At 34.0% G+C, this 72,089-nt stretch overlaps 4 protein-coding genes and 3 pseudogenes across 4 annotated transcripts; 2 read left to right on the top strand and 5 right to left on the bottom strand.

Annotated features, from left to right (window-relative positions):
* The first annotated feature begins 2,993 nt into the window (after positions 1-2,993).
* LOC120127929 lies at positions 2,994-5,973 on the top strand. The gene is made up of 4 exons (XM_039145741.1): positions 2,994-3,620; positions 4,002-4,487; positions 5,140-5,619; positions 5,779-5,973. The coding sequence occupies exons 1-4, from the start codon at positions 3,096-3,098 to the stop codon at positions 5,860-5,862; spliced, it is 1,575 nt and encodes a 524-aa protein (XP_039001672.1). The 5' UTR covers positions 2,994-3,095; the 3' UTR covers positions 5,863-5,973.
* A 395-nt stretch (positions 5,974-6,368) lies between these two features.
* On the bottom strand, positions 6,369-7,101 carry LOC120127680 (norbelladine synthase-like). The gene is made up of 2 exons (XM_039145541.1): positions 6,778-7,101; positions 6,369-6,637 (listed from the first exon to the last, which is right to left on the bottom strand). Exons 1-2 carry the CDS (start codon positions 7,025-7,027, stop codon positions 6,369-6,371), a joined length of 519 nt encoding a protein of 172 aa, XP_039001472.1. The 5' UTR covers positions 7,028-7,101.
* A 27,092-nt stretch (positions 7,102-34,193) lies between these two features.
* Positions 34,194-34,867, bottom strand: LOC120127697 (norbelladine synthase-like). The gene is made up of 2 exons (XM_039145560.1): positions 34,569-34,867; positions 34,194-34,483 (listed from the first exon to the last, which is right to left on the bottom strand). The coding sequence occupies exons 1-2, from the start codon at positions 34,816-34,818 to the stop codon at positions 34,194-34,196; spliced, it is 540 nt and encodes a 179-aa protein (XP_039001491.1). The 5' UTR covers positions 34,819-34,867.
* Positions 34,868-36,921: 2,054 nt separating this feature from the next.
* Positions 36,922-39,463, top strand: LOC120127954 (annotated as a pseudogene).
* Positions 39,464-39,473: 10 nt separating this feature from the next.
* On the bottom strand, positions 39,474-43,354 carry LOC120127955 (annotated as a pseudogene).
* Positions 43,355-53,886: 10,532 nt separating this feature from the next.
* LOC120127698 lies at positions 53,887-55,152 on the bottom strand. The gene is made up of 4 exons (XM_039145561.1): positions 55,063-55,152; positions 54,429-54,634; positions 54,017-54,331; positions 53,887-53,980 (listed from the first exon to the last, which is right to left on the bottom strand). The coding sequence occupies exons 1-3, from the start codon at positions 55,150-55,152 to the stop codon at positions 54,070-54,072; spliced, it is 558 nt and encodes a 185-aa protein (XP_039001492.1). The 3' UTR covers positions 53,887-53,980; positions 54,017-54,069.
* Positions 55,153-56,273: 1,121 nt separating this feature from the next.
* On the bottom strand, positions 56,274-61,382 carry LOC120127917 (annotated as a pseudogene).
* Positions 61,383-72,089: the final 10,707 nt, after the last annotated feature.

Genomic DNA, 72,089 nt, shown 5'->3' with positions numbered 1-72,089 from the left:
TGCTGCTCATCATCCGTGCCATCAAAAAAATTCTGACTAGCTTGCCACCAATCAGTGGCAAGCTCTTCCTCCGTGGGTGTCAGTCTTTGTAATGGAATGTTGGCCTCCTAAAATATAAAAACTCAAACAAAGTTAAACGTCTACTATTATAACTTGTTTATATATTATATGAAAGATTTGTGTTAACTTACATTATTTATTGTGGCATATGGTATTAAGTCTTCCCAATCCAACAGAGTTTTCCTCTTCCAGGAAATAGCCCTGGGAATATCATTTGACGTTTTTATTGCATATGTACGCATGCTGGGGAAAGCCTCGAATATCCAAATCTACAAACAATATAATAACAAAATTAGTAATTGTTAAATAATTAATTATAATTTTAGAAACATTATATAGAAATTCTTACCTTAAAGGCCCAAACAAAGCCTGACAAAGTGTATTTGGACCCATCGCCCCGCAAACTTTTGCGGTCATCAAAGGCAGACGACAACTTAGTCCAGGTAGCTTTCCATATATACGAACCCCACGGAAACAGATTCCATGCATTCAGGTCCTCTACCAATATTATTAGCTCCCGATGAATAGGTGTCTGGCCTCTCTGCCTAAAAAGCCGGCATACACAAGTAGTAGAAGGCATACTCGGACAACATCGACGTCTTCCATCCGAGTGAAAACCAGCTTTCTTATTAAATAATTTCTTCAGGTCGTCGACATGTAGGTTCGGCTTCTCCATTGACTCATCCGGAAAAACCCGGGATAACCATGATGGGCGGCGATATGACGAGTGTACCGGCCTACATCATCGTGTCCGAATCGTAGACCAGTGATTAAGCAGAACTCCTTCCGCCCAAAGCAGTATACGCTGGTGGAAAATGAAACCATATCTCTTCCTCACCACGTGTATACTGTCGGGTAGATTTGATGTCATGGTCTGAAGCCACAAATGGGTCAAATTAGCATCTCCACCCGGATGCTGTACTCTCAGCCATGGCCCGAAGCAGGTTTCCTCAAACAATTGTCTTTGAGCAGGTGAAAGCTTCTTTGCAATTGTAGTGGCCAGGCTGACTTTATTTCTCAAGGTCAATTGAGCCGAAAAAAATTTCTACAAAAACAATAAACATACCAAGTTAGATATACCAAAAACTACACTGTGAAGATATACCAAAAACAATAAACATAAAAAGTAGTAGTTTATTCTTGAAACTAAAATTTGCAACAAGTTTTGTCTTTGGTTGAAATGAAAATCGCAACGAGAGAATCGCAACGCGAGATGACAATCGCAACGAGAGAATCGCAACGCGAATGAAAATCGCAACGAGAGAATCGCAACGCGAAATGAAAATCGCAATGCGATTTTGGTTTCGCGTTGCGATTCTCTCGTTGCGATTTTCATTTCGCGTTGCGATTCTCTCGTTGCGACAGTCATTCTCTCGTTGCGATTTTCATTTATCTCGTTGCGACTCTTCTGCAAATTGAAACTTGAATGGATTGCATTACTTCAACCAAAAGACAGAACAAAGACAAAGACAAATACTAACTTGAAAATCGCAACGAGAGAATAGCAACGCGAAATGAAAATCGCAACGACAGAATCGTAACGCGAAATGAAATCTAAGTGAAATGGTTAATCTATTATTGAAATGACCAGTAAACTTATATCAGTTTCAATATGAAAAACCTACAATAATGCAAACATTTCAAAATAAAAATAATTAAAAAAACTAACCCTCGGAGGTTGATTTTCCATTTCTGAATATTGTGAGGGATTTCTGACCGTGAATGGTTGTGAGGGATTTCGCCGGAGATGGGGACGGAAATCTTCGGAGATGGGGACGGATTTCTTCGCCGTAGAGAGTGAGAGATGGAGATGGGACTGAGTTGTGATTTTAGGTTTTAGGTTAGAGTTGCGATTACGGGATTTTGTCTTAATATTCTTTTTGTAATTTGAAAATAAAATACGCGTAGCGATTATAATGGCGCTTTAAATATCGCGTTGCGATTTACGGATACGCGTTGCGATTTTATGTATTATCGTTGCGATTTACGGATACGCGTTGCGATATACGGATACGCATTGCGATTTACCCATACGCGTTGCGATTACGGATACACGTGCGATTTACGGATACGCGTTGCGATTTATGTGTTCGCGTTGCGATTTTCATATTCGCGTTGCGATTATGGAAAATCGCAATGCGAATTTGTACTATCGCATCGCGATTTTCAAGAATCGCGTTGCGATTTTGGAAACTGATTTGCGATTCTGGAAACTGATTTGCGATTCTGGGGATCGCGTTGCGATTTTTATTTCGCGTTGCGATTTTGTTGGTCATTTTGGCAAATCCAAAAAAAGTTGGTTAAAATCGTATATTATAACTTTTTTTTGGTCACTGAGGCGATTTTCTCTATTTTAAATTTTAAACTTAATGATTGATAATAGTTTGACTTAGAACAAAATTTCAAAAAATTTCAAAAATATATATACTGAGGTCTATCTGATATAATATGTTGAAAAATTCAATCAATTAAAAGTTATGTTTTTAATGATTTAATATTTTAAAAATATTTGATAATAATAAATGAACATAATTTAATAAAAAGTTTATATAAAAGCATGGAAAATGATAATTAGAAAATAACATAACTTATTATATGAGAATATTTTTTCAATAATTCTTTTACACTATTGTCTTCTTAAAATTTATATAAGATAAAATTATAAATTGAGTTCATAATATCTTGATATATGATAAGTTATGAATATTAATGCTGATTTGATTAATTTTTAAATATTTTTTAATATGATAAAAAATAAAAAAATATTAAATAAAGATTATTGATTATTAAAATTTTATAATTAAAATAATAAATTTAATCATTTCGATCAAAAACTTAAACTGAATTAACTAAAATAAAGGTATTTTTCTTTTAAAAAATAAGAAATATGTATTAAATAAAGGTATATTCATATGATAATAAAAATTGAAAAGAAAAAGAAAAAGTGATTGACTGCCAATGGGCCAGTAATGCTCTCTTTCAGCCCTCAATTCCTCACTCTCGCTTTGTCTCTTCTCCTATTGTGATTTCTACCAATGCCCGAAACCGATCAGAAACCCGACTCAGAAACCCAGCAACCCGACATTGCCGTTGATCCGGACGATGGAGATGACGATAACGATGAAGACGACATCTTTGAAGATGATGATGACGACGACGATGAAGAAGAAGAAGAAGAAGAAGAAAACGACGTCTTATTCCAACCCGCCACGCCCCGCTCGGTGAAGTTGAAAATGGACACACTGGTCCGGCGTATGTTAACCGGCCCCGTTCCGATCAACGTCCACGATGTGATCATCAAAGGGAATACGAAGACCAAAGGCTACATAATCGGAGCCGAGGCATCGGAGGCTTTGAAGAAAGCCACGACGATGCAGGACCTGTTGCGAGCGTCTAACTCCGTGAATTCGCGGTTGAAATCGCTCGGACTCTTCGATTCGGTCACGATAACGCTCGATTCAGGCCCGCCGGAGATTCCAGGAAGCGCCAATGTAATTATTGAGGTTGAGGAAGCCAGGAATCGGCTATCGGGAGAGATTGGAGCTTATACGAAAGCTGAGGTATTTTTTCTTTACAAAAATTCAAGGCTTTTGTTTCATTGGTAATCGAGTTATTGTGAATAAATTAAGGTAACTAGATTTATATTAGTTACAAAAGGGATACATTTATTAAAGTTGTTTATTTCCTCAGAAAAATTCTTGCCATTGCACTTAAAATGGGATACAAATGCCAAATTTAGATCTTCTGGGTTTGTGTTGAGATGTATTAAGGAGGTTAATTCTAAAATTCTGATTTAGTTCTCTGGTTAAAACTCTAGTTTGGAATTCTTGTCTAGTTTACATTTGTACAATGTTGTTAAAATGAGAAGCATATGCTATTGAATATTTATATATTGCTGCGTTTCCATTTTGTTGAATCATAATTGTATGATGTTTTTGTAGACTAAATCTTCCTCGGTGGAAGGATCACTCAAGTACAAGAATTTGTTAGGGTTTGGGGATCTATGGGATGGTTCAATTGCTTACGGTTTGGACCATGCAGCAGAGATAAGTGCTGGTGTATATTTTCCCAGATTGAGAACATTGGTAGCTCCTGTGACTGTTCGTGCACACATGTTGACCCAAGATTTGCTGACCTTTTCATCTTACAAAGAACGGTCTGTCGGACTTTCTCTTGGCTTGTATTCGAATAGGTATCAAAACTTGGAATACCACCTTGCATGGCGTAACTTAGCAGATCCATCTCAAACGTCATCCTCTTCCGTAAGGATGCAGCTTGGATATGATTATCTTTCATCTCTGAAGTATACACTAAAAATTGACGAGAGAAATTCTACTGTGAGGCCAACTCAAGGATTTGCATTTGCTGCTAAAACTCATATCAGTGGCCTTTCACCTGATAGTCAAAGTTTAAGATTCCTTCGCCAGGTTTGATAATAAGCACGGACTTCTTATTGCAGGTTTAGTTGTATGTATTTTGTCATATCATTATCAGTTTGGACTTCGATGCAGCATAGGTTTTGCGTGCTATATTTTCATGACAAGTAGACAAAAGAGTGTCAGGAATTATCTTTTATCATTGTATATGTATTTTCTTTTGTATATGTGCTTGGACACTATATTTGAAACCTAGTGCAGTAGCCATTGGCCAGAAAGCTTATTTGTAGAGGTGTGAGCGTTCATACTGCAATTTGACTGACAGATAGAAGTGTAGGTATTGTGGGGTTTTCCTTCTTTAACGTGCTAAGTTTAGGTTATTTTTATGAGGATATAATAGAAATCTTATTTTGTTCGTCTTGATTTGGAATATTGGCTTTTCCATTTGATTACTGGGTTACTGGCATAAAAGCTTCTATCCAGACTTAGCTTCGCTTTCAGGGTTCTAGTATCTGAAATTCTTAATTCTGTGTATGAATATGAATAGCTGTTTGAATTTACCACTAGTTTTCATGGTCATACACGACTTCTATTTATTTGTATATCTTTCTATCCAATCATAATTGTTATATACACTAGCTGCACGCTATTGTACTTTTTTTGCTGTCAATTTACTTGTACAATTCACCTGATTTTCTATCAGGAGTTCGATCTTCGTTTTGCTATTCCTCTTGGATTTTATCGTGCAGCACTTAATTTTGGGATTTCTAGCGGTGTTCTTTTTCCATGGGGGAGTGTATTCTTGAACAGGACTGCATCCCTACCAGAAAGATTCTTCTTGGGTGGCAATCTATCTCCGGTTTGTGCTTTAGGAGGGCCAAAAGCGTTATGGGGATTTAAGACAAGGGCATCTGGCGCCAATGAGCCTACAGGACAAATCAATGTTGAAAATGCTATTGGAGGAAACTTTACTGTTACTGCTCTAGCAGACCTTTCTTTTGATCTTCCATCTAGGTGGCTCCAAGAAAGGGGAATCCATGCACACGTCTTTGCGTATGCTGGAAATGTTGCTAATTTGACAGATAAAGACTTCCGAAGTTTCTCCGTCCAGAAGTTCATAGAGTCATTCAGAAGATCAGCTGGAGTCGGCATTGTCATCCCTACTAGTCTATTTCGCATGGAGGTTAATTCCTTTTTCCCTTTATTTAAAACTTTTCAACTAACCAGCATTGAATTGGATGGAAAGAAAATGAATGGCTTAAAATCCTAACTGTACACATTTCCTTTAGCTAACTCTTTCTGGCTTTTGGTTGTTCATGTTGTGACTTGGTATGTTTGCCAGCTTAATTACTGCTACATGCTGAAGAAATTTACTGGCGACCATGCAAAGGCTGGCTATTGGATATCCTTCTCTCGTCCATCGTAGAACATTGAATGATATTGAACGGTATCCACACGGAAACCTGCCATTTCAAGCAGTCAAGGTTTTTTCCCCAAGACCGTGGCAATTCTGCTTCTTTTTATGGAAAATCTTAGTCTCATGAGTTCATCAAATTGCCCTTCTTCATCTCAATAATAGAAGGGATTGTAATTGCATTTCAGTGATTCAACTGATTGGTTTGCTTGAGAATCTGTCTGTTTACTGTTCACATCATTTTGTTTTTCGAGGAATACTCTTCTTTCTTCATTTGTTCATATAGCTCTTTAATCATGATGTTATCTGATGTTGCATCCCGGGTTAACTTTCGATGGTTGGTTTGTACGTTTGGGATAACGATTTTATTTTCTTGAACTGAAAACAAAGGAATAAATAGAAAGAGTCCCAACTGTTTTAGCTGCATTTTTTGAGTGCATTTGGTTGCCAATATACTTTGTTCAATTATAAATACATTTCACAACTTACACCATACAATTCACAGTCATTAGAATCGATCAACTTTCAAGAAATCTTTTAGCAATTTGTGCAGCTGCTGCTAAGAGTTGAATATTAGGCTTTGGATCATTAGCTACAAACTCTTTCTTCACGGCATAAGCAATGTCTGATCTAATAATGCATGAATCATTTGTTTTCTCAATAATATCAAATCGAACGATTTGAACTGAGCAACCAATTGCTAAACATCCCCCTTCCAATCCCTTTGCCACCTTCACCTTCCTTTCATCATTAATCACAATGAATCTTTCAGTATAGCTTGAATTCCCTGTTTCAATTGATAACAAAAATAAATTTTAAAAAAAGTTGAATATATGGGAAACAAATGTCTACTTATGCTCAAGTTTAAATTTTCTCTGCCTTCATTTTCAAGATTTTAGCCTTTCTATTTGTGAAATATGCAAGTACCTGGAACAAAAGTGAGTTTGAGCACAGTTCCAATACCACCATCACCTTTCAAAACTTGAACATTTTGGATCACATTTTGGAGGTTTTGAGCAGTAAGCCTTGAAATCCCAAGGTGCCTATAAAGCTCCCAAACACTATTTGCAGCCACATTCACTTGAAGCTCATTGGTGAGATGCTTCAACTCTCGGGACTCGGCTCCCATATAACAAGATAAAACCAGAAAGAAAATGAAGGAAACTTGCTTCAACATCTCTGCAAAATTGGGGTTTTCTTTCCTTTTTGATGAACTTTGCTAGCCTTTTGAAACTTGGGTTTTAATCAGTTTTGAACATGTAGAATGATATTCGATGGGTGCAATTTGACAGAGTTTATATAGAGAATATGGAGACGAGAATGAGACAAGATGGATGCGTTAAATGTGCATGGATCGGTTGACAAATTGAAGTCATTGATGATATAACAGTTATGCATTCCCATAATGTAATGTCTCACGTAGAACAAGTCTTGGCCAATAATAACGGCTGATACAGGGATTGTCTGCCTTTAAAACTGGGTTTCAGAAACCGACTTTGATTTGTTTTCAAAATTGTACCTTAAATTCATGAACCTTTCTTCCCAAATTAAGATATAATTCTTACACTCAACAAGATTTCTCTTTTGAGGTTCATTGAGGGGTTATGGGATTTGAAAGTCGACACATTTGGATAAAATTGTTTAGTTGTTGAGAAAACAAAATTAAATTATTGATGTTTGTTGATATTATCATGTGTGTACATTTTTGACCCTATCATTATCTTCATTCAAATTAGGTATCAAACTATACCGGGATAGTTTTTGCATTCAGATTATGTTAAGATCAAATTCGAGTTTGAATCAATTTGAGTTTAACTTGATTTAGATTTAAATAATTTAAATTTAATTCTTTTTAATTTGAATATTTTGGATTAAAATTTTTAAATTTAAATTAATTTAGGTCAGATAATTCTAGACAGATAAAAATATTCTTTCAAGTTTGTCAAATATAATAATTAATTTTATTTTGGTCTGATTATGATTTTAGTTCTTTTACTACGTTGAAAGTTTAGATTTAATTTTTCTATTTTATAATGTTATTAGTATGTCTTAATCGAAAACATCATTAGTTGTTGTATTAAAGAAATGATGTAGAGTCTTAGTCATACAATCAAGGTTACATCGAACCCCAATCAATATTATTTAATTAATAATAAAATTATATGTTAGAATAATAATTACTATTATTTAAAAAAAACTCACTTCATATCTTGTCAACAATAACTAATGGTATTGTTAATTTAAACCTATTAATAACGTAATAAAAATAAAATGACCAAATTAGTTAGATTAAAGTAAAATGTCTAGGACACAAATTTTAATATAGTAAATATACTAAAATCATAATTAATCCTTTTATTTTACACAATGATTCCAAATCTACCTCATGAAAAGTCGAGTTTTTATACATATATTTTATTATTGTAGGGATATTATTTCATATTATAGATTAAAATATGAATTAGTATTAGAATTATTTAATTAATATAAAATAGTTATTTAAGGATTTTAGAACATTATAATTCTCATAATTAAAATAAATAATCAAGGAAAATATATTTAGATTCATAGAATTAATTTTGTAAGAAATTTATACTAAAAATAATAAATTAGGAATAGTTTGTTTCTCCCACTTGATTCCTCTATATTTCAATTTTTTGATGGATAAAATAAATTTTATCATGCAATATATGTAGAAAGATGACCTAACTTCTATATAAAAGACAAATTAACATCATATGTCTTCATATTAACATCATATCTCTTCATGTTAATATGATGTTAACATCACATCTCTTCATGTTAATATGATGTTAACATCACATCTATTCATATTAACATCATATTTATTCATGTTAACATCACATTTATTCATATTAATATCTCAACTCTTCATATTAACACTTAAGATTACATCTATTCATGTTAACATTATATCTTTCTGTATTAGCATCGCATCGGTACATGTTAACATCACATCTCTTCATAATAGCATCACATCTCTTCGTGTTAATATTGTATTTATTCATATTGATATTGTGACTCTTCTTGTTAACATCACATCTTTCATATTAATATCGCATCAATATAAATTGAAATGTGTCTTCTTAATTAACCAATAAAATTGAAACACTTAATATTTTTAAACATTATTACTATTATATTTATATATAAAATATTAATATCACAAATTAAATATAAAATTATTTAATAATTATATCGTACAAAAGTATTTTATATAAGATGATATGCTGTAATTTAATATAATAATATTTGTGCCTCTAAAAATATAATAATATTTCTGTTTTATTAGTTACATGCATGTATAGTAATAAATACACTATAAGTCTATAACTATAATATGTTATATCATAGATTTTTTATTAATATGGGGTAAGTACAATATACTATATGTTCAAAGATAATTCTCAATCATTTAATATTAAACATTCGTACCTCTAATATTGTTGGTGCTCGAACCCGAAACCTTAAGGAATAACAACAATTCATTTACCACTGAGGTTATTGAGTTCGTGCTGCTATATCATAGATTTCATCGTAGTTAATAACAAAAATTACATTATAGTATTATACATGATTAATAATATGCATATCAACTTCAGAATAAAAAATGATATGTATATTAAAATTGTAAATTATAAGTATATGTTTAAATGATATGTATATAATTTTTATATATTTAATTTTTTAACAAGATAAAACGCTATAATTTTATTAAAAATAGAAAAATATTTAAATTAGAACGAAGTTTTATAATTATAATCATAAATTAAATATATAATAAGGATATTTTTCTATAATCATTAACACAAAAAATTATCTACTTAAAATAACACAAAGATCATATACAAGGAAAATCTGACCATATCGGTAAACAAACCACAAAAGGAGATCATCTATTGAAAGACCACCAATAAATCACAAATCAAAATCAAGTGATGTGAGAAAACTATCAATGAGCACAAATCACGTATCTAAATCTAATCCAATGGTCTAAAACATGTAAGATCAACATGATAACAAAAACGTCCTCTTTATCAGTCATTTTGATATCAAATCTAACCATGAAAAAAAAGATAAACAAAAATAACAATAAAATGAAAGAAAATACGCCAAAAGGAAAAACAGAAACTTGCCATAAAGACAGAGGAAATCGTGCCATAAAGATAAAAATATTAAAAATAAAAAATAAATATATGATATAATAAAATAAAGAAAAACAATGAATATCGACGATCTGTGATCAACTTCAAGATTGGTGTTATTGTGAGTCACAGAGATTAAAACAAAATAACTAACGACAAAAGAAAAAACACCAAAATTGGAAAGCCTAAAGTTCAACCGTTTATACATTTAAAATTATTATCATTAAATTAATGTGTAATATAATATATGTTCAATACAATTATTAAATCCAACCTTTGTATATTTAATCATTGGTAATTTTTTTTATATTTGTTATACATATTTGTATATCTAACACCACCATCGCCTTTCAAAACTTGAACACTTTGGATCACATTTTTGAGTTGTTCAGCTGCAAGGAATGAAATCCCAAGGTGCCTGTAAAGCTTCCAAACCCTACTTGCAGCCACATTCACTTCAACCTCATCGGTAACATGCTTCAAACCTAATTTGACTCAGCTGCCGTATAACAATAGACAATAAGGAAGATAATCAAAGAAACTTGCCTTAACATTTCTGGGTTTCTTGGATGATATTCAACGGGTGCGATTGGCAGAGTTTATATAGAGATTTGGAACCTTGAGGCTTTAGGTTATAAATATTATGGGTAGATTTTTAATTTTAATATATCTTAATTATCGGGTCGATTGGAGTCCATTATATTTAAAAATATTTCTTTTTGTGGATTCATGAGGGGATTATGGGATTTGAAATTTGCCTTTTTTGACCCATTGATTAAATGTTTGTATGCATTTACGTAATGCCGTTTGGGTGTTATGAAGAAAGACAAAATAAAGTGGATTGATGTTTGATTTTTATATTAAAAAAATGTGAAATTAACAAACACATTTCATAGAAATATTATTTAAGGATAAAATTTATCAAATGATTTCAGTAGTTAAAAGGGGGTGTTATTCTCTTTAGAGATATTGAATTCGAGAAATTATGTGTGTAAGATGTTTATGTCTTGTTAATAACCAAAAAATTTTGTGAAAAGATATTATATTATAACTACTCTAGATTATTCAAAAATAAAATTTATAGGATGATATTTAATATATTCCCAATATATAATTTTATACATTTCCAGAAAATAAGATGATGACACATCATTAATAATAAATTTATATGAATTTAGTTATAAAATTTCATAATGATATATCATAGTTTAATTCACTTACGATGCATAGAATAATACATAAAATATATAATTATGTCAAAATTTGTTTTAAATTAATTATTAGTATGCTATATTTATTGAATAACGTCGAATCTAATCTCTATCAAAGAGTCCAACAATTAAAATTCAACCTTCATCAAATAATATTTCCAAAATTAATTTTCCATAGTCAAGGTCCAAAGTTCAATAAACAAAGTTTAAAAGCACAAAAATATAATACATGGTGTTTTTTTTAATAAATCGAAGTGTTCATTACGTCACTTTATATGTCTATTCAAACCAACTTTAGTGGGTACTAACAGCTTCTTCCTTTTATATCAATAATATAAAATTTTATGTTCAGAATTTATTTTAATAGTTCATAATGTACACATATTTTATAGATAAATTTTTGTGTGTAGATACTCGATTTATCCGGGGTTATGTCGGAGCAGACCCGAAGCAATGGCTACATAATCCGACCCCAAACCAGTTGAAGGCCCAACTCAAGCCCAACGACCTAGCAGAGCAGCTTTCAACCCACGTGAAGCCTTGGAAAACAAAAGTGGTTATTAGAAGTTACCCAAATATTGGGCTCCATAATCGCATAAAGAAACTATAAATGGGGGTCGGTTTTATTTGAGAATTAACTACTAGAAAGGGGGATGAACCACTGAAAACAGGGAAGAGATTACACAGACAAACAAAGGAGAGATATGAGCCGAGGGAGATATTAGCTGAGCGTGATCAGGAATTAACCGAGAGAACGAGAAGAACCAGAGATCAAAGACAGAAAAGAGAGGATTTAAAACGAGAGAAAGCAGAGACTATTGTAACAGAGAAAGAGAACAAATCAAAGGAATAAAGGAAAACATTCTTTTATTCACTCTGCCAGTGGAAGTAAATATCACTCATTCACAAAGGCAATAGCAGTTTCTCGAGGTATATTCATTCTAAGTTCATTTTTTATTTACAGTGTAGTGTGTGTTCTATTTTGATATACGCATGATAAAAAGAAGGAAGTTTGAAGTAAAAAACAGAAATGAATAGTTAGTTTTACCTTATTTCGCTTTAATTTCGTAGGAGAGGAGTGATCCCAAGTCTTCGTCGGAAGTGGAAACTTGGTAGACGAGCGATAGGGGGCTGCGGTGGTTGTTTTCCCTTGGTCATGGCCTGTGTTGAATAGAGAGGAGGGAACCATCTTGAACGGTGCTCGGCTTTATTAGGCTTGATTGTGTAGAGTTTTAGGATGAGAAGCGGCGATGGAGGCTATGGTGAGTTTTGACCGTGGGCTCTTGGGTGTTTCGGCCGGTGGTCATGCGACCAAGCGTGTGAGAGAGAGTGTGATGGCGAGCTATGGTCGGAAGAGAGGTGGCCACCAAAGTATGGTGGCCAAGCATGGCAACGAAGGCCAGGAGAGAGGGGTTCTGAACTGTCGAAGAGGAATAGTGTAAGGGGAAAGAAGAACGACTGACTGGGTGTTTAGGTTTAGTAAATTAACTTAGGGTTTTTTAGTTAGATTACATATTACTTTTTTGGGTAAATTAGGTTTTTGTCCCCTTAAGTTTACATTTTTTTACATTTCCGTCACTTTTAAAGTATGTTTTCGAAATTTGACATTTTAAGTTTGTCATGATTTTGTTATTTTACAGATTTACGTTTTAGTTAAAATTTTTGGATTATTTGAGCTACTGTTCATTTGAGTTTCTTTTAAATTCATTTTAGTCCCTAATCGAATGTTTTCATGTATTTAATTTTGTCCCTTTATTTCACCTACATTTAATTTCAGTCATAAGTAGTATTATTGTATTTAACTTTTATTGTTTTAGACATTTGAACTCTTTTTTTTATGTTACCTTTTAGTCCTTAAATATTTAGGATTAGTATTTTAGGAAAATTACGTAGAGACCACTTAACTTGGGTTATTTAGGTGTAAATCCCTTGTTTATGTGTATTGTTTTATTTAAGTCCTTGGTTTAATTTTCGATTTGCATGTTTAATTTTATGTGTATTTAAATTTAGCCATTATCTTAATATGTATATACGCTTTTTAAAATTTATAGTTTATCATGTCATGTTTTTATTTTTATATTTGAGTCACATTTGTACATTATATGTTAATATGCATGGTTTATAATTTCTAATTTTAAAATGTATGTAATTTTTTTTTGTATGTCACGTTGTATGATATTTTTAAATTTTGTTTAATTAATTTTGACATGACATCCTTTTTTGCACGATTCGCATGGTAACATCATTTGCATAACTCGACATATTACATAATTGGATTAAGGGTAATACACTTTTAATTTAAAATTGTTTTAAGTGGGTTTTCATAACGCATTTGAGGTCCGCTTTTAATGATTTTAAAATAAAAGTGTATCCCATTAGTGACGCCTAAAAATTGATCCATCACTTTAAAATTTGGGAATGGAAGAAAAGGAAATGTTCGACTATTTAAATTTATCGAGAAAAGGTTGTTATAGCTTTTAAGATATGGTCTTGATATTTGTAAATAATCGAACATTCTTTATCTTTCTAAAACGACTTGGTAATTTTAATTTAATTTATTTGGGTGCTTTTGAATATTATTAAATTCACATCTTTGTTTTATGGGATCAAAAATCAAATTAAGTTCGAATTTGTAAAGTTCATTGCAAAGACGTTAATTAATCGACTAGGTACCGATTTAGGGCGTTGTGGGGGGTGTTAATCATTCCTTACTCGTAACCGACTCCTGAACTCGATTTTGGTAACACATACTTTAACTTGTTGTTTTAATTAAAATTAATTTTATTTAAAATGAAAAAACATTGTGGGTGCTCAATCACACCCTATCAAGGATTGTTGGCGACTCTTTGAACCATATTTTTTGCTATCGTAAAGGAAATCCAAAATTTTTCGAAATGAGAGGTCTTTTAAATTGCATTTGTTTTTTAAATTAAAAAGAGGATAATTAAGAATTAATGTGGTTTTCAAAATCTCACATTTTCACTTTTTAAGAAAAAATCGTTTCGACAGCTTGGCGACTCTACTGAGGACTTTTTTAGAGAGTCAGGCCGATAGTCGATTAATTAAGTGTCTTTGCAAATGAAAGTTATAAATTCGTTCTAATTTGGTTTCTTGATCCCTTGTTTGGTTTTAATATATTTTTTGTTTTGTTTATAATTCTATTAAACATTAAATAGTGGTACTGATCTGTTGTTAATGATTTCAGATTAATTGTGTGTTTTGGGAATTGATTTTGAGTGCTTTTATAATTTGTTTTTTTTCGCTTTTCCTCACACACTGCACAGTTTCATTTTCATGACATGAGTTAAAACCCCGTTCCATCCTAATTAAGTAGGAATGAAAGACTATGCCCTCGTGTGGTTTTCACCTCCGCATGGGATAGTGGATCGCTCTTGGAGCTCACGCCTTATGATCATCGTGATGGTATTCACCTCCGCATGGACATAAGGAGGTGCATTCCCTCAAAATTGAACTCGATCCCCTAAAGCCTATGATGGGCCCGGATTAAGGGTTCGATAGCCGAAGGGGGCACCAACAAGGATAATTCGAGAACCTATTACTTTATAACCGAACCCAGTATATAATGAACATAGAGCTCGAACTTAGGTCGAGCCTAACCCGAACCTTAAGAGTCCCGTGAGAAGGGTACACAAGGAAAAGCTTTTTGAGTCATTTATTTTCACTTTTCGAATAAATGCATGCGAACTAGAAATTACACGGTTAGGTTTATTTGTCAAGCAAGCATACGAATTAGATATCATGCGGTTAAGGTTTTAATGTTCAAACAAAGCATGGGGTAGATATCATGTTGGGTAGGATCTACTAAAGCATGATTGGGTAGCCAGCACCAACCTATTTTCTTATTATTGATAAGATTTTAATGATTATGATACTTATTATTGATATTATGTGCACTAACCCATTTTTGTTCTTGTAGACATCCATTTTCTTAAAAGATAGAACTAGCAAGAGTTTCTCTCCTAGGAGGACTCTTCCATCACCATATCTTTTAAAACAACAACCACACCAACAAACGTGCAACAACCGAGCAAGGAGTCTAGTTGCATTAGGATTCTATTGTTAATAGGATTCTAAAAATAGTTAGTTTTTTCATTATAAATACATGTAATCCTCCCCATTTGTAAGACACGATTTACTTACAAAATACAGAGGAAAATAAAAAACAAAGCTATTGTAAACGATTCGAAAAGGAAATAAAAGGTCACACCTTTAAAACTATCTAAGGTAAGTAATTGTGATCGTATTTTTACCTTTTAATTTTAAATTACAATTTTCTTAATTTAAGACAACCGGTAAATTAATTGGTACTGAAAGGGCGGTTCAAGGGTGCTAATCTTTCCTTGACCGTAACCGACTCCCGAACCCGACATATTTCTGGTAAAAATGCAGATCAGGTAAGATGGTGTCCGACCCACCTAAATTCGTTTTAAAGTGGTCGGTGGTGACTCCCAACCCAATTATTTCAAGTCGAAGCCCAATTCGGGGCCCAACCAAAAGACGGTTACGATAGCTTGGCAACTCCACTGGGACAGGTAAGCGAGTCAGGCTAAGGTAATTTTCAGTTGTCTTTTTAACTAAAAGGGTAAGTTTGAATTTTAAGGTTACTTTTTTATCTTTATTACTTACTTTTGATTACTTTTTTCAAATAAATAGTTGTACTGACGTTTTTTTTAATGATTTCAGATTTTTCAAAAGTGTTCATCTCATGCTCTATTCCCGAGCTCCGAACCCTTTTAAGTGGGGTGAAAGCGACACCTTCATGGGAATTTATTCTCCGTATGGGCCTAGCAAGTAACCTTTGGGATTCATATACCTTATGTCTTCGTGTGAATTTATTCTCCGTATGGACATAAGAGAATGTATCATCTCGAGTTTAACTTAGTCCACACAAGCCTGTGATGAGTTTAAGACTAAGGGTCTGGCAAGCCCAAGGGGGCACTAGCAAGGAGAACTCGGGTACCTTTCTATAGAACAAAAACTGGGAGACCATGGAGAATTAGAGCCTACCCCAAAACCTCATTGCAAACCCTAGACTGGTTTGTTTCATGCTTTATTTTCTGTTCAAAGCATGCGAACTAGACAAATATGCAGTTAGGATTTGTTTAAAATTAGCATGCGGGAAAGAGATCATGTCCGGGTAGGAATTAAAGCATGTGGGGTAGATATCATGTGGGGTAGGATTTTTCATTTTTATTATTGTTTTGATTTACCTCACTAACTCTTTTTTATTTTTTGCTCTATTTTATTTTGTTATCATCATTCGCATCATTTAAAAGAAGTGTTGATCCACTAAAAAAATGTTTGTTAAACATGAATAATCTGCATTAATGGACAAAGGGTTGTAATACAAGAGATGAAGAACACATGGGTCCGACTATGGTCAGAAAAGACTCAGAAAGAAAAGGAGGACAATCTGCAAGGTAACTATGTGTCACATTCGATCAAGAAGACGTAGTGCCCACAATCAAATACATCAAAAGTTAACTTTTCAAAAATGAGTTGACAAAGGTGGTAGGGGTAAGACGAGAAAAAGATTACTATCCTCGAGAATCTATTCAAAGACAACAAGAACAAGATGGCAAGTCATTGTCGACAAATTCAAGAAACAAGCAAATGAACTTCGGATAATCCCTTTGATGGAGGATTTCAATGGAGTTTCCGATTCAGCAAAGGATGAAAGCCAAAGATGCAGTAATTCGATACTTTTGGGAACCAGTACAAAAAACAAATCAATATTTTCACGGTTCATCCAAAGAGGCCGGAGCAGTTCAACAGGTTATTCAACCGGAAAAAGACGAAGACAAATGACTAGTCAACCGGTTCTGGGTCTAGAGGATTTAGTCTGGATGTACCTTTAAATATGTTTATTGTCTCTTAAAAGATAAAACATTTTTTTCCCAATAAAGATTATTTATAATAACAGACATGTTTTTGGATCAATGCCTCGAACATTTCATGCATTTTTGCATTTTACATCTACATTTCATTTTTAAATATTTTTATAAACATGAAATTTCTTCATGGAGGATTCGATGAAGTGGTCTTAACCACATAACACCACATGGAAGCAAGATTTTAAAAAATTAAAGAAAAAATTGAAATCAGTACAGTGGGAGCTTAATCAGTTGATTGTAGGACTAAGCCTGCCAGGATGATCTGAGAAAAGAGTCCCCATCTCCTAAGGGCTACGATGTTGAAGCTGTTTGCGGTTACCACATAGGAACCCTCAAACATTCCTCTAAGAACTATAAGGCACTGAAGCGTAAGATCCAAAACCTGATGACTTCAGGGGCATGGACAGTCGAAGAAGGGGACATTGCATATATCATTTGCACTTAGAGGATTGTTTTGTTTGAACACGTCTTTGATCTTTCATGTTTGCTTAATCTTTTAAACAATTGAATTTATGCTACTTTCTAAGGTGGAGCAATTGAACAAATTTTAATCTTTAGTTCTTCGAATATTAAATGAATTAAGGATTCTTTTAATTCTTCAAGAATTATAGATTTTTGACATATGGCAAGATTAGACCTTTATTATCCTGTCTCAAACCCTAAAATAAAATACCTTGATTCTTTACCCAAAATAACTCATGGTCATTATCAAAAAGACCAAATTTTGACATTACCTCCCTTTGAAACTTTTGAACATTGCCTTTATCTTTTGATACACCCATACCTTTTTTTGAGTCAAATAAAGTCACACCATTGTCTTTTTAGACTCAAAATTGACATTTTTATGCCATTAAAACCCAAGGCATTGAGTTTTTTCATGAGCCTTCTTCTAAGACACAACTTGGGGCATCTCGCAGGGAGCATGAACATTGAGACATGTTGGGGGCAAGAAGCAGAAAGAAGAATTCAGTCGAAATAATTCTACCATGCATTAATTACACTGTTTTCATGTGAATAAAAATAATCCTGAAAATCTATCCCCCTGGGGATACCTCTTCTGTGAAAGCTTCCATGTATGAAATGATGAACGGCTTTCTTTCTTTACCCCTTCACAACAGGAGAAAATATATATCCCCTGTGTCCCCTTTTGAGCCTATAGTGTTTTTTCTTCTTATTCAACCCTAACCAAGGATCACCCCTCCACACTGGGGGGCAAGGTGGAGAAAATCTGCTCGCATGAGTGAAGACATTGATTCAGATGAGGTACCGAAAGGTGAACCAAATGCCAAGTGCAAAGATTCAATCAGAACAAAGAGAAAAAAACAACGAGAAAAATAAAAAAAATAAAGGAAAATTGAAGAAAAAAGAAGACAATATGCATATGCAAAGATTCTCTCGATTCAAACGACACATCGAGATTCAAACTATGAGATTGATCAAGCACAATCATTTTCGAATCACTGAATCACTTCACTCGAAGATCATAGAGCATCAAATGAGATTGATCAAGCACAATCATTTTCGAATCACTGAATCACTTTACTCGAAGATCATAGAGCATCAAGAGAGAGACACATACGAGCATATTCAAATTAAGCAAGATATGATCGAAAACATCAGAATGAATTGATCCTTGGTTCAATACCCTAAAATACTTGTTTGGGCCTATTTATCATTTTCTTTCATAACCATGAACCATGGCCTACATTACGTGCCTTAAAAGTCCCTTCTAATCATACATGAAGTTCTGAACAGAAGAGACTATCTTTAGATTTCATCCCGCCCATCAGGATTAATCTTTATTTGCAAAAAATAGTGTAATTAATGCATGATAGAGAAAAATAACAAAAGGGGGTTCAAGACGTAAATTACAAATGACGTCTTGAAAGTAAAGGAGGATTTGAGTTGAAAACCTGAAAAGGCGGCTCGAATACAAAAATTGGGCAATTGAGGGGATCGCACGAATTCCTTGATAAGACATCGCACAATCCGAGCTTAACCATGAAAGCTGGGAATCGGAGAACACTTCCAATAGAGGAGCATGCAAGATACCCCATCAAACATTTGAGCATCAAATAAACAAAAATGCCAAACCTTTGACTAAACACAATAACCTGAGACATTTTTATCCTTTCCTTACTTAACCATTTCCCAAAAATAAATTTGATATTGGCACGTGTCAAACGAATATAATTTATTAAATGATTAAAAATGTAATTAATTCTTTGATATCCAATGAACTCTAGTTTTATGATTTGTCTCAATTGTAAAACCGTAAAGGGGCAATATTTTCAAAACTTTTGGTTAAACATTTTTCGAAACTCTTTTTTGATATTTTCAGAACTTTGAAAATAAAAAAGAAAGAAAAATATTTTTTTTCAAAACAAGACAATCTCTCTAGAGTGAATCTTGGTAAATGACACGTGGCTCTCAAACATAAAACTCATGCTTAGAATCAATACTGAAGCAAGAAATCAGGAACAATGAGGGCATCTTTGAAGATTCAACATCAAATGTTAGGGCATTTTGTGAGATTCAACATCGAATATTGGGGCATCTTTGGGAATTCAACATCCTGATGCAAATTATCATATCTTTTGAAGGCATTTCCTCCATATGCAGGAACAAGCACACAAAGCACGAGACTCCATCCAGGGAATAAAACAGAACTAATTCATGTTACATGCATCTTAGACATACTTAAGAGCATCACATTTATCATTTTTTGTATACATAAGTGTTTGCAGCTTTTAGAGTCAAGTTTCAACTTCAAGATGAAGGATGCTCGATTCAAAAACACATGGTGGTTGCTATATCTCACAGCGAAGGGTCGACTGTCTGACAACAAAACAACTTTCCAGTTTCAGTCAGAGTCAATTTTAACTTCACGGCGAAGGATATTGAACTCAAAGCGACACAATTCGCTCGAGAGTATATTTCAACTTCACGACGAAAGATATCTAGCTCGAAGCCAAACTTCACAATAAAGGGGTCATCCACGGTTTTGACTTCACGGTGAAGGGAATCGTGTCTACCCGCAACATACAATACTTGGATTTCAACTTCACAATGAAGGATATCCAAGTCAATGCTCAACTTCACGACGAAAGGGCCACATGCGATTTCAACTCCACGACGGAGGATATCATGCCACTCGAGACAACACAAGTTCAACTCCACAACGAAGGGACGACTAGTTTTCAACAAATAATTTCCCAATTTCATAGCCAATTTCAACTTCACAGCGAAGGATATTGAACTCGAGACAACACAAGTTCAACTTCACAACGAATGGACGACTGGTTGTCAACAAACAATTTCCCAATTTCAGAGCCAATTTCAACTTCACAACGAAGAATATTGGACTCGAGACAGTATAAGCTCAACTTCACAACAAAGGGGCAGCTGGCTGTCAACAAACAATTTCTTAGTTCCATAGCCAATTTTAACTTCACGACGGAGGATATTGGACTCGGAACAATACAACTTTCTTGGATTTCAACTTCACGACGAAGGATATCCAATTCCAAGGCTCAACTTCACAACGAAGGGGTCATTCACGGTTTCAACTTCACGACGAAGGGAATCGTGCTCACCATTGTCTCTCTTGAGACAATTTCCAAGTTTCATTTGAAACAAAATATTTAAATCTATTTTCATTGAAACTAATTTCGTCTCCCTTGAGACATTTCCTTTTGGAACTAAATTTTGTCTCCCTTGAGACAGTTTCTCTTGAAACATAAACATTGAAAACATTTCCCTTGAAATGAATTTTGTCTCTTTTGAGATAGTTTCTCTTGAAACAAAATCTTTGAATCTGTTTCCCTTGAAACAAATTTCGTCTCCCTTGAGACATTTTCTTTTGGAACTAAGTTTTGTCTCTCTTGAGATAGTTTCTCTTGAAACATAAACATTGAAAACATTTCACTTGAAATGAATTTTGTCTCTCTTGAGATAGTTTCTCTTGAAACAAAATCTTTGAATTTGTTTCACTTGAAACAAATTTCGTCTCCCTTGAGACATTTTCTTTTGGAACTAAGTTTTGTCTCTCTTGAGATAGTTTCTCTTGAAACATAAACATTGAAAACATTTCCCTTGAGATGAATTTTGTCTCTCTTGAGATAGGTTCCCTTGAAACAAAATTTTGTCTCCCTTGAGACAGTTTCTCTTGAAACATAAACATTGAAAACATTTCCCTTGAAATGAATTTTGTCACTCATGAGATAGTTTCCCTTGAAACAAATTTTGTCTCCCTTGAGACAGTTTCTCTTGAAGCATAAACTTTGAAAACAGTTTCATTTGAAACAAAATCTTTGAATATGTTTTACGTTAAACAAATATCGTCTCCCTTGAGACAATTTCTTTTGGAAGTTTTTGTCTCTCTTGAGACAGTTTCTCTTGAAACAAATTTTGTCTATCTTGAGACAGTTTCCCTTGAAACTTCAATCTTTGAATACAGTTTCTCTTGAATCAAAAAAAAAACCTTTGAAAATGTTTCTCTTGAAACACCAAACCCTCGAGTTCGATTACACTCAGCTTCGAGGGCACATCATTTACAGTATAACTCAAGGCTAGAAGGGTTATCTGTCATAAAAAGACCTTCGAGTTCGACTATGCTCAGCTCTAAGGTACATCATTTACAGTATAGCTCAAGGCAAGAAGGGCTATCTGTCAATAAAATTGTCAAGTTCGATTTCATTCAGCTCGATGAAACCTCAATCACACTATTGTCCGACTGCAATCGAGGTTTTTCAAGCAGAGAAGAAGGTCTGGGTTAGCCGTGACTTAGTAGCAAGAAGCATTTTTTCTGTCAGTATAACTTAAGTCGAGAAAAGCTATCTGTCAGCGAAGACTTTTCGAGTTCGGTTTCATTTAGCTCAAGGGCATATCAACCACATTGTGGAGTCAAGAGATTACTTTCCAGTCGAATCTTTAGCCAAGGTCTTTAAACCGAGAAGAAGACCAAAGTTGACTACAACAAGAAGCCACATTCTGATTCAAATCATTTCAAGATGGACTCGATTTCTCGACGGAGGAGCCATCTGCAATTCAATTCGAAAAGGAGTTATTCTTCAACTCCACTGAACGAATATTTGTGTCTTTTTATCTTTGTCCTATTTTTCGTTCCACGAAAAAGGACAAAGAGGGGCAGCTGTAGACACCTATTTTCTTAAAATATAGAACTAGCAAGAGTTTCTCTCCTAGGAGGACTCTTCCACCACCATATCTTTTAAAACAACAACCACACCAACAAACGTGCAACAACCGAGCAAGGAGTCTAGTTGCATTAGGATTCTATTGTTAATAGGATTCTAAAAATAGTTAGTTTTTTTCACTATAAATACATGTAATCCTCCCCATTTGTAACACACGATTTACATACAAAATACAGAGGAAAGCACAGAAAATACAAAAACAAAGCTATTGTAAACGATTCGAAAAGGAAATAAAATGCCACATCTTTAAAATTATCTAAGGTCAACAAACGTGCAACAACCGAGCAAGGAGTCTAGTTGCATTAGGATTCTATTGTTAATAGGATTCTAAAAATAGTTAGTTTTTTTCACTATAAATACATGTAATCCTCCCCATTTGTAACACACGATTTACATACAAAATACAGAGGAAAGCACAGAAAATACAAAAACAAAGCTATTGTAAACGATTCGAAAAGGAAATAAAATGCCACATCTTTAAAATTATCTAAGGTAAGTAATTGTGATCGTATTTTTACCTTTTAATTTTAAATTACAATTTTCTTAATTTAAGACAATCGGTAAATTAATTGGTACCGAAAGGGCGGTTCAAGGGTGCTAATCCTTCATTGACCGTAACCAACTCCCGAACCTGACACATTTCTGGTAAAAATGCAGATCAGGTAAGATGGTGTCCGACCCACCTAAATTCATTTTAAAGTGGTCGGTGGCGACTCCCAACCAAATTATTTCAAGTCGAAGCCCAATTCGAGGCCCAACCGAAAGACGATTACGATAGTTCTATGTCTATTTTATTTTGATTTTATTGCATTCGCATCTTCATGTCATCACAAGGTGTTAATTTGCAAGTGATTGACTAATAAGAAGGATGAAAATATTGAGACAAGAAATTCTCAACCATGTAGTCAAAACCGGGAGATCCAAAGATGTTCAAATTATCCATGAAGAAGGACATCCGATGAATGAAGAAATCTGAAGTTGATTGAAGACTTCCTTTAAAGGAGTGAAGACCAAGACATTCCCTCAGAAGATAGATATAGTTATACCAAAAACAAGAAGACCCTTCACAAAGACATGAATATCACTTCGTATTAAAAGTAAAAATAGAGACCTCACGATTCAATTTAAGGACATCTGACGTCATCAAATGTGATAAAATACGCCGACAACTTAGGGTGCAATGTTAGATTCCATGAAGAGTATGACTCAAGGAAATGAAGAAATGAATAATCACATTTATATTTTGACTACATGGTGTACTGAATTCTTGTTGTCTAAATGAAGGTTGTTCTATGGTGGTCACTTTTTGGAATTAACACCTTGTGCATTTGAATTCTTATTAGCTTTAATTAATTTATTTTGCTATTGTTGCTTTTTGTCATTTTGTTATCTCATTTGTACTAACTTGTTTCTATGTTATTTTTTTCTCTTTGTCCGTATTGCATGATCATGACATAATCAAAAGGTGTTGATTTGTGAGTGGTCATCATAGTAAAAGTTTTCATGACGGACAAGGGGTTTCGTGATCAAACAAACTATAACACAGTCAAGAAATGGCATCCTGAGAAAGCTTCGAAAATAGTAGAGAGTTGCTCACATAAAGATCATATGTTTGACGAAGAGCACAATTAGATAAGAGAGATAAAAGAGCAAATGTCCAAGATGATGGATAAAATAGATGTTTTGTCCAAAGAAAGAGAGACTTCTACAAAAGAAAAGAAAGAACTCAATGAAAATAATCTCGAGGTGTCAGATACGCAAAGGACTACTTAGAACCTGTTGATTCTAGTCAGTATCAGAAATCACGCACAATCATTGTTCGTATCAACAAGTTGTTTGGAAATGCCAAGGAAATAGTGGAAACTATAGAAGTTCAGAAGGATGAAAGGAAGCAATGCAGTCAGAAATCGTTGGTGTTTGATAGTCTACTCCCAACATCAGGGGAAATAAAACTGGAAACTCCAATTCAACCCAAGTTGAGAGGTGGCTCTCGTTGTGATTCCATCCCAGTATCATATAAGGAATTGTATGATGAACTGTTAGAAGCCCAAGAAGTGGCCCTGCATTATGTGAAACCTTTACAACCTCCATATACAAGTTGGTATGACGTCAACATTCGTTGTGAATATCATGTTGGAGTTCAAGGACATTCTATTGATAATTGTTCTACCTTCAAACGTCGAGTCCAACTTCTACTAGATCATGGAGTATTGGAATTTGAATTGAAAGGACAACCTAGTTTGGTAACAGATTATCCTGTTGGGTTCGAACCAAAAGTGACCAAAGGTAAAGGTATTAGTGAGGACATCCAAGAAGAAGATTGTTTACCAAAGTACGAAGCTCTGATTTGTCATTTAAGGAGTGAAAATGATAAATTGAATAGAGAGTTGGAAGCCATGCGGGAAGTTTATCAAAGGATCAGTCAAGCTTTTAAATTTACTGGTATAGGAAATGTCCCAGATGAGTGGATAATAGGGGTCACTAAACTTAAAAATAATGTTGAACAATGGAGAAGTAATTGTAAGGTGTACGAAGGTCGAGCCAAGAAGTTTTCTCATGATTTACAGATTGCAGAAAGAAGACACAATATAACTATTGATAATTTGGGAAAATATCAAGCCGAAAATCAGATGTTGAATAGGTCCATTGCCAGTATGGAAATTTCATATTAACTCCACAAGTGGGAGAATGACGCTGAGCTAGAAGTCGCTAGAGCCAAGAACATGAAGTTGATGAAGATTATGGATGATTGTAGTGGTCTTATGCAAGAGCTTCATAATCATAATGACTTTCTTACGAGGAAGATTCAGCAGCAGTATCTGCAACTCCGAGAATCAACACTCAAGATAGAGAAAAGGGATAAAGTCATGAAAGAAGTTATGACCCAAGCAAGTGACGTGGCTCACAAATGGGTTAATTTAGCTGGCTTTGTAAGAAAATTGAAGCAGATTGACAACTCGACCCCCGAGCATGAGTGGAAATTAAATTGTCTTTTGAATGAGATAGAAAAGTTCAGAGTGAAAGCTGTCCATTATATGTAAAGTTTGTTTGATGTATCGAGACCTTTGTGTTCAATGAAAGTTGTTTTAAGATGGTTACTCTAGAATGACACCTTTTTTTATTTGCATTTGGCATTTGCATTTGCATTACATGTATTTATTTAAGCATTTTACATGCATTAATTATAAAAATACGGAAATAACTTATTGAAGGTTATGTGACAGTAGTAACAAGATCATTCATTAATACTATTCCTCGCCGTAGTGAACAAACAAATAGAAGCAATTGAACAATATATTGAGAAATTACAATATCAGCTACAAGAGCAGTTAGTTGGGTCACAACAAGATATGAGGAATCAAGCATTGGGTTCTCTGTAAGGGGTATCAAATCAAATGATACAGGTGTTGGCAACTAAGGATGCTGATAGAGAGGAAATCGTTGATAAACGATGCCAGTCTCATCAGACTATTACGTCGAGAATCATAACCTACCCTGGAGCATCTAACTCAAACCAAGGGAAGAGCCTCATCAATTATGAGCAATTTGAAGACAAATTCAGGTGGTTAAATGAAGCCATTAAAGATATGAAGGTTGTTAATGCCCCCTCATAAGGAGTTAGAAGCTAGAGAACTCAGTTTGGTCCCTGATTTGGTCATCCCACATGAATTTAGGGTGCCTAATTTTGAGAAATATGATGGCACTAGTTATCCCCTAATTTATCTGAAGATGTTTTGTAGAAAGATGGAAGGGTACCTAAATGATGATAATTTGCTGATTCATTTCTTCCATGACAGTCTTGCTGGGCCAGCTATAGTATGGTATAACTATTTGAACAAAGAACAAATCAAGACATGGGTCAACCTAACTGATGCTTTTTTGGGATAATATCAATATGTCAAAGGCTTAGCCCCAAAACGTCATGACATTCAAAGAATAAGAATGAAAGCTATTGAGAGCTTTAAAGAATATGCCCTAAGATAAAGAGGAGTGGCAGTACAAGTTCAACCTCCTTTGTTAGAAGAAGAAATATCATATATGTTTCACAATTCTCTTCCAGCTCCTTTCTTTGAGTTAATACTGGGAAATTCGACGAATAACTTCAAGGATCTTATGACAACTGGGGAGTTAATTGAGGATGCAATCAGCAAAGGAAATTTAAAAGACACTTCCAAACGTCCAACCGATCAAAAGGAACAAGTTGATGAGGTAAATGAATGTTACGTCCATAGCTCTCACAGTTGTAAAAGAAAAGGGGCAGCGAGTCACTCGAGACGTTCAAAAAAAGTCCCAAGATCGAAAAATGCTTTGAAAGAGTTCCAAACTCCTATCTCAGATCTGTATCCCCATTTAATTGAAGGTTAATACCTCACAGCGAGGCCAGTGAAAGTGCAACCAGACCCTTCTGCTCACAACTATGATCAATATAATGTCTGTAATTTCCACTTGGAGGCATTGGGACATTCTACGGGAAATTATAGGCCGCTTTTAAAGGAGATAGAGATGCTTGTGGCAAATGAGACGTTGACAGAGGAATTGGTGGAAAAGTGGATGACGAGGTTGAGTGGGGCATCAAAGAATAATATGTAACATCCGTTTGAGTTAAGTACCACAACATTAGATGGGAAATGGGGCATCCTAGGTAGGAAGAGATCATTTCATTCTATCATGAAGCTTTATTCCATTTACATCATCATGTTTGAACTTGTTTTTCATCCTTTCTCAGTTTTTTTTGTAATGATATTTAAATGAATTTATGCTACTTTAAAGATGGTGAGCATTGAATTAAATTTGTGATTTGAAATTCTTTAAATATCAACTGAATTAAAAAACTCTGTAAATGGCCAGAGTTATTGTTCTTTGACAAAGAGACATGATTGAAAACTGGTAAAAGAATGACCCTGAACTTTACCCCCAGGATATACAATCGAACACCATACCCTTTCTTGCAGGATATAACATTCTCCTCTTATAAGGGAATGAACAAGAGGCTTGGTATTCATGTATGCATAGGAACGGACAACATGGGGCATATTTTGTGTATGATGTTACAAAACGGACTAGATTACACTTCTGTTGATGATGTTCAATGATGATTATGATCTTTACGGATGTAATAGTCGAGTAGATGAGTCTAGTTTAGGTCAGTTGCTTGGGAATTAAACTCTAACGATGAGATTTTCTGACTTTTAACAACACCTAGACTATGACAGGTTCTTCTTGACAAGCTTAAGAAATTGAATCCATATACCCGGATTATAATATTATATGTATACTATAAAACTTGAGTTGTCCCTCTAGAGTAATTGGTTAAATGTCTCAGCTTTATGGATAGAATTTAGCTACCCTGATAAAAGTGATTATACTATATGTATACAATAAAGCTGAGCTATTCCGCTAAGGCAATTAGTTATAGAGGTAACTCGAAAGCCCTGGCTTTATGAATAGATTATATTCAAACCATGACCTTGATCGAGTACTTGGCAATTCAGTGTATGCTCCACTGTGATTGTCAAGTCAAAGACTTTGTGATGAGATGAACCCTTCAGCTAGCCCGATAAAGGAAAATTACAATAAAGCTGATTTCAGCTAGCCAGACAATGGCAAATTAAATCAATTTTATAAATAAGGAGTTTCAGTAAAGATGGACTAAGGGAGTTAAGGAACACCTGTTATAGTCAATTTCACACAGGCACTCAGAAATTTTATTTTTAGATCGATATTTATGCACTGCCTTGGTTAGAGTAGTCTACGAAGCTTGAACAAATGGAAGATTTCAGAGAACTGAAATAGAAGTATTCTAGAAAGTCAAGTAATTGATTATGCTAGTTGCATCATTTTGTCCGCATCAGTTTAAAATACCAAGCCAGAATGAGGGGAATATTATGATGTTCACAAGGATCAAGAAAGAAATGTAAGTTTGTTCGCCAAAACCTTAAAAATAACAAGTCAAACTGAAGCCAACCCATCAATTTCGGCACTTGTCAAAGAGTTATAACTCTGAAAACATTAAAAAGAGCTATTGATTCTTTTTTATATTCTTTGAACTCATGTTTATGATTTGATTTGATTGTGAGATTGAATTAAGGGTCAATTTTTTATAAAATTCTTTCATTCTTTGATCCTTACAATAAGAGAAAGAGGAAAAACATTTTCAAACAGGACAGTCTCAAATGTCAAAGGTCCTTGAATCTAGAAAGGCTCATTATGCCTCTGTTGTAGAAAAAAATAAATGATGCTAAAATAATGAAGCATTTCAAAGTATTGAAAGCAAGTGGTCTGAGAGATTAGAAAGACTAAAGAATAAAACTTGTGATATTTTCTTGGGACGTTGTCAGTAACCCGCCAAGAAGAAGATGGTCTCATTATTCGGAAGGGGGCACTTATCCTAGCTTGTATAAAAATGCAAGACATTTTGTTAAAAGAGTTGATCACTTCTTAAATGTTTGTGGAAATATGAAGAGAAGCCCTCGAGCTATTTGACAATGTTGTTGTTTAGTGACATCAGATTGAGACCATTCAATATTAAGATATTTTGGGCACAAAGGGAGCCATGAGTACCCACATTAGGGCATGACCAGAAACCCAGATCATGTTAAGATGACAAGATTTAGAACAAGAAGACATTGAGAATGAGTCTTACAACTTGGAGTGTCAGGGGAAAATCTTGAATATTGAGTAGAGCTTAAGTTATAGAGGAAACCATCTGAGCATCAATCAATGGCAGAGTCCTGAAAGAACAACTCAGAAAGTGTAATTGAGCCAATGACAGAAATGGGGCAACATAGTCGTATTTCTGATCATAGAAAGAAGTTGAGAGAGAAAGCAATCTCTCCGAAATGAAGATAGAAAACGAAGACAACAAGAATGTAGAAGAAGATCAGATGGCTCTTAAGAAATACAATTTGGAAATTATGAAATGTTGCACGGGTATCTAAAGTAAACCCTGGAAAGGAATGATCAAGTAGAAGAAGACTGAGTTCGCCACTTTGAAGTCAAATGAAGATTGAATTGACATTTATGCATTCATAAGAACATCATTTGCATAAAAGAAAATGCATTACACTAATACATTTAATTGCATTTGTGTTTCATACATAAACCCATGATTTTGACAGGTCTTCCAGTGAAAAGAAAAAATACAGGATGTTAAAATCCCAATAATTGAAAGGTAGAAGTTAAACATCAAAAACAATGAATCATGTTTAGAGATGCAGAACCTGAGGAACACAAGGGTCAATCCACAGAGGAAACATTGCTTTGAAGTGGGGCACATGGACCGACCATTAAGTCATTTTATGAAGTGAAATGAGAAGGATTTCTCATTAAAATATGAAATTTGAGATTTTGAAAAATAAGTAAGGTTTCTTACCCAGTAAACAATTTAAGTCCTTCGGGCCATCGATAAGTCTTTCGAGCATGATGATGAAATCCTTCGAATAATCTATAAGCCTTTAGAGCAAGATGATAAGTTATTCGGGCAATCCGTAAGACCTTCAGGTAGGATGTTTTCACATGAGTTTGAAAAATAAGAAAGTGATGTTTTAAGAAAATAAAACCTTTGAAAACTAAGAAGAATTTTTTTTCGAAATTTCGCACTTAGTAAGTCCTTCGGGCCATCAATAAGTCTTTCGAGCATGATGCTTAAATCCATAGGGCCATCAGTAAGTCTTTAGAGCATGATGATTAAATCTTTATGGTAATTTGTAAGCCTTCACGGAAGAGTAGTGAAGCAAACCCATCAGTAAGTGCCATCAGTAAGTCTTTCGAGCATGATGATTAAATCATTCGGGTAATTTGTAAGCCTTCACCGAAGAGTAGTGAAACAAATTCATCAGTAAGTCTTTCGAGCATGATGATGAAATCCTTTGGGTCATTTGTAAGTCTTTCGAGCGAGATGATAAGTCCTCCGGGCCATTTTAAGCCTTCTCGGAAGAGTGTTAGAGCAAGTCATCAGATCATAAGATATGGGAGGAAAGCGAAGGTTCTCGAGTATAAAGAAGCGGATCAATTGATTAAAAGGAAATGTGCACGAGGAGTCATTAACCAATTCAAGGTCCCAGGAAGAGAGAGGTTCAGATGGTAGCCGAGTCCAAGAAGATTCTCATATCTAGTTGTTGCGAGACAAGCTCCCTCAAGAGAAATGGATTCTCAAAGATTCTCTTAAATTTTAAATTTTTTGAGTATAATGTTTTTCAAATCTTCAAGCATACATTAATGAGTGGCAACGTTTGATTTTCAGGTTTAACCTTCGAAGTTGAGCCTTCATGGGAGAATAGTGTAGAAGAATCACACCAGAAGATTGTTCGAGTTTTACTCCCTAAAGCAAGAGGGAGCGAACCCGTAGACAGAAGATTGTTTGAGTTCTACTCCCTGAAGCAAGAGGGAGTGAACCCGTAGGCAGAAGAGTGTTTGAGTTCTACCCATTGAAGCAAGAGGGAGCGAACCCGTAAGCAGAATATTATTCGAGTTCTACTCCTTGAAGCAATAGGGAGCGAACCCATTTTTAGAAGATTGTTCGAGTTCCTTAATCCCTGAATAAGAGGGAGGGACCCGTCATTTGAAGATTTTTCAAGTTTCATTTATCCCGAAGTAATAGTAGAGTGCTTTAATCTTTTGAAGTTCTTAGGACCGGACAAACTCGATCATCTTTTGATCTTTGCTCTATTCTCGTTACACGAAAATGAGCAAAGAGGGGTAGCTGTAGATACTCGATTTGTCTGGGGTTATGTCGGAGCAGACCCGAAGTAATAGCAACCTAACCCGACCCCAAACTAGTTAAAGGCCCAACTCAAGCCCAACGACCCAGTAGAGCAGCTTCCAACCCACGTGAAGCCTTGGAAAACAAAAGTGGTTATTAGAAGTTACCCAAATATTGGGGTCTGTAATCGTATAAAGAAACTGTAAATGGGGGTCAGTTTTATTTGAGAATTAACTACTAGAAAGGGGGATGAACCACTGAAAACAGAGAGGAGATTACACAGACAAACAAAAGAGAGATATGAGCCGAGGGAGATATTAGCCGAGCGTGATCAGGAATTAACCGAGAGAACAAGAAGAACCAGAGATCAAAGACAGAAAAGAGAGGATTTAGAACAAGAGAAAACAGAGACCATTGTAACAGAGAAAGAGAACAAATCAATTTTTTTTTTGTAAAGGTCTCTCGACCACCATTTTGGAAGGAATAAAGGAAAGCATTCTTTTATTCACTCTGCCAGTGGAAGTAGATATCACTCATTCATAAAGGCAATAGTAGTTTCTCGAGGTATATTCATTCTAAGTTCATTTTTTATTTACAGTGTAGTGTGTGTTCTATTTTGATATACGCATGATAAAAGAAGGAAGTTTTAAAGTAAAAAACAGAAATGAATAGTTAGTTTTATACCTTATTTCGCTTCAATTTCGTCGGATATGAGTGATCCCAAGTCTTCGTCTGGAGTAGAAACTTGTTAAACGAGCGATAGGGGGCCGCGGTGGTTGTTTTCCCTCGGTCGTGGCCTGTGTTGAATGGAGAGGAGGGAACCATCTTGAACGGTGCTCGACTTTATTAGGCTCGATTGTGTAGAGTTTTAGGACGAAAAGCGGCGATGGAGGCTATGGTGAGTTTTGACCGTGGGCTCTTGGGTGTTTCGGCCGGTGGTCATGCGACCAAGCATGAGAGAGAGAGTGTGATGGCGAGCTATGTTCGGAAGAGAGGTGGCCACCAAAGTATGGTGGCTGAGGCAATGAAGGCCAGGAGAGAGAGGTTTTGGACTGTCGAAGAGAAAGAGTGTAAGGGGAAAGAAGAATGGCTGACTGGGTGTTTAGGTTTAGTAAATTAACTTAGGGCTTTTTTTAGTTAGATTACATATTAATTTTTTTTGGGTAAATTAGGTTTTTGTCCCCTTAAGTTTATATTTTTTTGCATTTCCGTCATTTTTAAAGTCTGTTTTCGAAATTTGACATTTTAAGTTTGTCCTGATTTTTTTATTTTACAGATTTAGGTTTTAGTTAAAATTTTTGGATTATTTGAGCTACTGTTCATTTGAGTTTTCTTCTAAATTCATTTTAGTCCCTAATCGAATGTTTTCATGTATTTAATTTTGTCCCTTTATTTCACCTACATTTAATTTCAGTCCTAACTAGTATTATTGTATTTAACTTTTATTGTTTTAGACATTTGAACTCTTTTTTTATGTTACCTTTTAGTCCTTAAATATTTAGGATTAGTGTTTTAGGAAAATTACGTAGAGACCACTTAACTTGGGTTATTTAGGTGTAGATCCCTTGTTTATGCGTATTGTTTTATTTAAGTCCTTGGTTTAATTTTCGATTTGCATGTTTAATTTTATGTGTATTTAAATTTAGCCATTATCTTAATATGTATATACACTTTTTAAAATTTATAGTTTAGCATGTCATGTTTTTATTTTTATATTTGAGTCACATTTGTACATTATATGTTAATATGCATGGTTTATAATTTCTAATTTTAAAATGTATGTAATTTTTTTTTTATGTCACGTTGTATGATATTTTTCAATTTTGTTTAATTAATTTTGACATGACATCCTTTTTTGCACGATTCGCATGGTAACATCATTTGCATAACTCGACATATTACATAATTGGATTAAGGGTAATACACTTTTAATTTAAAATTGTTTTAAGTGGGTTGTCATAACGCATTTGAGGTCCGCTTTTAATGATTTTAAAATAAAAGTGTATCACATTAGTGACGCTTAAAAATTGATTCATCACTTTAAAATTTGGGAATGGAAGAAATGTTCGGCTATTTAAATTTATTGAGAAAGGTTGTTATAGCTTTTAAGATCTGGTCTCGATATTTGTAAATAATCGAACATTCTTTATCTTTCTAAAACAACTTGGTAATTTAAATTTAATTTATTTGAGTGCTTTTGAATATTATTAAATTCACATATTTGTTTTATGGGATCAAAAATCAAATTAAGTTCGAATTTGTAAAGTTCATTGCAAAGACGTTAATTAATCGACTAGGTACCGATTTAGGGTGTTGTGGGGGGATGTTAATCCTTCCTTACTCGTAACCGACTCCCGAACTCGATTTTGGTAACGCATACTTTAACTTGTTGTTTTAATTGAAATTAATTTTTATTTAAAATGACAAAACATTTGTGGGTGCCCAATCACACCCTAATCAAAGATTGGTGGCGACTCTTTGAACCGTATTTTTTGCTATCGTAAAGGAAATCCAAAAATTTTCGATACGAGAGGTCTTTTAAATCGCATTTGTTTTTAAATTAAAAAGAGGATAATTAAGAATTAATGTGGTTTTCAAAATCTCACCTTTTCACTTTTTAAGGAAAAATCGTTTCGACAGTTTGAACTTAAACTTTCTATAGATAACAATATTCATTTTTATTATTGAGGTTACTTATGAGTTCATCTTAATAAAATAATATAAACTTAATAAGACATGATAGAAAAAAATAGAAAAGATATGGAGATTGCAAAACATAACAAAGAAAATGAACATGGAGAAATAAAAGAAAACCTGGCTTTGAGTTCTTTCAAAGATTATCTTAATTACAACCAAGATACGATTAAGATGGCTTTTAAAGTTGAAACCAAGACGTATTTATAATGGTTTGGTGTTTACTAAATGAGAATAAAGATTTAATCCTTGAATTATCAAGGATAATGACATGTATATATTGAAATATAAAGCTTTAAACTCAAAACATGTGTATATATTGAGAACTCATAAAATTCTTATTCCTGTATATTTCTGAAATTATACAAAGGTGAGGGCCAAATTTTCTAACAAGAAAATATTAAAAAATTCAACCCTCCATCTTCATCAATCACTTTAAATTAAAGTGATGCAGAAGTTTCTGAGCTTTCGAGAAATGTTTTAGCAATATGTGCGGCAGCTGCTAGGAGTTGAATGTTGGGCTTTGGATCATTAGCTTCAAACTCTTCCTTCACAGAATAACTAATATCTGATCTAATAATGCATGAATCACTGCTTTTCTCAATAATATCAAATCGAACAATTTGAACTGAGCAACCAATCGCCAAACACCCTCCTTCCAATCCCTTTGCCACTTTCACCCTCTTTTCATCATCTACCTCCATGAATCTTTCAGTGTAGCTTGAATTCCCTGGTTACAGAAATGGGTTTAGAACGGTTGGTTATACGCATAGGTTGGAAGAATACAAGACATAGGCAAGATTTTATGCAAGTACCTAGAGCAAAAGTGAGTTTGAGCATCGTCCCAACACCACCATCGCCTTCCAAAACTTGAACATCACGGATCACGTTCTGGAGATTTTGAGCAGTAAGCCTTGAAATCCCAAGGTGCCTATAAAGCTCCCAAACCCTATTTGCTGCCACATTCACTTGAAGCTCATTGGTGAGATGCTTCAACTCTTGGGACTCAGCTCTCATACAACAAGAGAAAACCAGAAAGAAAGTGAAGGAAGCTTGCTTCAACATCTCTGCAAAATCTGGGTTTTAATTAGTTTTGAACTCTGTGGAATGATATCCAATGGGTGAAGATTGAGAGAGTTTATATAGAGATTTGGAGATGAGCTGGGATGGAGTTGGCAAATCGCAGTCATTGACGATGCATTTAATAATGTCTGCAAGGTAGTATTTCTAGTGGAACGAGTCTTTGTCCAATAATCGATGGCTCCAACTAGGGACAGTCTGCTTTCAAAACCAAGTTTATGAAGCCGACTTTGGTATTGTTTTTTCAAAGTGTAAAACTTAAATGCATGAACCGTTCTTCGTAGATTTTGTTAAGAAATTATTACTCCATTACTTTCAATAATATTTATATGGTTAAATTGTAGATCCCATCACTCAACTTTCTTCTCAGTCTTGTTTTCATTACCTAACTTTAAATTGTTTTAAATTTATCATTCAACTTTCAAATTGTTTCTGTTTTATTCACTATCATATTCATTAAACAATTACGAAGTCATGATATGACAAATGATACTAAAACAACAATGTTGTTTTTTTAAGTTAATTTACACCGAAAAAATATCATTTTTGAACTAATATGGTTTTTTAGTGATACAAAAGTATATTATAATGAGAAGTTGAATTTTAAAATTTGAAGTACCAACACAAAGCTTGGCTTTACAAAAAAGTGAATTTTTTTTTAAAATTTTTTTGATTTAGAATATAATAATTAAGGTTATTAGTAATTAATGATAATGTGGACTTAAGTTATGAGTTAACTCGTTAAGCGTTTGAACAATTAATTAGCTTTGACTTTGTCCCCCCCCCCAAAAAAAAAATAAAAAACCAAAAACGAAATGTTGACTATTATGATAGAAGCCATCACAAATACCTTGAATTCTATATTTATTGAATTTTGAAGCACATCTCAGTCAAGAATAATTTATTTTTCATACGTAGTTTTATTTAGTAACATATACTTTTACTTTCTTTATTGAATGTTTGTTTTGACCCATACATAGATTAATCCGAGTCGAGATGGGTCAGATTTTCAATTATTTTAAATCTGGTATGATATTGTTGTTAAATTTAAATTTAATTTGATCTTATCTAAAAAATAATTTTATTTATTTTAAATTCGAACTTAAAAATGTTAATAAACTCAATTTCAACTTAATCTAACATGAGATAAACCACAAAAATTTAAAGAAGTTCTAGAAATAAATCTTAAAAATATAGGAAATACTAAAAAAAATCAAGAATGATTAACATGAAAATAAAAATAAGAAATTAAAAAATTGTAAGATTAATTATTTCAAGAGTAAACTACACTACGACCACTTAATTATAAAGAGATTTTAACTTAATAATCGTTTTTTAAATTTATCAATTAGATCATTTAATTATTTAAATGATGTTAATCAAAACGTCAACCATTGATATTTAATAGAGAATATGACATGACAATAAATTTTTTTTGATATAATTATATATTGAATTCATGTTATTTATATATATTTTATCAATTTAATTTTAATTTTAATTTAATTTAAAAATTAAATTTTTAATCAAATGGTAACTTACGTCATTATCTAATTAGTTGATTCAATTTATTTAATTTGACAAATTTACTTTCCTTCAAATATTAGTTAATATAAACTACTAACATACTGAAATTTAAGAATCAATAAAAATGTTTATTACAAAATTAAATGAATACAAGAATGATTAAAAATCAATCCTTAAAATTAAATTATTAAAATAAAATTAATAGGAGTTGGTTCAAGTGATAAACAATTTGATATTACTTAAATAAATTCTTGAGTTTGAGTCTTTGTGTATGCAAAAAATCTACTCACTTACTAAAACTAGATGTACGATTTAAATTAATCTAGATTAATCTAGAGGAAACTTTAAGATAAAAAAGACAACAAAAACAATTAATAAAATAAAAAAAAATTGGTGTTTAATCCAAAAAAGTGGAATATAGAAAAATCGAACATTTTCATGTGATATCTGGTGGATTTTTACTATCACACTTGTACTTGGAACCTGCTCGAAAGGTTCTTTCTTGGTCATCTTCCTCTTATATTGCTTGGAATTCACTAAAATTGTTTTTTTTTAAAGAAAAACAAAGCCTGCAATAGAGAAAAAGAAATGTCCGATCGTTTCTTTCCAAATGAAATGCCAATTTTTGTAGCGGAATCAACAGTGTCCACAGCCACTTCCACTGACTCACTAACCAATCTCCTGTCTTTACCTTACAAAACACTCTCTGATCATCTCAAAACCGCAGCTTTGACCCTCAAAGAAACCGTATTCTCTCGAAACTCTCTTTTTGGGTTACTTAATTTTCATTTTTAGCTTCGCTTCGTGCATGAAATCAGTAGGTTTGTTCATAGAGAGATAAAGCTGGCACCTTTACAGTACTTTCACTTCGGTTTCCCCCCCCCCCTAACAAAATTTATGCCCATCATGTGAATTATGTTTATAGGCATTAAAGTTGGTGTTTCTAATGTCTTTTTTGTTCTGGGTTTGTTGAGATTTTGTAAAATAATAATTTTTTTGGTTTGGATTCAGGTGGTGAGGGAGACATGGGGTCTGAGTGGAAAGAGAGTGCAGGATTATACTGCCTACAGTGGAGCTCTAGGGACAGCTTATTTTCTCTTTAAAGCATACCAAGTTACCAAGAATGAGAACGATCTTAAAATATGCTCTGACATTGTTAAGGCTTGTGATTAGCTTATAAAGATTATGGGTAATCTCTCTTTCTTTAATCTCGACCACAGTTACATTTTTTATATGAATTGCTTCTTTTTTTTTTGTTAGAACTAGTTGAATTGGTTTGGTTTCTGATTAAATGCCATTAGAAACTATCGTTAACGGAGTGTGTTGTAAGATTTCCTGGTGTTGCTAGACATGGTTTTTGGTTCTTCAATGCTACATGTGTTTTTTTTTATAGAATAGTGCTATATCAATCAAAGTCAAGAATCGATGCGTGCTTAATGAGAAAGTAACTTGAATGTTTTTCTTTTTTTCTACTCCAAATTGACAAATCATGTTGGGATGGTTAACTAAAATTCACTCGGAAGATATCGTTCGTTCCAAATGAAGCCCATGAATTAGCTCAACATGGTGTACATAACATTGCATTGGAAGTGAGTTTTTGAACTTGACTATGCCTCATACGTTATGCAATTGCATGGATGTAGGATCGTGACATTCATTTGCGGACGTGCTGGTGTTTATGCCCTTGGTGCTGTCGTTGCGAAGCATTCTAGTGATACGACTTTACAAGATCGCTACTTGGCAAAATTCAAGGAGGTGGTTCATTGTTGCTTTTTATATTTTAGCTTTTACTTATCTCCCTTTTCTTTTCCGGTGTTCACTGCACTTGTGGGTTTATATTGCTTGCCTTTTACATTTTGATATTGTTTTTGCTCTGAGAGCAGATCAGGTTCCCTAGTGACTTCCCGAATGAGTTATTATATGGGAGAGCAGGGTCCTTGTCACGCCTCATGTTTTTAGTCCTATCTGCCTGAATGTTCTTTTGGTTTAGAGAATAAAACATTATCAATTGTATTTATTTGCGCTTGAACTTGGAAATTGCACAGCGATCGGTTGTGGATGAAATTATTAAGTCGGGTAAACGACTGGCGGGAAAGGGAAGATGTCCATTGATGTATGAATGGCATGGAAAGAAATACTGGGGAGCTGCGCATGGACTGGCAGGAATTATGCATGTTTTGATGGACATGGAATTGAAACCAGATGAGGTGGAGGATGTTAAGGGTACTCTTCGCTACATGATCAAAAACCGGTTCCCCAGTGGAAATTACCTGTCCAGTGAGGGAAGTGAATCCGACCGTCTCGTACATTGGTGTCACGGTGCTCCTGGGGTCACACTTACCCTAGTAAAAGCAGCCGAGGTACTCCTTGTCACGCCACATTTTCCCCTTAAAGTTGTTCTGGAAAACAATTGCAACATCTCAGTACCCATTTTTTTACAATGATGTAAATCAACAGGTTCTTGGAGACAAGGACTTTCTACAAGCGGCATTGGATGCCGGAGAGGTAGTTTGGAAGTGTGGTCTGCTTAAGCGAGTTGGAATCTGTCACGGTATAAGTGGAAACACATTCGTGTTCCTTTCACTCTATCGACTGACTGGCAAAGCAGAGTTCTTATATAGGGCCAAAGCATTTACTTCCTTCTTGTCCGATAGAGCAGAGAAACTTATATTAGAAGGAAAGATGCATGGAGGCGATCACCCATATTCACTCTTTGGATGCCGGAGAGGTAGTTTGGAAGCGTGGTCTGCTTAAGCGAGTTGGAATCTGTCACGGTATAAGCTGAAACGCATACGTGTTCCTTTCACTCTATCGACTGACTGGCAAAGCAGAGGTCTTATATAGGGCCAAAGCATTTGCTTCCTTCTTGTCCGATAGAGCAGAGAAACTTATATTTGAAGGAAAGATGCATGGAGGCGATCACCCATATTCACTCTTTGAGGGTATCGGAGGAATGGCATATCTCAGGCGAGGTTCCCTGCTTATGAAATTTAGGTTGCTTTCAACATTTTTCCTGGTCTTCATGTACGAGAATACTTCCATGTTTATGGCCTCCCTGTTTCGATACAAATAGATATAGTGCAAGACAATGGGAACTGAGTGAAGAGAACGAATAGTAAAAGAATTTCATTTTCAATTCAATAGGCTTTTCGCCCTATCGTCTTAACTCTACAATTTCTGATATAAGAAAATACATTTGGTATCTAAATTCATTGTGTAGTTTTCTTTTTTCTTTTTCTCTGAACAAATCTATACTTTCCTCAATGCTCAAATGGAGTGGTTTTTCCATTTCTCCCACATCCAATGAGCTGAGGCACAAAGGAATGAAACTCCGCTAATATTACATATGCCGACCGATATCTCACTCTGTACACAATTTAATCAAAGGGGCCTTGATGTTCCCTATCATTTTCTTTCTTCGGCTCGATAGATTCCAACCAGCAATCCAAAATTTTGGTAAGTTATGATCTCACTTCGTAGGCCAGCGGTCACAATCACCATACCCCAGGCTGAGATGTTTGGGTTAACACCGGGGAAAATGTCCACACTGATCTTGGGGCTCTTGGTCTGAGTTGCCGAATGAAGTTTTTCCTCCGGCCATGTAGCCTAGATTCTGTCGAAGAAATAGCTATTGGTTGCGCTAGAAATGGTTCCGTGGAGAGGGCTATTGGTGCACCGGGATGCTGATAATGAACCATCATTTCCACTGTACTCCTCGACGGCTGTAGGAGGATGATTGGCCGTTGAAACTTCTATATGATAGTCAAAAGAATTCTGATCATTCAATTGTGGATCTCTTAGTCCCCATGTGTCACCCATGCCTGGCCAAGGGATGACCACTGATACATCTGTACAGTGAAAATGTTCATAACAGGATGCTATAGTGACTCCTTTGTTTCTGCTAGGCCGTGATTATGCTTCTTGTTTCCACATGTAAACATAAGAGTCCTCGCTAGCAGAGACGACATATTTTCCATTTTCCGTAACGGCAGCTGAGATTTGGCTGTTTGTGTTCCGAAATCCTGTCACATAATCAACAGCACCTTCAGTTCAATTAGCATAACTCTAGAATTTTATATCAATAAATACGACGACAACAATGAAACTTTTTCAAGAGCGATCGGTAAAGTTCGCATCCGAATCTAAAAGCAGAACACCAACTTTAAAGAGTTGATACGCAGACCATGATACACCGGTACATACCATCTCTATTAGCTGAGGTATGTAAGAATTACCTTTAAATTTGTGAATTAAATCAAAGCCGTCGACAACCCGAATTCGTGAATCTGCCGATATAATGAGTAATTCTGATGAACTTCCGGATGCAAACTGTTTTAAGAAAGAAGCCAATTGAGGAAGAATTAAGAAAGAAGTATCGTATAAGCGGCAGCTTCCTTTGTATGAGCTGACCAGTGCACCCTTCAAAACAATTAGAAGTTCCATGCAATAAAGACTTCATATATTATTCAGAATGAACCCGAAATCGATCATTGCCCAACCTGGCCATCAGGTGTATAACAAGCAACAGTGACCATTTCATGCAGATCATTCCAATCAACGACTTGACGATCAGGAATGCTCCATATGCATACTTTAGCGACCAGGGATCCGCTAATGAAGTATCTATCATCAACTGGATTAAACTGGATGCAAGTTACTGTGCCAAGGCAGATCCACGAGAATGATGCATGATTAGCAGAATATAAACCTACTTCACGACACAGAATTAAAGCAATTATGCAACTAATAGAATTTTAGTAAATTTCATAACATTTACCACTTCTAGAGGGAAGGAAATGAAGACATGAAATTTACAATTTACTTACTATAATCACTGTGTGAAAATATTCTTAAACAAGCCTTGCTAATCAAGTCCCAAAGCCTCACTGTTTTGTCCATTGAAGATGAGAGCAATTGCTGAAAAGAACAAACAGAAAAATCTTACCAGAATATTCATACCAAAGTTCTAACAATGACCTCTTGAAAAGCTTTCTACAAATAATTCTAGACCGAGTACATCAGTTCAGCATTCTTTAAAAATTGATGGACTTTTAAGGCATTCGATTACGGTTACACACCATTAACATTCCCGAGCACTTTATAAAAGAGTTGTGGTAGAAAATAAAACATTTTTAACCATTTAATTCTAACAATAAAGATGTGCAAACTCAAAAGTAATCCTACGATGATCCGAAAGAGTAACATTCATGAGCGCTTTATACAAGGTACATTAAGGGTATTGCTGGGAACCTTGACCGAAATGCGTGGCAAATGGAGAAGGGTCGAATACAATAACCAAGACCATAGAAAAGGATAAATACGCATCCAATAGAAAGTACACTTTTCACTAATGTTCAATATTACATTTGGCAAAACAAATGCATATTGAACTTGGATCATTTCCTTCATGAGCCAAAATACAGCCTGCTAAAATTAAATATGTTTACTTGATTGTCCAAGGCTTTGCGAAATTGTGTTTATTCTTTGTCAGAATGCATGCAGGTCATTTAGCTGCCATCCTAACACCTAAACTTGATCAAGAAATCAATCTCAGACAGCACAGTTTAGAAGAGAAGAAACAAAAATGCATTTCTCTGTCTTCTTCGGGCTAGCAGGAAAATACACCATAAATGCTTGAAACAAAGAACGCTCAATAATGATCAAACTAATTAGTCTATATTGCTACATATTTCTCAAAATGCATGAATGCATTAAAGAATGATGACTAACCAGAGATTTGGACCATGAGAGGTCAAGCACATCACCGGAATGTCCACGGAAAGAACAAGAAGGTTTATCCGGAAGCTCAAAAACAGTCTCTGGCACCAGAATGTGATCCCAGCTCAATGATTTTCGGCTTATAGATGACCTTCCTCTTCTCTTCTTCTCAGGATGGTGATCTGAAATCGGGGACGATAAAGTTATTTCCGGGGATCCATTAGCCACGAGCAGAAAGTTCAAATTCACGTCATCGGCCTTTTCCATCAACAACTTCCCTTTCCTCTCTGACTCAACTACCTTCCATACAGGAATTTCGCAGTCCTCATCTGCACTAGCAAGGTATTTTCCATCCAAACTAAACTTGATTCTCCAAATAGATCCGGCGTGTGCTTGAATCTCTTGACTCTTGTAAGAGCTGTAAGTTCTTTACATGATTTCCCATACTGCTTCACCCGCACTCACTCTGGCCCATGAAATGAAACATCCTGGCTATCATCCGTGACCGAACTCGATCTCCTCCCGCCCTTCTCCGATGATGTATCCCTCTCGTCGCTACTCAGCCTTTCCTTATAACCCATCACGGTCACACTACTCGCTACACTCTTTGTACTCTTAAACCAACTCCATTTCTTCTTAAATTTGGAAACATCACCACCACCATTGGCATTCAAATCTGCACTATCCTTATTATTACCCTCTTTTACATTCTGCCGCCTAATCAGCTCGTAAACTATTGGCGAATGCCCGACGCACATCTCAAACTCCTCCATGGTCAACTGCCTGCCGGTCCCGACTTCCTTCAACTTGTTCCACATCCCATCTTCTCTAATCTCCTTTGCCACAAACTCTTTCCCATTATCAAGATTCTTAATGGTACACACTTGTTCACTCGGATTCTCCACCATCGCGTCTCCGCCGTCAAGTGATTTAGACCCAAGTTCCACATTCATACTCCGCCCAGTGGGCGGCTTATTACACATAGATCCATTGCTTTCACAGGTTCTTAAGTTAAGAGCCGCAGCATTAATTCTATCGCATTCAGTATTATTATTATCATTATTAAAATTATTATTTACAAAAGATAAACCAACAGAAAGAATCGAAGAAGACACAGAAAGCTCATTACAATCACAATTTGATTTCGATGGTACAATTGCAGCAGAAGAACTGCGATCTTGATCCTCGAACTCTTTTTTCACCAACCGATCGGAAGAAACCGGTCTTCTCTCAAACTCGCCTCCTCTTCCTAGCGTCGCCGGCACCCACTTTCGTTATCGAGTAATAAAAACTCATGATTACACGTGTTATTATCAGATTAAAAAATTATTTTTTAAATTAAATTAAAATTATGATCAATATAATATAATATATAAATAACGAGAATCAAATATATTATTATTAGATGGATTCATGGTTGAAACAAAAAGGGAAAATGGGCCTAAAGTTTAAACCATTGAGAGCCCAAAAAGTTACCATTTGGTGAAAAATGTTGGAAAGAGTAGTAGTAAAGCTAAGCAACTACCAATTGTTTGTCTTCAACACATGGTATCCAACCCATTACTATTAAGTGAAGATGACACCCCCCCCCCATAGCTTAATATTTCAACTACTTTTAGGGACCATTTTTTTCATTAATATTTCCACTCCATTTCTTCTCTCTTTGGGTTCCAAATTTTCCGCCTTTTTGGTTGATGATGATGGTGTTTTTTCAATATGTAGCCTTGGCGGGATTGTTTTTTCTGATACATTTCATGCGATAGTAATGTTAATAAGTACGTAGGGTCATTAACTCATCATCTATGCTTTGATAACCTCAAAAGAATATATATATATTACATTGAATGATAAAAAATTATTATCCTTCAAATATTTTCAGATTAAAATCTTATAGTGAAAGAAAACAATGTTAATAGATTTTTACCATGATTTACAACACCATAGATTCACAATAAAGTTTAAAGCTTTCTTCTACTATATATTGGCCATTTAGCCAATAGGGGAATGGCAATGCTAAAGGGAGGAGGTTTGCTATAATTCGACCCTATATGAGTGTTTTAGGTACATAAATTGTAGGGTGTCTTGGGGGGGGGGGGTTGTCTTAGAGCCCTAAGTATGTTTGTCAAACAAAATTGAAAAGAAAAAGAGCAAAAAAAGCAGGGCAAGTCAAAGGCAAAGAAAGCTTTCCATTTCTTGATGTTTAATCATCAAATAATACCATTAATCACATGCTACTCGTAAGTGGCTTTGCTTTCCCCTCTAAGACCAACCATATGCATAGATGGTTTGGTTAATAAAATTTTGGCAAAAGACTTGGATTTGGGTGAAAACATACAATATTATTTCGTATGCTTGTTTAATAGTTAATAGTTAATATTTATAATTTATGATTATTTTTAATAATATTATCTTTAATATTTAAATTTAAATTTTATTGATGGTCACAATTTCTATTTTCATTTCTAATTAATTTGAAAAGAGACGCATGGGTTTTCTTTCAATTTTACCTTTTAATGTATGATTTCTATTTTCCACTATTATCAATCAAATAATAATATAAACCATAGATTAATCGACAAGCTAAATTAAATAATACAACAAGATTATGCAAACTCAACACATGCTCTGATTCTCAAGTACAGCCTGTTTAAGCATGAAAAAAGGTGGTTTTTTCCCCTTACTAAAATAAACATAGACAGAAGAAGAAATTTTCAAAATTTCAACTGTAATATAACATGGTTTTGTATCAAATTCATTCACATTCACAAATTTTTCCATTATTAACAATCATGATGATCTTGTGGGTTTAGTTTAATTTAGGGTTTCTGATTAAATTCAGGGGTTTTCATTATTAGGTAATTCGTTCACATTCACAAAATTTTCCATTATTTTCATTCAGTTTTTCTTGACTCTCTCTAACAAATTAAATAATTTTTACATCTAAAAATCCCAAGTCTCTGAATATATACTAAAGTAAATTATAAGATTCAGAGACATTTCAGGGTTCATTTGGGATAAAAAATTACGAGTTAAAAAAATAAATGACTTGAAATACTATTTTTTGTTTTGTTAAAATCATGAATATTTTTTAGTCATAATTGTTACATGACGTGGAATGCGATTGGTCAATTAAAAATAGAATAATTTAGATAACCTTTTAAAATCAAGGGTAAACTACATGTTTAGTTTTCAAACTATCATTTTTATTTTGTTTTAGTACCTAGACTTTCATTTATTTTAAAATCGTATCTTACATTTACTTTTGTTTTGTGTACCTCGCAATTAAAAACTTAACATGAACTGTTACAACATGACATTTTTTATGAGTAAATTACACCATTCATCACCCAACAATCTTCTCACTCCTATTTTGGTCACTAAATTTTAATTTTTAATTTAATTACTTAACTTTCAAATTACTCCTAATTTAATCAATCTAACTTTCAAATTTATTTTTTATTTTAATTATATATTATTAAAATAATAATAAAAATGTCATGTCATAAAAATTATTAATAAAATAAATTAGAGTGTTCAAAACATGAGCAATTTGAAAGTTGAGTATTTAAATTGTAAATTTTTAAACTTTAGTGACCAAAATAAAGCAAAAGGATAGTTAAGTTATGAATGATGTAATTTACCCCCAAAAATGTCACTTGCAACAGTTTAAGTTAAGTTTTTATTGGCATGGTACAAAAATGAAACAAAAAATAAACGTTTGGTATGATTTTGAAACAAATAAAAGTTTAGGTATTAAAACAAAGTAAAATTGATAGTTTAAATACTAAACATGTAGTTTACCTCAAAATCAATAAGACAAATATGATAAAAAAGTAAAAGATAAATTAAAAATTCAAGTATAGTTTAAATGATAAAATGTACTTTTAAGTCTTTCTTTTTTTTTAATTAAAAGGGAGAGATCAAAAGAGCCTAGAGAGGCATCGTCCTACAATAAGGAGGATCAAATTTATCCCTGTCCAATAAAGTATGAATGCTATGTAGAGGTGTGTTGTGCATGACTAAAGAGCAGCTGGGAGAACGACTGGAAAGCTTCGCATGTGCATCGACAGGGAAGTTGCTTTCCATTGGAATCCATTTGAAGTCAACAACCCAAGCTCGATTGCAGAGACCAACAATGGCACGAACAAGAGAGAGGGAACTATTGGCAGCAGTTGGATCTTGGAGCATTCGAATTGCCGGCGCACAATCTGATTGAACTGGTATAATCTCATAGCCTTGTGACCACGCGACGGTTAAGCCTGTGTAAGTAGCCCAGAGTTCCGCTTGAAAAGCATCAGTAAAACCAATTCGTTTTCAAAATCCGAGAAGCCAGTTACCTTCCATAATTTTTTTCTAATCAAAACATTTATTTAAACTTTTCAATTTTCATATTCGGTCCATGTCCGGTTTATAGTTACTCTCCAATTAATAACGTCTCTAAGATTTAAATTTTGATTCTCTCACTAACACTGCGGAGTCCAAGTTCATGTATCAATGCACCCAAAGTTTAATCCTTAACTAGAGGTAGCTTTCTGCAATAAAGATAATTCATTAGGACCGTTGAAGGTAGGTATGAGATTGTGTGACAAATTTCAAACTTGACATAAAGGCAGCATGTGCAACTTTATAAATGTACAAATTTCAATGAAAGGGAGGGAAGGATGGACCAAAACATGGTAGAGAAGTTTAGGGGGTTTTCACACTTTTAGAAGGTAATCAATTCTACTGGTATTTTATTGCCAATCTAAAGGAGATTGTCTCAGGAAAGGCGGGTTAATATACGGCTAATATACAGCATTACCGGATACATTAAAATGTATTTAATAAATTCGGTTTAGCGGTACCTATTATGTTGACAACTAATAATGTTTTAGGTAGAAAATATGAAAAACTATTAAAAAATTTGGTAACCGGTAAACTTTGGTTATCGGTAAGTATCTATCCTTTTTATAAAAGTGTCCATACGTTTAACATATCAAGTAAATTTTACCGGTTTTGTCATAATGAATCTGGTTTTGTCATATTTTTACCTGTTATATTGTAAATTATCTATCCTTTTTATAAAAGTGTCCATACTTATTTCACTGTGAAAATATATTTATTATTATCTTTAGTTAATATTGTTAAATTTAAAATCTAAATAATATTTTATAAAATATCAAAACAATCAAATAATTTTTTGTGTAAATGAAATTATTAAATTAATATTGTAGGTGGAAAACATGAAACACTATTAAAAAAATTGAAACATAAATTACATAACTTTCAAAAAAGTATATATCATTTTTATAAAAGTGTCCATACTTATTTCACTGTTGAAAACATATTTATTATTATATTTGGTTAATATTGTTAAATTTAAATTCTAAATAATATTTTATAAAATATCAAAACAATCAAATAAAATTTTGTGTAAATTAAATTATTAAATTAATATTGTAGGTGGAAAACATGAAACACTATTAAATAAATTGAAACATAAATTACATAACTTTAAAAGCAGTTTTAAATCCTAAAAAGTGTCGATACTTTTAAAAAATATATCGATCCAAAACGATATACCAGGTAAAAATATGATAAAACCGGTAACAAAATGATAAAACCGGTAAATTTAAAAGTGTCGATACGTTATATAAGGATCGACACTTTGTGAATTTAAAAGAGAAGCAGTTATAGCGCCTATAATGTGTCGATACTTTTAAAAAATATATCGATCCACAACGATATAACAGGTAAAATATGATAAAACCGGTATCAAAATGATAAAACCGGTAAAATGATACCGGATATATTGAAAGTGTCGATACTTTCGTAAGTACGTGTAATAAATTATCGACACTTTCAAAGAAATAGGTAATTATCCTTTCGAAAGTATCGACACCTGACATAAAAGTATCGACACTTTTGTATTTGTATCGATTAAATATAAATAACATATCCGATGAAAATATAAAGGCCATAGCTAAATATCCTCTGAAAAAAGATAGAACGGACGAGTTTTTGAAATCGAAGAGTAATTGTTGCTGCATTTCAGAAGGCGTTTCTAAAGCGAAGTTTGTTTGTTTGTTGCTGCAGTCGAATCGAAAAGTATGTTGTCGAAACCCTAATTTTTTATTATTACAGTAATCGCGATAGGGTTTTTTATGTGTTGTTTGGGGTTTTGGAGTAAGGAAGCATTTGGGACCGATTGCAGGTAGAAATAGATATTCAAGGAAAATATAAATGTCGATACTTTTATTAAATATTATAGGTAGAAAATGATATTATAGGTTGTATAAATGTGCCGACACATTTTGGTGTGGCCATTCAAATTCTTTTGAAGAAAACCGTTTTACCACAAGAGTAGTTATCTATATTTGTATATTGAAAAGTGTATGTAACAAAATAATTTGATTTGCGTTAACTGATATATGAAGGAAAAATGGAGTCAATGGGTTGGAAAATTGTTGGTGGAGCAGATGACTTTGAAATTGAGGCCGAGACTCGAAAGCAACCAAAGGGTGGATATATGTACTTCTAGTAAGTATCAATGTCTTTTTGTTATTATTGTTGAAATGGTAATTGGATTAAAGTATCGATAAACTTTAAATTGATTACAAATTTTAAATGTTAACAGTATGGCCGAATGCAAAAGGATGAAGGGAGATGGCACACAGAGCGGTTCGATATGTAAAATGAAATTGACATTGAGTAGTATTAGTATTTAGTGTTAATGTATTGATTAAGAAACGTTTATGTTTAATATTAGGTGAAAAAAGATGTGAGGTCCAAATGGAATTCAATGAGTGATGCTAAAAAGGAACCTTACATCACACAGTCAAGGAATGATAGTAAAGAATACAAAGAACGGAGGAAAGCACATGAAAATAAGGTATTCATTAAACTTGTAAATACGTTGATACAAAATATATAAGAACTATAACATTATATATTGTTAAAAAATGTAGGAAGTGTCGACAAGATGCAGCATTAAAAGGGTGAATTTATTAATTAAACACCTTAAGGAGAAGGGTCAGTTGAATGTGCTGGGAGAAATAGGTTTTGGATCGTTGATCGGAGTAAGGGATCGACCTATTCGGAGGGAATTGTGTCGATCCTTGATGGCACAATTTGACGTCAGTCAATGTATGGCTAAGTATGGTGATTATTCATTCCCTCTGGGGGTATCGACTGCTGCAGCCGTATTGGGGGTACAAAACAAAGGCAAAAGTGTTATAGAAGTCTGTAGGAGTAAGAACTGGAAAGCACTTGCCTCCAAATATGGTTTGAATCATAAGGTGACATATACTGAAGTTGAAGAGGATATCAAAAGTGGATCTTACTTGGGGGATGAGCTGAAGGCCCGAGTTCTATTGTACCTTGTCGGTATATTTCTTTGTCCAACGGGTGATACGTCAACGAACAAGGAATATATGAAGCTCATTTGCGATGAAGGCTTGAAGGGTGAATTCAATTGGGCTGAATATATCCATTCGAGATTGATTGAATCAATTATCACCTTTAAAAAGGGCAGCCAGAGATACCTCAAAGGGTGCATAGCAATCTTAGAGGTAAATGAGTTGAATCACTTTTTTGTGTTTTTATATAAAAATATAAATTTTATTATAAATGCTGGTTGCACTGTTCGATTTTTGGTCGGGCTGTGAGGCAGTGCCGGCTTATGAAAGAACCGGAGTGGCACGCATCCGTGCATGGGGGAAGGAAGAGGTGGTTAGAGTGATGGTGAAGTTGAAGTTGGATAGAGGGAAGAAGCAAGAAATGGTAATAAATGTAATTAAATAATATTAAGAATATAATCAATGTCTTAATATTGTAATTTAATTTTTTGAAGGTTATTGGCAAGGATGTAGAGGAGGCAGTGGAGGCAGAGGAGAAGAAAGGAGGGATGGTTGTATTGGGGGATGAAGGTGAGTGGGACGACGGTGAAGCAAAACAGAGTAACTTCGACATTTTGATGTCTGAATTGGCTGATATCAAAAAAATCCAATTTGAAATCATGCAAAGACAATCAAGAGTCGAAGAGAAACTTGATCAAGTCGTAGAGAAACTCGAGAGGCATAAGGGGGTAGTGGAAGGAAAAATAGATGGAGTGGTGAAAGAAGTAGAGGTGTTGAGGGGTGAAGTGGTGAAAGAAGTTTCGGTGTTAAGGGGTGATATTAAGATGGTGACGGGAGAAAAATTTGAGGGAGTGGTGAAGGAGGTTGTTGATTTGAGGAGTGAACTTACGGGGGTGAAGGGGGTGGTTGATAAATACTCGGATGAAGGAGCTCAATTGAAGGGTGAAATAAAAGATATGAAGAGCTATGTAGAAAAAAAGTACGATGAACTGAAAAAATATGAAGAAGAAAAGAGGGAGGAGGAAGAAGAAGAGATGGAAGAAATGAGGAGGAAGGAAGTCGATGTCATTTATACACCGGAGAGTGTTATAGCAGCAGTTTTGGATTCGGAATGTCCTGCACCCCAGAAGAAGAAGCAGAAGGTAAGTTTAATAAAAGAATACTTAATTTGATTTTTATTATGTTGTTGTGACAAAAATTTGTATGCAAAATTGTAGGTTGAAAAAGCGGACATTCCAACCGGAATTGATGACATTCCAACATGTTTCTGTCGTGCTGCTTTCAATAGGATGTGGCATTGGTAGTGGTAGTTAAAGGGTGGGTACAACATTAAATTCGCAGTACATATTTAGGTATGTACAATAACTACAAGTATATTATCATTTTAAATTCGCAGTACACTGTTAAAAAAATTGAAACATAAATTACATAAGTTTTAAAAAAAGTATCGATCCTTTTTATAAAAAGTATGGACACTTTCAATATAATAGGTAAACATATGATGTAATAGGTAGCCCTTATATAATGTAATAGGTATCGTTTATATAATGTAATAGGTAGTGGTTATATTGTAAAGTGTCTATCCTTTTTATAAAAGTGTCCATACTTTTTTCACTGTGGAAAACATTAATTTAAGGTTATCTTTTGAGTGAGTTTTAAGATATTAATTTAGTAATTATAGGCGTCTAATGATTTATTTTTTACGTTACGGTATATTATTATTAAATTAAAAATTCTAAATAATATTTTATAAAATATAAAAACAATCAAATAATTTTTGTGCAAATGAAATTATTAAATCAATATTGTAGGTGGAAAACATGAAACACTGTTAAAAAATTGAAACATAAATTACATAACTTTTAAAAAAAGTATCGATCCTTTTATAAAAAGTATGGACACTTTCAATATAATAGGTAAACATATGATGTAATAGGTAGCCCTTATATAATGTAATAGGTATCGTTTATATAATGTAATAGGTAGTGGTTATATTGTAAAGTGTCTATCCTTTTATAAAAGTGTCCATACTTTTTTCACTGTGGAAAACATTAATTTAAGGTTATCTTTTGAGTGAGTTTTAAGATATTAATTTAGTAATTATAGGCGTATAATGATTTATTTTTTACGTTACGATATATATTATTATTAAATTAAAAATTCTAAATATTATTTTATAAAATATCAAAACAATCAAATAATTTTTTGTGCAAATGAAATTATTAAATCAAATAATTCAAATTGAAAATTAAACAACAAATCAATTAAACATTGTTGTGGGTACATTAATTGAACATTGTTATGGGTACATTATTTGGATTAATTTCGTTGAGATGGGTTATGTATAACAAAACAATCTATCTCGCATGTGAGTACTTTATTCCAACCATGTGACAAGTGTGACAACTCCATCAACTCACAACTCAGCTTTGAACTCAATCAATATTGTCTTTTAGCTTGATGGTTCATAAAGCATGTTACTTGAACAGTATGAATCAATTATGCAATTTTCATGTTCAATTTAACACTGCATTTCAAATTCATTTCATATGTAATTGGAGTTTGAATTTAAATTTCAATTTGAGTTTGAATTTCAATATATATTTCGGCTCCACTATAAATATTAGCCCAAGCCAATATGCATGTTATCATTGATTATTCCTAATTTCCATTGTTTTTTTTCCAACGTATAAACGCGAGGGAAATCCCGACCATTTTATTTTTTGGTCAACTTTAAAGCGTCAGAAACGTTTCGGGCGTATGATCTGGGTGGTATACAAGAAATGTAACAAATAGCAACTAAAATCATAAGTTGAGTACCACCCAAATCATAAGTCTGAAATACTTCCGATGCTCATCAAAATCCAAAGCTCATATGGTGCCAAGCAAAAGGAAATCAAAATCCAAATCTCATATGATGCCAAGCAAAAGGAAATCAAAATCTACAACTTGAGTTTGAACATTGATATGATATGTTCAATTGTTATCATGTTGGGATTTTCTCGTTTTTGATTGCTTGGATAGTTGTTCTCTTGCTTCTTCAAGTGTTCTTAAGGTTATCCTTTGAGTGAGTTTTAAGATATTAATTTAGTAATTATAGGCGTCTAATGATTTATTTCTTACGTTACGATATATTATTATTAAATTAAAAATTCTAAAAATTATTTATAAAATATAAAAACAATCAAATAATTTTTGTGCAAATGAAATTATTAAATCAATATTGTAGGTGGAAACATGAAACACTGTTAAAAAAATTGAAACATAAATTACATAAGTTTTAAAAAAAGTATCGATTCTTTTTATAAAAAGTATGGACACTTTCAATATAATAGGTAAACATATGATGTAATAGGTAGCCCTTATATAATGTAATAGGTATCGTTTATATAATGTAATAGGTAGTGGTTATATTGTAAAGTGTCTATCCTTTTTATAAAAGTGTCCATACTTTTTTCACTGTGGAAAACATTAATTTAAGGTTATCTTTTGAGTGAGTTTTAAGATATTAATTTAGTAATTATAGGCGTCTAATGATTTATTTTTTACGTTACGATATATATTATTATTAAATTAAAAATTCTAAATATTATTTTATAAAATATCAAAACAATCAAATAATTTTTTGTGCAAATGAAATTATTAAATTAATATTGTAGGTGGAAAACATGAAACACTGTTAAAGTATCGATCCTTTTTATAAAAAGTATGGACACTTTCAATATAATATAATGTAATAGGTAAATTTGCAATGCTATCGGTATAAATATACCGGTTTACTTATAAAATAGGTAAATATAAGCGCTACCTATTACATTATATAAGCGCTACCTAGTATGTTATTGTACTTTATAATATTTCCGGTTAAATAATATAACATAACCGGTCTAAATTTTAACCGGTCATTTATTTAACCGGTCACACCGTATATTAACCGTTTTTTAGGCGCCGCACGCAGAACCACCCAATCTAAAGCCTTTTATGTCCTTTTGTCTGCCAAAAGCAGAAAAAGGTTGCCTTACAATCTAACCACGTGAATCAAAACCAATTATTTCTTGTTTTTCTATTTTCCGTTGTTTACGTTGGAGAATCCTATAAAAAAGATTGAGGGTTTTGGAATTTCATTCATCAGGGTCCGATTCATTACTTGTAGGATAAGAAATGTCGAGACTTGAACTTTGATCATTTAAAATTTTACATGTCATTGCTGTATTTTCTCTTTGAATTGAAACCAACGATGTCTCTGTTACATGAGCGAGACTGATCTGAGCTTATAGTTGGTGAGCAGTTATTTGATGGCCTTTTCCGGACAGATTTCTCGGTTTGATGGTCTTTAATGCTCGGACGTTTCTTCTTGATACTAAGCAAAGAAAAAAGTTTTCAAACAGTTCTTCCAATGTCGAAAGAAATACACAACTGACATTGAATGTTGAATCGGAACACCAACCCCAGTCTTTTTGTTATTGACATGTATACAAAAAACTTCGATTTTGGAATGGCAGACAAACAAATGTTACGAATCTGATACAAAAATATAATCTATCGACTATATTGAACGCTTAGCATATGAAACTGCAACTCGGAAAACAGACAATGTAGTCCATGTAGCCACATCTGGTGCAACAAGGTATAAACACTAATTTTGCAGCCTCGCTTATTTGTAGGCTCCCATACCGACACCGGTCTCTCTGCTGTAAGCCTGGAAGCTTTTGTCCCGAGCATTCGAATAGCAAATGTAGTAGAACTTGTTGACAATGGCGTTTAAGAAAATGAAAGCCGCCCCTGCAGCAAAAACTCCTTTCCTCACAGTTTCACAAGAAGGAGGCAGCTCACTGAAAATGGTTCGGTATTTGGTGTGGTACGCATTCCTCACCGATGCGGCCAACAAGCATATCTCGGCGATCAGGAAAAACAACCTGTGATGATCGAATCCAAGAAGAGTCAATGAAGCAACACAAATCTACAAATTGGAATACAATGTCAGCTAAAACTTTTGATGAAATTGTGACATACCAGCAAACAATGAAAAGGATTACTGCACAAGCCCTTGAACCACTGGGATTCAAGCCCTTTCCGCAGCAGAAGCATCGGCTCGCAACCATTATAAGGGCTTGGCTAACCATGAGGAACAAAAATGCACCAACACCATAGCCTGTGGCTATGTCTGAATCATAGACACAATAGTTATAATTATCATCATTGTCCCGGACACTGTTGCCCTGCACAAAGATAAAAACACGCAACAGTAATTTTCATGTCTTTTCTAGACAACACCAGATCCACAACTTCCCAATCCCCATAATCTCTGTAAAATTGAAAACAGTGTTGAAAGAGAACAAGCAAATACTGAGATCTACCATTTTCATGGCAATTCAGCTTAGATCTGGTAAGTTTATACACAATTGAGAATTGTATCTATATATTCATGTATATGAATCAAGACCAGGATCAAGACAATTCCTTTCCTTCAAAGGCGACAATTTCATACATAAGGATCAAATTGAAAACCAGAAAGCTAAATAAACATTTTCTGGTGTTTTTTAACCAAAATTTCGACTTTCTTTCATTTTCCAGCCAGAAAGTAGCAACTTTCAACAAACCCAGATGTATGAACAAAACGAATCAAGAAAGCAAGGGTGTTACTTACAGTGCTTCTTCTTTGCTCAGCTGCAACAGCTAAAGCAAAAGCAATGAGATCAAGAACAAAAACAATAATCAGAAGAAGCTTGGAAGCCATTGATAATGTGGAGCTAGCTTTCTAGCTTCAATAACCTTCTCTGTTTTCTCTTTGGTTTGGTCTTTCTCTCTCAAACTCTCCCTCTCTAAATATACAAAAGATAATCGCCATCAGCAATGAGAAGCAAGCCAAATGATTAAAATGAATCAATTCTTTTGGGGGAAAAAAACATGTAGTTTCTCCATATGAAAATGACACCTCACCTTAGCTTGAAAATGGGGTTTTCACCTTTTATTTATTTTTTAATAACGTTTAAAACAACTGTTTTCAGATCATAAAACATCTCGAAGCATTTGGTAGAACCATAAACTCGAACTGAACTGGATAAAATCCGATTGGTTTATCGGTTTGAGTACGTAAAATCGAATCGATTTAAGCACCGGTTCGGTTTTAAACAACATTGAATCCAAGTACAACTTATAGAAGCAAAGGGTACATATTCCTTGAAGCAAGGCTTTTTTTCTATTGGAGGAGAAATTAGTTAAAAGGGTAAATTGGGCATGTTGGGAAAATAAGGTACAAGAGTTCTAAGCAGGAGGTACAAGGTCATTGAAGCGGAGAGATGCCCTACGTTAGTTGGAAGAGTACTTTCAATGAAAGGGAACAAACACCCGCCATGATTAACCGTATTTTTGGAATCCTCGAGAGTACAACTATTTGTAGCAAAAGGTACAAATAATTGTAGCTTGTCTTGCACACTTTTCGAAGAAAAAAATATTGGTGAATTTTGTATGTTTTGTGAAAACGAATCAATACCCACTTTAGTAAAAGGATTTCATTTCTTTTAGGAAAAACTATAATTATTAGATCATTATCATATATATGTTCTTTAAAATTTAAATATATTTATATAATTACATTATTAAAATCACGATTACATATATAATGAATTACTGAATTAATAAAATTAGAACATAGAGATTATATTCGCAATTTATACATAATACAACGACTAACAATTGAATTAGACCAAAAATTTAACATATCATTCACTTTCCTGTATACTTCAATGAAGGTAGAGTGAAAACTACAAGTTCTTTTAGCTCAGCAATAACATAATCACAAATGATTCCAAAAAAAAAAGAGAGAGACTCAAATGTGTATACAGATGCAAATTACAGTGGCATACAATCAAACAAAAAGAATGCGTTTTAATCCTTAACAACATGATATATCAAACAAAGATAAATTACATTATGAATCTCTCTTTTTCTTTTTTCAGTTTCATGAATTATTGAATGACACCAACATCAAAAGCCTTATTGGTATGTTCCTCCCAAACTCTCGAAGCACTCGGAAAAAAAACCCCAAAAACCCGAACCAGAAGTATTGTGGAATAGGAAGCACACACTCTAAGCGGTATAATAGTTTTTGCTTTTTCTTCCGAAGAGGAGGAGCTTTCTAAACCCTTTGGCCACTTTAGGAGGGCTTTCATTATTGTTCCATTTCTTCCTGGTATGCATTGTTTCCTCTTCCACTCCATCATTGGGAGGCGGGGTTGAGATCTCTTTTTCAGTGATTGTTCGAGGCTGAATTTTCTCATTTGTTGCATTGATCTATTATGTTTATGGTTGAAAACCGAACGGACTTGACACGGATTGGCAGCACGGGATGAACCGTCGTCTCAAGAATATCTTTACCGAATCCTTTCAGTGCTATGTTATCTTCAGAAACAACTTTAGATGCCTTTGTGAATTCTTCATCACCTTTTGCATTATCTATTTGCATTGACTTATCTTCTGTAACCATACTTCCACCTTTTACATGATCTGTTTGCATTGGCTTATCTTCATTAAGCATATTTTCCTTCGAGGTTCGTTCCTCCGATGGGTATTTTTTTGAAGTTGCATTTCCTTCAGTTTTTTCTATTGGAGTAGTTTGCAGCTCTTGAATGTCCTTGAAATCATCGACCATGTCAGTAGGTTGATTTGCTTCCGGTGCTGCTGGTTTTGTTGGCAATGCTACTGTGACCTCTTTGGGGTCCTTTTTTCCTTGTGCATTAGAGCCATTTGGATGTACTTTATTTGTGCCACTTTTTGTATCTGAAGCTTTGACTTTGTTTGTGCTTGATTTCTTATCCTTAGCTTGAGCCGTCTTCTGAGTGGTTGAAGAACTGTTTTCCTTTGATGTCAACTTTTTCGGCTCGCTCGATTTCGATTCAGCCTCTGCAACCTTTGATGTATTCCGAGCAGTTGTGAGGCGTTCTATGGTGGAACTTCTAAGGACTGACTTTGGTGCTTTCTTAGTCTCCTGAGTGTAGAGTTGGCTCTTCTTTGTCGAAGCTGTCGAAATTTTATTTTCTGTCGAGCTCCTCCTGGAAGTAACTGAATGAGGACCACCACCAGCACTCCTCTCAGCTATCCTCTTCTGGCGCTGGATCCGTAACTCCTCAATTTTCTTTCTATTTTCCTCTTCCTATATCAAATTAGAATGGCAAGGACAAGAAATCAGAAACAGATCAGCATCTTATACCATATATAAAGTTGACACGACAATTGGAAGTTTTGGTATGTCCTACAGAATCGAGGGAAACGCTATGTGTTTCAGTCAATGGTATCTCAAACCGCATGAAATAGCTATGGTATATTGTAGTTTGCATTGAAACTCTTAGATACATAGGAGCATTGCAGTCTACTTTTATCTCATTCGGTTGAGGAACAGACTTGAACCTAAGGGTTGGTAAATACGTGATCGGACTTCGCCTTCCGTATTGTGGTTTTGTTTCCTTCTGGTGGTTTCCTGCTCTTTGATGCTAATTCAGATTTGCTCTTGGCATGAGGTCCATTTGAAAGTCTAGAACGAATATCTTTATTCAGAAGTTTCCCTGTTTTTTTAGCATTGGGACCCTTGTCACCGGTACAGGTTGTTTCAGTATCAGCATGCCTTCCGGTCCCTTCAGCAGATAATAAATTCATTTCATAGTCAATCTCTTGAGTCCAAGATGTCATGGCATTCTTTTCAGCTGAATCACGTCCGATCATCATGTAAAGGTCATCTGGTTCAAACGAAACTGAAGCAGCCTTCTGTACATTATCTAAATTGATCTGTTCGTGTTGAGAAGAGTCGATTTCAGGAACCATTTCTAAACCAATCCTAGAATCAGATTGATATTCTCCCACTGATGGGCCTTGAATCATGAAAGAGTCATCGAAAAAAACATCTTTCTTGCTTTCACCAGCTAATGAAGAACCATTTTGCCTATCAAACATTTTGAGGCCCATCATCTCATCCTGATTTGTCAACTTATCCATTTGTTTGTTTATAAACCATTCACCTTCTCCGCGGCTTTTGGGCAATGTAGATTCTGCAGCATAAACAGAGATATTAGCTCGGGAACTGATTCCGGAATCATTGCCTTGCAACATAAGCAACTCTTCGTTTGTGCTCTCTCTTCTCTTAACAACCGAACCACCAAATTCATTAGTTCCGAAATGTGCGCCTCGAGTTTCACCTTCGTGGTCCCTACCAATCTGTGAGGCCAGAAAGGGGTCACTCGAGATTGTTTTCTGCTTTATTACTCCCTCAGCCCCCTTGCTTGCAAAATATTCCTCTTGAGACCCTGCGGGCTGTTTATTTACTTCAGAAGAATCCAAATCCCTGTCCCGCAAGAGCAGATTCTGGAAAGCATCCCAGGGATTGCTTAGTTTTTCTCCCTCTGAAATTCTAGTTCCCGGATCATCTTCCTCGTACGAAAGAGTGTTTTGATGCTTGCTTCCATCGTGTTTCTTATTATGACGTGAGGTAGACTTATTTTGTTTCCCCAATGATCCAACAGCTTCCTCCACTTGGTGTTCGAGAGAATCTCCATCAATGAACTCATCCTCATCGGAATTCTCTTCAGAATCACTGCTGTTATCCCCATTCCTCATCGAAGAAATGTAATTAATGTTACGAATGACAACCTTTCTCGACGATGACTTCTTTCCATGCTTTTTCTTATTGCACTTCCTTTTCTAGCTCACTCTCAGAGCTTGAATCACTAGACGCAGTGGATTCGTTTCCCTTACCTTTTGATGATTTTTTCTTGCTCCTAGAAGATGATTTATAACTTCTACGATCATCCAGTTCCCAACCACGAGCAATACTTGAATCCTCTACATTCGGAGGCCAATGGATATTCCCTGGATAATAAGGGGAGGCACCAGGCATTCCAGGGTACATGTACCCTTGATATGGATGCACTTGTTGAAAATCAGAACCCGGAAAACCTTGCATGTACCGAGGGAAATGGGGTGGCCATGGCATTGGTACTTGGGATCTCCCATCCATGGATGCCAAACTACCATCTGTAGAACATGTTAAAAGATTTCGAAACATCAAGCAGTAGTTTTGGAATTAACAAGTCGAAACAAGCAATTATAAGAAAATCAATCTTTACCAGGGTTGATGTCTCCACTCCTGACCTCCGAGGCATCTGCGGAACCAGCTTGCTTCAAGGTTGGGAAATTTATAGTTAGATTTTGACTAGGATCATTTTCACCCCCGGCAAGTATGATTCCGGATGTTCCAAGGTAAGACAAGTCTTCTCTAGATGCTTGCATTGCAGCTAATTCAGCCATCCAAAGCCTATCTTCATTCTTTCTCTTGCACAAGTCCATGAAATTTATGCAAGCTTCCCTGACAGGAAAAGGAAAAAAGTGAGCAATCAGCAACCATATACCGATGAAAATCATTTGGATAGCGACAATGGTGATCTATACCTTAAACGAGAAGCACCAAAAGTGTCGGCAAAAGAGATGAGATCATCTATATTATCAGGTACGTATCCGGCAATCAAAGCACAAGCATAAGCCATTGCTTGCTCTTTGCAAAGTACTTTCTTCCTAGTCTCCAAAACTCGTTGAAGGCGAACCCTGCATATTGATCCCAGGGTGAACAACGAATGCACTTTAAAAAGGAATGAAGCTAATGTGCCTAACTGCAGGAAAAAGTAATTTACTTGGAAGTTTCTTCCGGAACAGCGTCATCGTTTCCATTGAGTTCACCTTTGGACTATAGGCAGCAACATAATACAATTCTGGGATTAAGATGTGAGCTATCAAAGGCAACAAAACAAAAACAATGTATGATAGACAAGGCTGAAAAGCATACCTTAGATGAAGTATATGACTTCTGTAAATTCCCTGAAATAATCGACTCGGTTCATGTCAATTCCAAATCGGATCAAAGCATACAATTTTTAGACAACAGGAATCAATTGCATTGGACCGAACATAAACATACCATTGGAATCCGTTGTCCAGGCAGCATTCGCTTCGTAGCTTTGAATCGAATTCTCTATCTGCTCAATTTCCCTCTCCACTGTCACAAATCTTTCAATAACTTCTGGTGTACTGACAAACCTCACAAACCTGTAAAAAAACATCAGAAACCATTACCAAAGGTCAATGACACGAAGACTTAAAAGACAATATCTTGTTTCATCCTATAGGAAAATGTCCCTAAACCCATCAAGGCATTGCAACAAAACAAAACTTAGAAAAATGATACAATCAAGGATTCAAAGGTAGGGTTTTTACCTTTGCAGGGTCCCTTTTGTGAACCAGGAAGGTGTTGAGCCCACTGGACGAAGAGTTACCGAGTAGCCTCCCTTTGAAATTTGATCTTTAGCAGCTTTGAGGTGTAAAATGAAGGGCTCTAGCAACCCTGATGCCAATTTCTCATTATCTTTCCCAGCAAAAATCACAAGATCACACCTTCAAAACCAAAACACAAAAACCAATAAAGATACCATTTTATAACTAGTGCAAAATCAGAGAACCAAACTTCAGCTTTACCTGGTTCTAGTTGGTGAAATTTGGAACAAAGCATAATCTAAACGTGTCCTGAAGTCCATCTTTATAAGCATTTAGACAGTTAGGCGCCAGCAATTCCTGAGAGAGACAGAGAAGCAAACACTAAATCTTCACAGGTTGAGTTCATCCATTATTGGTGTTCTTACACGAACATGTTGTGTTCTGCTGACAGACTAGAACATGGGGAAAAAAGTTTTACAAACTCAGATAATGTAGTTTTCTATTGGATCTTGTGCTGTTTCTTTTTGCAGGAGCTTTTGTACCTTTTTTCTTCTTCTTCTTTTTGGTTAGCTTGGAAGAATGCTACACATTATGAAAACTAACAAAAAAGAGAAAAAGAATGCTAATTTCTACAGAAGAATTGATGAAAGTGAAGCTTTAGCACATGGGGAAGTTCTGAGCATAGCAAGGAGAAGTGGGAGACAATATTTTTATTTATTTATTCATTTTTGAAGATTTATTTATTTATTATGGATATAGGTCCAGTTTACCGACAGTTGTGTCAATCAATTTCCCTCTTATTTTATAGGAAACTATTATTTATTTCAGGTTGTATTTTGAAAAATGTTAGTTAGTTGAGAGGTCCTTCCTTAATTTTAATAATTTCATTTTAATTGGTTAAATTTAATGAAATTGAGTTGAGTTTATAAATTTAAAGTTGAGTCAAATTAAAGATATTTATATAAATTTAAATGTAAGTATTTATATATAACATTAATTAGTTTTAATTTAAACGATTTTTTAATTATATACTATATAATATGTATATATATTTTTCATATTATTTATTATGTAAATAAGATTCGTAATTTTTTTAATAAATCAAATATATCTAAAATTGTATGATAATAATTTTTAAAAATGTATTTTAAGGAATAAATATTTATGATTGTATAGAGTAAAAAAGTTAATGAAAAGAAAAAAATTACAAAAAGTTATAGTAAAATGACTAAATTAAAAAATATATTAAAAATATATAAGAGACTAATTTACAAATAAAGGATTTTTTTTTTGTTAAAAGGATAAATTGAAGTTACAAAAAATATTTATAGTAGTTGAAGAGCATGCAATTTAAATTCGATAAAAATAAACTTAAAATAAATAAAAAATCAAAACCAACCATAATACAATCAATTTTAAAAAAAAAATCAAAATAATATTATTTTAATTATCTACATTTTATGAATTAGGAAAATAAATTAGTTCGAAGAACGTAAAATTAAAAATATTTTTTAAAAGTTTAATCAACTTTTGCTCACCCTATTTACAAGATTCACTTTAGTGAGTAGAGAGTTGGCAAAGAATAATGAGAGATGTATTCCTTGGCTCAGATTCAACAAAGCTTTGCAGCTTTCTCCTATGCCAAGCAAATATTCGAGATGAATTTATTAAATTTTAGGAACGAAAATATATTTTTAATAAAAATATAAAAAAAATTAAAATACATGATAATTTTAAATTTTCAAGAAAACAATTATTTCGCTTACCCTTCGATCCATCCCTTTATCCAATCCACTCACTTCCATATCATAATCATCATCATAGTATTTAACATTTCAATTTATTAAAAATATTTTTTTATAAATCACTATTTTTACTCAAAATAGGAAATATCCTAAATTATTATAAAGATTTACAATCATAATCTTAAATTAAGCATATAATTATGACAATTTCTTATAATCATTGAAAAAAAACTAGCAACTTAAGATCATATAAGGACAAAAAATATTAAACTATAATCAAGAAAACTCAAACAAAGATATATACAAACAGATCTAACCGCATCAACAGTCGAACCACAAAGAAATCAAACTATTGAAAGACAACCAACAAAGTGCAAATCAGATTCGAGCGACGGGAAAAACTATCCACGAACACATAATGGGTATCCAAATCCAATCCGATGGTCCAAAATAGGTAAGATCAATAATATAACATATAATTGATATTTTGATCAGTCGTGATGATATCTAATTAACTCTTAGAAAAAAAATAAATAAATCAAAACAACATCCAAACAACAACAAAACGTGTTAAAAAACAAAAGAAAACATGTCATAAAGGAGGCAGAGGAAAATGTATTGTACAAGCAGACTTATTGAAAATAAAAAAAAGAACAATAAAAATATCGATTGTCAAAAATTAATGTTAAAATTAGTGTTGTCGTCTATCAAAAAAGACAAAAAGAAATAGAGATGAACGAGTTACCAATGAGAGAAAATTAAAAGAGAAAATTACCCCTTAAACCATCTAGTATTGATTTAATATTTAATATTATACTAATTACTATGATATATATTGTGATGTAAAATTAATTGCGAAGGTCAATTTTAGAGTGTAAGAAAAATGAGTGTTGAGAGCATTAAATAAAAAAGTGAATCTATGCCATAAATATTGTTGAAAACATTTTTGATATTTCGATATAACAAATTAAGTTAAATGAATTTTAAGATTTCACAAATGATTTTACAAATTCGATTCAATTAACCGAATATCAAATTATTACTCCAAGTTTTTCAAGATCAATTCTAATCCTTACTAAATGTGTAAAATTGTGATTTGTACTTAAACTATTTTTGAAACAATTTTCACAAAGTATTTTGAACCAAAAACAAGCCTTAAATCAATTATTCAAAGGCATGCACCGATGCATCAGTCCATGCATCGATGCATCGATGAATTAATTGAACATCGAATGCATTCCATGCACCGATGCACTCTCCATGCATCGATGCACTCTCCATGCATCGATGCACTCTGAATTTTTTCAAAACATCGAATGCATTTGATGCATCGATGCACAAGCCATGCATCGATGCATCAGGCTATTTCTCAAACATCGAATGCATTTCATGCATCGATGCACACTTGGTGCACCGATGCATCAAGTGTTCCAACGGTCAAAATATTTGAATTTTACACGAATGCACCGATGCATACTTGATCATGCATCGATGCATGAGACGCTCCACCTAGAAAAATTAATTGTTTTCACACTTAAACGGCTCTATTATCCCCACTAATTATCACCAACGTTCAGAATTGATTCAAGGGGTATTTAAACAAGTTCTGGAGCCATTGATCAATAACAAGAAACATCAATCAACTAGAATCAAGAGAGAATCAAAGAGAAAGCATCAAACCTCAAGTTTGAATATTTCAAGCCTATTTTTCATCCAATATTCATTTGCTTTCAAGAACACTTTTGTACTCAATTGTATTTATCCTTGAGTGTTCTTTTCTTTGTTCTAGAATTGTGCAAACATCTTACCTTGTGAGGTTTTCTTGTAAGTTTGCAAATTTGTAATCTTCTCTTTGGGAAAAAGAGTGTTCTCAAGAGTTGGGGTATACTCTTGAGGGATTTTGTAAGGTTATCTCTTTGGCCTCAAAAGAAAGAACAAATTAGTGAATTTGTTGGAAAATCCTTAGTGTGGATAGCTAAGGTAGTGGACGTAGACTTTGTTTGAGAAAGTTGAACCACTGTAAATCGTTGTGCAATTACTTTAAATTTTCTACAAAAGCTTCCACGAAATTTTTAATTACCAATTCACCCCCTCTTGGCCGATTCCGTAGATCGATTAACTCAACAATTGGTATCAGAGCCTCACTCATTTGAAGGTTTAATCGCCTCTTGAGTCGATTCGGGAAGAGTTACATCGATTACCAAGTCATCAATGGCCTCCACTTCAAATTATGACTCCGGTCTTGATTCGATGCCCGTCAACAAGCCTCCTTTCTTCAATGGAGCTAATTACGCCTATTGGAAGAATAGAATGATGTACTTCATTCAAGCAAGTGACATGGGAGCATGGAATGCCGTAGAAGAAGGATACATCAAGCCTATCACTCATCCAAGGTTGTGGAGTGAAGGAGAGACAAGAATGTTCCAGCTCAACTCCAAAGCCATCCATATTATTTTTTGTGCTCTTGGACCAGATGAATACGGAAGAGTTTCATCGTGTACAACCGCCAAAGAAATATGGGACAAGCTTCAAGTCACACATGAAGGTACATATGAGGTAAAGAAATCAAAAATTAGTATTCTAACGCATAGCTATGAAAATTTCAGGATGAAACCAAATGAAGACATCAAAGCTATGACGGATAGATTTTCAACGATTGTCAATGGTCTCAAATCATATGGAGAGATCATCTCAAATGAAAAGCTTGTGAGGAAGTTAGTCTACTACCTCCCAAAATCATGGCAATCAAAGAAGACGGCAATCATCGAGTCTAAGGACCTATCGTCCTTAACTCTTGAAGAACTTATCGGTTCACTCCTCACTCATGAGATGATGCTCGAAGATGAGGTGGACCTTGATAAAGTTGAAGAGACACCAAAGGAAAAGGAGAAGAAGAAAAATATTGGAGTTGCTCTCAAATCCACAAAAGATGAGAGTGATTCTAATAATGATGATGATGACGAGGAAATGGCATTGTTTGCCAAACGGTTCAGAAAAATGATGAGACCTTACCAAGGAAGAAAATTCAAACGAAACGAAGGCCTCAAAAAATGAACCAAAAGAGAAGGACCCAATCATTTGCTATGAATACAAAAAGCCGGGGCATGTCAAATATGATTGCTCACAATTGAAGAAAAAGGGTCAATCAAAGAATAAGCACATGGCTCATGTGGCTACATGGAGTGATGAAGAAGGTTCCGATGAAGAGGAACAAGAAGTAGCAAACTTGTGCTTGATGGCATTCGGGGAAGATTCTAAGGTAACCTCTAACTCATCCGATTTTGATGATTTATCTTATGATGAGTTATTTGAGGAGTACAATGGGTTGGCTTCGGATTATGAGAAATTGTTTTTAAAATATAAAAATGATGTTTCAAAATTGAAAAATGATGTTTCAAAATTGAAAAATGAAAACAAACTCATATCCAAAACCAACAACGATCTTGAAAGTAAAATCAAAGACTTGCAAATCAAACTAGAAGAGTTTGAAAAGAAAAATTTAGATTTGCAAAATTTACTTTCAAAGATCAATGATGATCATCAAAAGAAAATTGATGATCTTAAAACTTCTTTTGATAAAGTTGGAACAAAACATTTTGAAAAAGGTGAAAATTCAAAATCCAACTTTGTTAGAAAAAGTTTTAGAAACTACAATCATAGAGGTCCCCAAAGAACCTCTAATGGAAAAATCATTAGAAGTATGTGGGTTCCTAAAGAACTCATTACTACTAAAGATAAAAATATTCTACACAAATGGATACCTAAGGGGACTAAGATTTTGGAAACTAATGAATATGGACCCAAAAGAATTTGGGTACCAAAAAATCAAAAATTAATCTATGTTTGTAGGGAAAGGAGCATTGCTACAAGGCACGGGAAACAAATTCAAACTCATGGTACCTTGATAGTGGATGCTCAAGACATATGACCGGAGACAAAAGCCGGTTCATTGAGCTTAACGCCAAAAATGGAGGAGAAGTGACTTTTGGAGACAATTCAAAAGGTCACATTGAAGGTATTGGTACAATAGGTAATACCTCTTCCATACAAATTAAGAATGTTTTATATGTGAATGGATTAAAGCATAATCTATTGAGTATTAGTCAATTATGCGATAAAGGATTCAATGTCTTATTTGAAATTAATGGTTGTAAAGTCATTGACATTGCATCTAATCGGATTATGCTTGTTGGTCATAGAATAGGAACATTTACATGGTGCATTTAGATTCTATTGATATGACTAATTTATGCCTAGTTGCTAAGGATGAGCATGATAGTTGGTTATGGCATAGGAGACTAGGTCATGCTAGTATGAGTGTTTTGCAACGGTTAATTCAAGGAGACTTAGTAAGAGGGTTGCCTAAGCTTAAATTTGATAATGATAAAATCTGTGATGCTTGTGCTAAAGGAAAACAAAAATGAGTTTCTTTTAAATCTATTAATGATGTATCAACTAGTAGAGTATTACAATTGATCCATTTAGATCTTTTTGGGCCAACTAGAACTACTAGCTTGGGAGGAAAACAATATGCATTTGTCTGGTAGATGACTATTCTAGATACACTTGGGTTGTATTCTTAAGTACTAAAGATGAAGCATTAGAAAATTTCATCACATTTTCAAAAATAATCCAAAATGAAAAAGGTTACTTTATCACTAGTGTTAGAAGTGATCATGGAACTGAATTTGAAAATCTTGGATTTATTAAGTTTTGTAATTCTAATGGTATTAGCCATAATTTTTCAGCACCTAGAACCCCTCAACAAAATGGAGTTGTTGAGAGGAAAAATCGAACTTTAGAAGAAATGGCTAGAACCATGCTTTGTGAAAATAATTTGCCAAAATATTTTGGGCGGAAGCCACAAATACCGCTTGTTATGTTGTAAATCGAGTAATGATTAGGCCAATTTTAAAGAAAACTCCATATGAATTTCTCAAAAATAAAAAGCCTAACATTAGTTATTTTCATCCTTTTGGATGTAAATGTTTTGTTTTAAACAACGGTAAAGAAAATCTTGGCAAATTTGATGCTAAAAGTGATGAAGGAATTTTTCTGGGTTATTCCTTAAATTCTAAAGCTTATCGTGTATTTAATAAAAGAACTTTAGTTGTAGAAGAGTCTATACATGTTGTTTTCGATGATAATCCCCTTCCAAGGAAGGATTCTTCTGTTAATGATGATGTAGGTATTGTACAAGCAAATGACGTTAGACATGACGTTGGAGAATCATCATCAAAGGAAGAAACAAAAGATGAGGAAACTCATGATCCCCTCGAGAATCCAACCATTGAATAAAGGGAAGTATCTTTTCCAAGAGAGTACAACTATGTCAAGGATGGTGAAATTATAGGTGATCCATCAAAAGGGGTAACTACTCGATCTTCTCTTAGAAATATCTGTAATTATGTTGCATTTATTTCATGCATAGAGCCTAAGAACATCAAAGAAGCATTAAAAGATGAACATTGGATTATGGCTATGCAAGAAGAATTAAATCAATTTGAGAGAAGTAAAGTATGAACATTAGTTGAAAGGCCTAGTAATAAATCTACTGTAGGTACTAGATGGGTTTTTAGAAATAAACTTGATGAAAGTGGTAATATAGTGAGGAACAAGGCTAGACTTGTTTCTCAAGGCTATACTCAAGAAGAAGGCATAGACTATGATGAAACATACGCTCCCGTAGCTAGGATGGAAGCAATTAGAATGTTATTGGCATTTGCATGTTTCAATGAATTTAAATTATATCAAATGGATGTTAAAAGTGCATTTTTAAATGGTTTTATAAAAGAAGAAGTGTACGTGGAACAACCTCCAGGTTTTGAAGATTCAAATTTTCCGGATCATGTTTTAAATTGACAAAAGCTCTTTATGGTTTAAAACAAGCTCCTAGAGCTTGGTATGAAAGATTGTTAAATTTTTTAATTGAAAAAGGTTTTTTAAAAGGAAAGGTTGACACTACATTGTTTTTAAAGAGAAAAGGTAAAGATTTATTAGTAGTTCAAATTTATGTTGATGATATAATATTTGGTTCTACTAATGATGTTCTTTGCCAAGAATTTTCTAAGCTAATGCAAAGTGAGTTGAGATGAGCATGATGGGGGAGCTCTCATTTTTCTTGGGACTCCAAATCAAGCAAAGAAAAGATGGCATCTTCATTAATCAAGCTAAGTACGTCAAAGATATGCTCAAGAAGTTTGGACTGGAAAATGGGAAACCTCATAACACTCCAATGAGCTCTTCAACAAAGCTTGACTTAGATGAAGGAGGTAAATGTGTAGATGTTAAATTATATAGGTCAATGATTGGCTCTTTGCTTTATCTAACTGCAAGTAGACCGGACATTATGTTTAGTGTTTGCTTATGTGCTAGATTTCAATCATGTCCTAAGGAATCACATTTACTAGCTGTTAAGAGAATCTTTAGATACCTTAAGGACACTCCTAGTTTAGGACTTTGGTATCCTAGAGACTCTAGCTTTAGCTTGCATGCCTTTTCTGATGCGGATTATGGAGGATGCAAATTAGATAGGAAAAGCACCTCCGGTACTTGTCAATTCCTTGGAAATATGTTGATTTCTTGGTTTTCAAAGAAACAAAATTGTGTTGCATTATCTACCACTGAAGCGGAATACATTTCAGCCGGTAGTTGTTGTGCACAGGTTTTATGGATGAAACAACAACTTTTTGATTATGGAATTGAAGTAGGTACCATTCCTATCAAGTGTGACAATATTAGTGCTATTTGTCTCACTAAAAATCCCATCCAACACTCTAGAACTAAGCATATTGAAATAAGACATCACTTCATTAGGGACCATGTCACTAAGGAAGATGTAGTTCTAGAATTTGTTGATACTTTGCACCAATTAGCGAATATTTTTACAAAACCCTTAGATAAAGAAAGATTTTGGACACTTAGAAGAGAATTAGGTTTAACTGACCTATCGTCACTTAGTGTTTAAAATAATTTAGCACTTTTAATAAATACTGAAAAATGCTTATAATAAATTGTATTCTTGCTATTAGTTAGGGGGAGTTTATGATTCTTAATAAAAATTAATTTTATGTTCAAATAAAGTTGAAGATTAATTTGATTGATTGAACATAATTAATTTTTGATATATGAGTTGCCATTACCATTAGAGCCAAATTATTTAGCATTTAAGTGTTTAAAACGGATTTTTGACATTTTGTGCTTCATGCACCGATGCATTTAACAATGCATCGATGCATCCTTGAATATGCATCGATGCATAAGACCATGCACCGATGCATCCGTCGGGTTTTAGGTTTAAAATCTTCATCTTCTTCATTTTTCTCAAAACCTAAAACATAAACTCACGGCCGTTCGTCCCACTCTCACCTCAAATCTCTATTTTTGCTCAAAATCTTCGGGAAAACATCGGATTCTTCAAGTTTTTCATCCTACAAACCTGCTACACTCATTAAATCGCGCAAAACATCTCCTCATTCCCCTCAATCCGAATTTTTCAAGGTATTTCACAAAAACTCTATTTCATTAAATTTTTGAACTTAGGACTAGTTTAGATTAGTTCTAGTTTGAAATAATTATCGGGCATTGGCTATATGATGATTCTAAACTAGTTTCTACAATGAATTTCATCAAAAACGCATAATTTTTCAAAATTATTTGGAAATTTCGAATTTAAAAAAAATTCAAAAATTATTGATTCAATTGTGTTGTTTTCATGAAAACTATGCGCATTATGATATTAATTTTAAATAGTTTTCAAAACTTTGCCCATTAGGATTATGTTAGAGAACCTTGAATTATTGAGGACTCATTTGAGTTTTGGGATTGAATTTTGTGCATACATGTGTTTTTAAATTGCAGGTGATATTTCTTTTCTGATTTCCCTAACCATGTCTAATCCCAAACGCCCTAGATCATCCTCGAGTCGGTCTCACCAAAATCGTCCTCCCGCTCCTAGACCTCAAAATCCATCCAATATTCCTTCATCCCTCATTAGTACTTGTTTTAACATGCCTGAAAACCGTAGGGATGAATTATACTCTAGGTACTTGAACTCCTTCCAATCCTATCGTATTAGGGAAGAGCGTATTCCTTTCTACAAGCTATGATAAAACTTGAATTTGAATACCTCTCAATTCTTCGCCGATGGAAGTTTGATAAACTATTTTCTCTTCAACCCATCGTCTTTCACCAACTTGTCCGCATCTTTTATTCCAATGCGGTTTGTATTCAGAACACAACTCAGTGCGGTACTATAGCGATTAGGTCCTATCTTTTAGGACAATATATCACTATTACTTCTGAATCCATCGCATCTCATTTTGGGTTAGATGACGAGGGTTTATTAATGAGAAGGAAGATGTGGAATATCCATATCTTCCTAATGCTAGTGTCAGTACCTTTAGGTCTCACCACGATCGATTTCTTCACTTAATGATCTCTTGGTGGTTTAGACCATCCGCAGGTCGGTACTCCACACTACGTACTACAGACTTATGGTGGATGCACTGTATAAAGAACAAAAAGAAAATCAATTTTCCACATATTGTCTTTAGCGCGCTTGTCGATATCATAAACATCATTCCTCAAAGCATGTAGAAACCCTACCTTATGGTTGTCTACTAAGCAATTTGTTTATCAAACTCGGCCTAGATGTCTCCCTTGACAATCCTATTCGCTCCAAAACCCAATCAATATCACATCCTTAAAGAAATCGGATTGGAAATTGGATGAGAACACCGGACTATGGTCTTTTCGACCCGGTAAGTAAACCCCGGGAGCTAGTTCTTCACGAGCTGCTCCTAGTTCTTCTCGTGCTCCTCCTCCTCCTCCAGCTCCTGACGCTGATAATGATCCAGAGCTTCAAAGGCTTATGAGAGATATTGACAAGGAAGTACCAGCTCGGCAAGATGATCAAACACCACCTTATTTCCAATCTTTTCTAGAGTCGTTTGATCTGCGTTTTGCTTCCATGGAGTCTATGATTACTGAGTTTCAGAGGGAGATGCGTGATCGTATGGATGCTCTTACTCTTGAAGTTAGAGCTCATTATCCTCCTCCTCCTCCCGATTCCGCTATGGATGATTAAACGTTATTTGATGATATTTGGTTTTAAACTTTAAGAACTTGGATTGTTAAACTTTTTGATTTGAATGTTTATGTTTGTTTGGATGTTTGGATGCTTGAATGTTTGAACTTAATTTAATATATTTGGTTTGAATTTTATTCATTTTACATCATTAGATATGACCAATTATGCCATTTCACATTTTATTATGAATATTGTTTATGAAAACTAATGGCTAATCTCTCTTTTGATTGTGATCTTAGCAGCTTATTATTAATAAATCAATTGGCTAATGTTTTTCAAAATTCTTGTTTAAAACGTTTATATAGAGTCTTTTTGATTTAACAAAAAGGGGGAGAAAATTTAAGATGTGCTATAGTAAGGGGGAGTAAGATTTTCAAAATCGATTTCAAAAATAATTTCTTAAACAAATCTTAAAATTATTCAAATGTTTTGTTATATCAAAAAGGGGGAGATTGTTGAAAACATTTTTGATATTTCGATATAACAAATTAAGTTAAATGAATTTTAAGATTTCACAAATGATTTTAAAAATTCGATTCAATTAACCGAATATCAAATTATTACTCCAAGTTTTTCAAGATCAAT

This window comes from Hibiscus syriacus, unplaced genomic scaffold, assembly GCF_006381635.1.
Source record: "Hibiscus syriacus cultivar Baekdansim isolate YM2019G1 unplaced genomic scaffold, ASM638163v2 tig00110472_pilon, whole genome shotgun sequence".
Classification (NCBI taxonomy): Eukaryota; Viridiplantae; Streptophyta; class Magnoliopsida; order Malvales; family Malvaceae; genus Hibiscus; species Hibiscus syriacus.
This window is presented reverse-complemented; position numbering and strand designations above follow the sequence as displayed.

Excerpts from the sequence above, each read along its gene's own strand:
- LOC120127680 (XM_039145541.1), bottom strand. The coding sequence starts at position 7,027 with ATGTTGAAGCAAGTTTCCTTCATTTTCTTTCTGGTTTTATCTTGTTAT. Across the intron at positions 6,638-6,777 it reads CAAACTCACTTTTGTTCCAG|GGAATTCAAGCTATACTGAA; the intron begins GTACTTGCATAT and ends CAATTGAAACAG.
- LOC120127697 (XM_039145560.1), bottom strand. The coding sequence starts at position 34,818 with ATGTTGAAGCAAGCTTCCTTCACTTTCTTTCTGGTTTTCTCTTGTTGT. Across the intron at positions 34,484-34,568 it reads CAAACTCACTTTTGCTCTAG|GGAATTCAAGCTACACTGAA; the intron begins GTACTTGCATAA and ends TTCTGTAACCAG.
- LOC120127698 (XM_039145561.1), bottom strand. The coding sequence starts at position 55,152 with ATGGCTTCCAAGCTTCTTCTGATTATTGTTTTTGTTCTTGATCTCATT. Across the intron at positions 54,635-55,062 it reads CTGAGCAAAGAAGAAGCACT|GGCAACAGTGTCCGGGACAA; the intron begins GTAAGTAACACC and ends ATCTTTGTGCAG. Across the intron at positions 54,332-54,428 it reads ATCCTTTTCATTGTTTGCTG|GTTGTTTTTCCTGATCGCCG; the intron begins GTATGTCACAAT and ends CGATCATCACAG.
- LOC120127929 (XM_039145741.1), top strand. The coding sequence starts at position 3,096 with ATGCCCGAAACCGATCAGAAACCCGACTCAGAAACCCAGCAACCCGAC. Across the intron at positions 3,621-4,001 it reads GAGCTTATACGAAAGCTGAG|ACTAAATCTTCCTCGGTGGA; the intron begins GTATTTTTTCTT and ends ATGTTTTTGTAG. Across the intron at positions 5,620-5,778 it reads CTAGTCTATTTCGCATGGAG|CTTAATTACTGCTACATGCT; the intron begins GTTAATTCCTTT and ends TATGTTTGCCAG.